We start from the raw sequence: 72089 nt of genomic DNA, 5'->3' as shown, positions 1-72089 counted from the left end.
AGATGGTTGCCTACAGGGCAGGTGGAAAAGAAGAGGAGACTATACAGTCTGGTTGATGGAGGGCTATTGCAGCACATGCTGTACAAGAGGAGTCTTTGCAGTGTCATAGAGTTCCTGCAGCCTAGAACTTGCGAATGCCCCCCATTTTCCCTTTATACAACTTTTCTAATGAGTAAAACTGGCCATATACTTTAAGGCTCAATTGACTGAATGCTTTTTTAGTCATAAGGTATTTATCCTGGCGAGTCACATACACATAAGGCTATATTGACACTTTTTTGTGGCTTCTGTTCACCATATTCTGCTGGATTCATTGTAGGACAGAGTCAACCAGCTATAGATGGATCCCTATAGACTTTCTATGTTGTATAAAGGTTTCTCTCAAAGTCAAAAGTGCTTCAGATATACAGTAGGTGCAGCTATTTATATATTTAATGCATTTAGTCTAAAATAATGGTTTAATTAAGGACTGTAATGGAGCTGTGGGCTCTTGGTGCAGAAAGAGTGGGCTTGGTTTTATCAGCAGTCTCTGTGGGCAGCAGACTACAATTCCCATCTTGCATAGTTTGCTGATGTTCTTATTCTCATGGCTGAGGAATACAGTAGCTAGTCTCCACTCTCTTGTTCATTTCTTCCTATTCCCGTACTGCGGAGCAGCTCACTTTAGTTCCAATTGCAATCGATAATACTCCATAACTCCTAGTGAATTTCAGCATGCTCAAACAGCAAAGTGAAGTGGAACTGCAAAATCATAACCCTAAGAAGTGAGCTATAAGGTATAAACATAGGATTTTGGGCCAGAATGGCAAATTTTGTGTACTGGAATATACCTGAACTTTATTTTCCCTACCTTACTACCACCAGAGCTGCTCCAAACCATTGACTTGCTGTCTCCTTCTCCTTTACCCTGTAGACATGATGGTAGGGTCATTGTAATTTATTTTTGTATTTTGTATGTAAACTGTCTACACATGTACTACACAATGGACTCAATGGTGCTTTAAAAATAAATAATATTTATTGTGATAGAAGAACCCTGTTGACTAAATGAGGTCGTTTGGTCAAACCTTTCTTTTTTTTCATTACAGCACACTACAAGCATCGTGAGCCAGGAGTTTGATGTATTCAAGAGTTTTGGGTCGCAACTTCCCAATCTGCCATTGATTGACAGTATTCTCCATATTAGGCCGGTTATAAGTGTGACGCCCTGGCAAAACCAGGTAGTCACAGAAAGAGTTAATCCTCCTTGACATCCGAGTGGGCCTGACTCCTGAGCAGGAGGCAGAGCACAGAACCTGTGCCCCGTACTGGGAGTGGCAGCAGCAGCAGCAGTGGTAGCGGAACATGGACGGCTACCCGCAAGTTTACTGACTGTTTTATGGACTGTCACCCCTGTTGAACATCCTCAAGTTCCCGGAGGAGGCCATCTGCACAGCAGGTGGGGGGTGGCAGGATAGTTAAAGGTTAAGCAAAGGTACCTCCCGATGTGGGAAGATGTATGGTTGTAATGTGTTAACTTTTTCTTTTCCCGTTAAAATAAACGTCAGTGGCCAGACAGCCCGCGGATGGGCTGTATTCAACCAAGGGGGAGTGTGACACCCTGGCAAAACCAGGTAGTCACAGAAAAAGTTAATCCTCCTTGGCAGCTACACAACCCTCACACAGATGTACACCAGCCAATCAGGCCCTACTCACCCGCTCCCCAGGAAAAGCGAGGGGGGCGAGAGAAGCTAAGGAAGTGGAGAGAGTTTTAGTTTCAGTTGTGCAGTAGTCAGTGAAGCGCTGACAGGGGAAGCTTGGAGCTCCCCGGGAGAAAGTGGTAGCCGGGGTTGCAGCCCTGGACTACCGGACTAGGTGGCTGTGAGGGCCACAGGCGACGGAGATCCGGTCACTGGGATCCTGAGGCGACCGGGACAGGGTTGTAGCCCGCCGGTGCTGGGAGAGGGACCCGATCCAGAGGCTGTTCAAACGGACTAGTCCAGACAAGAAAGAGACAGACAGAGAGTGTGGAAAGAAGGGCCCTGGCTGTACATCTGGGTGTGGGACCCGAAGACACCCGCCAAAGGTGACTGGCCATTTGGCAAGTTGGTTGACAAAACAGACACAGAGTGTTTCCTGACCCTAAACATGAAAGCAGCCTCATCCAACACCAGGACAACTGAACTGTAAGTGTGCTGATCCCTGCAAGCCCTGCCACCACCACAACTCCCAATTGGGCCCCGGGACTACAACTCCCCTACCCGTGGAGGGGGTCCCACCTTGCTGCCCCTACACCATCAGTTCCGGGCACGGTCCCCAGAGGCAGCGGCGGTGCCACCATCTCATTACTGCAACCCATGGGTGGCGTCACAGACAATCTCCCTTTATATATTCCCCTTTTGTTGTGGAGCCTAGGATCACAGACCGGGTCCCGCCACCATGATACCTCTAGAAGCGACCCCATTGGCCCGGTTCTGAGTATCCCCTATCCCTGGGCGACACATATACGTCAATGAAAAGTCTGTGCTAATATTTAAATACCAAAGTGCGATTACTGGATCACTTGATCGGACATAACTATATACAATGTGCGCATGAGGAAGTTAGATGTGGTTAGAAGACTAGTCGGATTGTTTATTCTGATTTGAGTATGGACCTTGTTTCACACATGTTTGAAACAGACCTTACTTTACATACCAAAAACTCTGTAATCAGCTTAAGGGTAGAGACAAGTGAACCCGAACTGTAAGGTTCGGGGTTTGTTCCGAACACAAACTTTAACAAAAAATCAATATCCTAGTTTGGAGTTCGGGTGCTGTACTTATGGTAGCCAATCGATCAAGTGACACACCCACGGGGTCTGGGGGGTACTCGTCACTGGGCCGGTGTAGGGGTTTGGGATGTCACAGCGGCCAGGTTCCGTGGCCCTGGCGGTTTCACTAATGATGTAGGGGTTATTTACAGGGGAGGACAAAGTTTGTATTCGTGATGCCACTTGTGGTTTGTGACTAACATAGGAGCCGCCACTGCGGGAGATAACCGCTGGGGCAGATGGTAGTGCAGCTCAGTTGGTGCAGCTCTCCACAGGCAGAGCTTAAGCTTCAGGGATGTTGGGAGTAGTAGTTTCCTGCTGCTGTGTAGCTAAGGTGAGGATAGGGCGTGGGAAGGATTGGACGACACAGGGGTTGCAGTCAAAGTTCTTTACTCACTGAAGTATCACCACCTCGGGATTGCCGGGTCCCGCCATCATGGGCTCCAGCCGATCCCAAATAGTTCGGAGGTAAGAGCTGGTGCTTTTCTCTATGAGTTCTTCCTCCCTGCACTGTGTGTGTGAGTCACTCTGGCTTGAAGCCGTACAGTGACTCTCTACCTTGTATTGGCTCCGATCCTCTCCTGTATGGCAGGCAGTGCGAGTCCTTTACTGGTGCTGCTCTTTAGTCACGGCTCCTGGCTCTAGTATGCTGCTGTGCCCCAAGCACTTTGTGTGGGCCAGAAAACTTGAAATCCTCTGCCCTGCGGATATTGCTGGTGGGACTTGCAGTAGCCACCTAGCCTAGGGTTCCACACCCTGTTCTATACGCTCGATCCTGAGGGAGCTATGGCGCAGCTCTCTCCCCAGTGACCATATTCTCCCCATACCTCACTTGTTTTTGTTTCCTGTCTGTCACTCTTCTGTCTGAGTGTGTGTGTGTGTTTGTCGCCTTACTCCCCAGTGTCTACCCTCCAGGTTGCTGAACTAGTGGGCAGGAGGTCCACTACTTTAGTGATGGCCACCCCCTAGGCCCTACCCTAGCCCAGTCCCAGTGGGAGAGCAACTGACTGTGTGTTATGTGGATTGTGGGGGTTACCGGCAATGACCTCTTCCGTACCCGGGATGGATACCGCACCTCTGGTGAGGTTCAGTATCCTGTGGCAACTGAAGCCTCAGGGGCGCCATACAAGCATGGTATGATTGGCCCAGGGCGAGCCCCTTGCAGTCTCTGAATGGCTGTCAATGGGGGTAAGAACAACATTATCAGATGTAGTCTGTCCCCCCGAAAAAAAATCTCTGCCCTTCCTCCCCTGGAAAAGCTCTATTTATGGCTGGCTGCATTTGGGCAGAGACCTGAACAGAACAATCATCGACTTCAAATGGGGTTCAAGTTCAGGTCAAGTCCGGGTCCCAAACTGAACTATATCTAAAGTCCGGCTTCAACGATTCCGCTCATCTCTACTTAAGGGGTAGCCACAGCTCATTGTTATGCCTGACTATTGCTTCACAGTGTTGACACAATGATACAATGACAGGACAATTAAGTTTAGCCAAACTATAGTATATATTAATATTGTATGTACATACAATAGCCAAACCAAATTTGTCATCAGAAAATGATTTATCATTTGAATCAGTTTTTTTGTATAATGTATGTTTTTATTTTATTTTTTATATATATATATATTTTTCATTTTCATATTACTACCGTCTCTATATTTGGGCGGCACGGTGGCTCAGTAGTTAGCAGTGCAGTCTTACAGTGCTAAGGTCTGGGGTGAAATTTCACAAAGGATGTATCAGCAAGGAGTTTATTATATATTCTCCCCAGGTTTGCGTCGTGGGGTTCCTCTGGGTTCTCTGCTTTCCTTCCACACTTTAAACATATAGTAATAGGGTATTAAAATTGTGCCCCAATGGAGACAGTAATGATAATGTCTGAACAGCACTATATAAACGAGTAAAATAAGATTTAAAAAAAAAATATAAATCTTAAAGGGAACCTAACAGGTCCAATATGTGTGACGCCCTGGGCAAGCCAGGGGTCACAGGTCATTACACCACCACACCCTACATCCCAGTTAGGAACACCAAAGCTAACCAAAAATCCTTGTTGCCTTCCTCCAGGGGCTGATGTTCACACCAGGGAGCGGGCCAGGCGGTTGCTCCGCCCACCGAGGAGTTCACAGCTCTGGAGGCGGGAAGTACCAGTTAGGTAGAGCCCAGGGAGAGCTTGAGTAAACAGCGAAGATGAGTTAAGGAAGTGAAAGTAGAAGTGAAGTGAAGTGGTAAAGGAGGAAAGCAAGAGTGGTGACAGAAAGAAAGCCTGAAGTAGTCCAGCTGTGTGCAGGACAGGGTCAGCAAGGTCAGCAACGACGGTGACTTTCCAGAGGGGTGACTGTTCGGGAGCTCCTGGAAGGACCGCGGACGGGTAGTGACCCGGCGGTCTGGAGCAGCGTGCAAAGGACAGTCAGCACCAGGGCAGGGGCCTCTCGGACCCCGGCAAGGCTAGGAGTCGCCATAATTTGCCAAATCCGTCAGTGAAGGGGACGTAGATCCCCCAACAACCAAGTCCCGATTGAAGGCAACAGTCCAACCAGTAAGGAGGAACACCGCCACCGCCAAGGCACCAGTTCCTCAGGGCCAGCGTCTGCGGGCAAAGTAGAGCTCCTCCGGTCCAGCTTGAAGCCAGGGAGCGGGTTACCGGTGGGGACCCATCGCTACCAACTTAGAAATATCAGGTGCAGGTCAGAGGGACATCATCGTCACCTACTGGGAGAGCAAGTGCAGCCGTCCGTGGGAACCGTCTTTCCAGCCGTTTGGTTTACCGTTAAACTGTGTCAACGTCTCAGGCTGAGTGAGTACCACAGTGCGGCAAGGCACAGCGCTGCCCCCGCGTCCCTGCGCCCACCAGGCCCTGCATCTCCCATCTCATCACCGGGCCCCGGGATCACCAACCCCTACCCACGGAGGGGCAACACAACACCTGGCTGCTCCGCATCACCATCCCCGGGATCCCCATATTGAGCAGCGGTGGTGAAATCACCACAACCGTGGGTGGCGTCACGGACAATAAACAATTCCCACACCCAACAACCCCCTTTCACTCACGGGCGAGGAGTGCCGCTCGAGAACCCCCGAGATCCGGCCCACAGCTCGAGCCACCACTGAGCAGCAGCCGCCGGACCCGAGCAGAAGGGGTGAGCGTGGTGTGCTGACACCCTCCTCCCCGTCCGTGACAACTTGGCATCACGAACAGGATCTTACCGCTCTGCCGTTTGGTAGAGGTGCGCCTTGTTACCGCCGGAGATATCCGGCAGAAAAATTTCAGAAGCCGCCATCTTTGGCGCGAAAAGTTCCCGCTCGAGCGTCTTCTCGAGTAGCAGAGGCACGAAGGCCAGAACCCCGCCCCGAGAGAGGAGGGGCCGGAAAGAGCTAAGGGGGACGCGATGGCAGCTGGCTGCATGTAGCTGCAGCTATAAAAGCAGGGACGCCAGGACTCTGCGGACATACCGTTCCTGGAAGAAGAAGTCACCATGTGGATGCCGTCCCGCGACACAGTAGCCCCCGCGCCTGGAACCGCGGCGTGGGTGGAAGTCCGGACCGCGCAGCTCTACCAACGGCTGCAGGTGAAGATGCAGCTCCTCATGGAGGAGTGGGAGGCCGACATGGCGGATGTTATAGCCACCGTGCGGAGACGCGAGGAGGAAGCGGAGAAAGGGAGGGTGAGTGACCCACGCCCCTATGTCCCCGAGGGACCGGTCGCTGCGGCTGAGGGACCCGGTCCAAGCCCTCTCCCCCCGCTGCCTTCCTCGCCACCCGTCCCGGAGGCCGTGACCCCGCCATTAGGCCTGCTACCACCGCAACCGGTAGCAGTACCCAGCGTCCCCGCCCAGGCGGGCCAACCTGTAGCCGGAGCCCGTAGTAAACCGGAGGTGTTGCCGTGGAAGATTCCGAAGGTTGAACCGGAGGCATCCCCTAAAAAGTCCCCCGAGCCGGAGCCGATGACCCGCTCCGAGCCGAAGGCCCAGCAGCGGAAAGCCCCTATGCCCATCCCCCACACCTCGGCTGAGGTAGCGCCGGGTTGTTGCTGTAAGGCAGCGCCCAAGGCCAAGACACCGCGGGACACGCCGCCCAGATTCCTGACAGTGGGCAACGTCCAGAATGTCCCACGGGGCCCGACCCGTGCGCCGGCGCTCGCAGCAGCGCCGTATTGGGATAGGGAGCCAGTACCGCTGGGCCTGGAGATCGCTGAGAGGGAACGAAAGAAAGCCGAGCTGGTGGCCCGAGCTATTAAAGAAAAAGAAAACCTCCGGCAAGCGACATTCTGTGTCCGGGGACCGCTGTACGAGGGGCAGGTGAGGCAGTTTGATGTCCGCCGGGGCTACGGGTTCATCTACGAGCCGGGCCTGGAGGCCGAAGTGTTTGTAGCCCGGCGGGATGTGAATGCCCAACTGCCCGAGGAGCATCCCGGCCGCAACCTCATACGGAAGACATCGTCCAGTATACCCGACACTGCGGAGAGAGGGGGTGGTTTGCCCTGGATGTGAAACTGCGGGGCAGCCAGGAAAGCCGAGTGAGTCCGGCACCCCCTCCCTCGGATGGAGCTGAAGGCCTGGAGTAGGGCAGCGGAGCACCGTTGTCCAGTCCTCGTTGGGACCGAAGACTGTGTGAATTTTTGTTTAAAAGTTTGAAAGTTTACAGAAAATGATGAAAAATGATGATACCGAGTACTTTACCTGATTGTCTTTGTGATTTGCAACCAGCCGGAGTCGGCACCGTTGTCCCAGTGGGGACTGTTTAAAAGTTTTGCATGAGGAACTGCTCATGGACAAGCCCGTGAACTTGCAGGGCAACCACAAACGTTAGTGGCTTGTAAATAAGTTGTTTACCGTTACCGTTTTCCGCAATGCCGCCTCCGGAGAGGCAGGTTGGAGGGAGGGCCCTCAGCAGAGCAGGCTGGGGCCCAGCCACCAAAGGAACCGGTGGCTACCCTCTGGAGGGGAAGGACAGATCACGCTCGGGTACCGTGTGCTGGACTGTGGGTCAAGGGGTGCTGCCTGGGCTTTAGGGGCAGCATCAGGGCCAGGTTGCTTGGGTGGGAGAGAGCGGAAACCGTAAACGTAAACCGTTTGAAACGTTAAAGTAAAAGTGCCTCCCGTTATGGGAAGATTCATTAAAAATGTATATATGTTACCGTTTACCATGTTATATTTTGCAGAAAAATAAAACCGGTGTTGGACGGGCAGCCCGCGGACGGTCTGCATTTTGCTAAGGGGGAATGTGACGCCCTGGGCAAGCCAGGGGTCACAGGTCATTACACCACCACACCCTACATCCCAGTTAGGAACACCAAAGCTAACCAAAAATCCTTGTTGCCTTCCTCCAGGGGCTGATGTTCACAACAGGGGGTGGGCCAGGTGGTTGGCTCCGCCCACCGAGGAGTTCACAGCTCTGGAGGCGGGAAGTACCAGTTAGTTAGAGCCCAGGGAGAGCTTGAGTAAACAGCTAAGATGAGTTAAGGAAGTGAAAGTAGAAGTGAAGTGAAGTGGTAAAGGAGGAAAGCAAGAGTGGTGACAGAAAGAAAGCCTGAAGTAGTCCAGCTGTGTGCAGGACAGGGTCAGCAAGGTCAGCAATGACGGTGACTTTCCAGAGGGGTGACTGTTCGGGAGTTCCTGGAAGGACCGCGGACGGGTAGTGACCCGGCGGTCTGGAGCAGCGTGCAAAGGACAGTCAGCACCAGGGCAGGGGCCTCTCGGACCCCGGCAAGGCTAGGAGTCGCCATAATTTGCCAAATCCGTCAGTGAAGGGGACGTAGATCCCCCAACAACCAAGTCCCGATTGAAGGCAACAGTCCAACCAGTAAGGAGGAACACCGCCACCGCCAAGGCACCAGTTCCTCAGGGCCAGCGTCTGCGGGCAAAGTAGAGCTCCTCCGGTCCAGCTTGAAGCCGGGGAGCGGGTTACCGGTGGGGACCCATCGCTACCAACTTAGAAACATCAGGTGCAGGTCAAAGGGACATCATCGTCACCTACTGGGAGAGCAAGTGCAGCCGTCCGTGGGAACCGTCTTTCCAGCCGTGTGGTTTACCGTTAAACTGTGTCAACGTCTCAGGCTGAGTGAGTACCACAGTGCCGCAAGGCACAGCGCTGCCCCCGCGTCCCTGCGCCCACCAGGCCCTGCATCTCCCATCTCATCACCGGGCCCCGGGATCACCAACCCCTACCCACGGAGGGGCAACACAACACCTGGCTGCTCCGCATCACCATCCCCGGGATCCCCATATTGAGCAGCGGTGGTGAAATCACCACAACCGTGGGTGGCGTCACGGACAATAAACAATTCCCACACCCAACAACCCCCATTCACTCACGGGCGAGGAGTGCCGCTCGAGAACCCCCGGGATCCGGCCCCCAGCTCGAGCCACCACTGAGCAGCAGCCGCCGGACCCGAGCAGAAGGGGTGAGCGTGGTGTGCTGACACCCTCCTCCCCGCCCGCGACATATGCATCTAGAACCACGAGCAGTTCAAGGTGCATATTGCTAATCCCTCCCTAAAGCGGGCTTTACACGCTACAATATTTCTAGCAATTGCTAGCGATATTGTACGAAAAAGCACCCGCCCCCGTCGTGCATGCAATATCGTGTGATCGCTGCCGCAGCGAACATTATCACTACGGCAGCGTCACACGCACTTACCTGGTCGGCGGCGTCGCTGTGACTGCCGAACAATCCCCCCCTCAAGGGGGAGGTGCGTTCGGCATCATGGTGACATCACCGCGACGTCACTAAGCAGACGGTCAATCAAATTGGAGGGGCAGAAATGAGCGGGACGAACATCCCACCCACCTACTTCCTTCCTCATAGCGGGCGGGACGCAGGTAAGGTGAGGTTCCTCGCTCCTGCGGTGTCACACACAGCGATGTATGCTGCAGCAGGAAAGAGGAACAACATCTAGAAACAACCATTAATAATTTTTGGTTTAAGGATGACCTCTCCATGGTGAATGATTTTCACCACTTTGGAGGACGTTTAAGGTTGCTGGTAAGTGTTACACGCTACGATACTGTTAATGACGCCGGATGTGCGTCACTAACGACGTGACCCCGACGATAAAACATTAACATTAATATCGTAGCGTGTAAAGCCCCCTTAACTGTCCTTGCATCTGGTAACATAGATAAAGAGATCTTTAGAAAAACTATGTCTAAAGATCTTTTATCATATGCTAATGAGCGAGGGCACTACGGTGTTATTTCCCCTGGCTTGTCGGCTCCATTAGCATGTTCGCACGCCCCTGTTGGTGTGCTAACATGAAAATGAATGCACAGCGTCAGAGGATGATCTCACTCACCTCTCCACCGCCATTGCTGCCTGATGCTGGATTTCGGCCTAGTGCGCATGATCCCGGACTTCCGGTCATACACACTACATCTGGCTTCATAGTGCGTGTGAGAGTCTGAAATGTGATTGTGTAAGCAGTGCAATAGGACCCTGTGAGTTCTGCCTGCCTGCATTGATCAGCAGGGTTTTGGGTCAGAGACCCTGTAGATGCAAGAGTTACCTCAGAGAAAGTTTGCTGAGGCCAGGCTGCCTGAAGCCTCAAACACACATCTGTGAAACACGTGCGTGTTTGGTCCGTTTCCGTGTATACCGGAGACACGGACAAACGTGCACCAATGTTATGCTATGTTTGAGGTCACACGTGCGTTATTCCATACGGTCTGTCTGTCCGTGTCCGTGATACGTATGTGTATCCATTTTGCATGAAAGCATGTCCATTTTCTGCACGGAACACGCACACACGGAACCAATGGAAGTCTATGGGTCCATGAGCACATGTATGTGACACGGATGCATCTCCGTATGCTCCGTGTACGTTTTGTGCTTTTTTCTAGTGATGTCGGTCATTCTTTCTTTTTCTGTGTATGTTGGTCAAGCTCCCTCAGTCCGTCGGTCGGTCTCTCTGTCTTGTCTGTCCCTCTCTCAGTCTGTCGGTCAGTCTCCCCCCTCTCTCATACTCACCGTTCCCCGATCACCGGCGCGACGCTGCACAGCTGTTAAATAAACTCCGGCGACTTTTACTATTTTGAAAAAGCCGGCCACTCATTAATCAATCTTGTATTCCCTGCTGTCCCCGCCCACCGGCGCCTATGATTGGCTGCAGTGAGACATGCCCCCACACTGAGTGACAGCTGTCTCACTGCAACCAATCACAGCCGCCGTTGGGCGTGTTGATATCGAGCAGTAAAATAAATAAATAATTAATTTAAAAAAAACGACGTGCGGTTCCCCTTATTTTAATACCAGCCAGGGTAAAGTCAAATGGCTGAAGGCTGGTAATCTCAGGATGGGGAGCCCCACATTATGGGGAGCCCCCCAGTCTAACAATATCAGCCAGTAGCCGCCCAGAATAGCCGCATCCATTAGATGCGACAGTTCTGGGACTCTACCCGGCTCTTCCCGATTTGCCCTGGTGCGTTGGCAATCGGGGTAATAAGGAGTTAATGGCAGCAGCCCATAGCTGCCACTAAGTTGAAGATTAATCATTTCAGGCGTCTTCCCGAGATACCTTCCATGATTAATCTGTAAGTTACAGTAAATAAACACATACACCCGAAGAAATCCTTTATCTGGAATAATAAACATTAACAAATACCCTCCTTCACCACTTTATTAATCCCGAATAAGCCATCCATGTTCCGCGTAATCCACGGAGGTCCCGCGTCGCTTCCAGCTCTGCACCATGAAGGTGACAAGAGCTGCAGAAGAACACCGCTGCTCCTGTCAGCTCCACACAGCAACTGAAGTGAGAAGCGCGATCAGCGATTATGTCACTCAGGTTACTCGTGGCCACCGCTGGATCCTCCAACTGTGACAGCAAGTCGCCCGAGTGACAGCAATGAAGTCACAGCAGGTGAGTTGCGGTTACGGGTGGAGGATCCAGCTAGCCACGGGTAACCTGAGTGACGGCAGCGCTAATTGCGCTGCTCACTTCAGTCACTCAGGGGATTAGCGGCCACCAGTAAGTCCTTTATGGGTGACCGCTAATCAGCCGTGGTATGACAATGAAGTCGGGTGAAGTTCACCCGAGTTCATTCTCATCGCGCGTCGCTGTCTGCTGTCAGCTGACATGTATCAACGTCATTGTGCATCACACACGGAACATTTCACACGGGCAACACACGGACATGTCACTTACGTATCTCACGCACTCACGGACATTCAACACGCACACACATCTAGCATACGCAATTCACACGGATGCCACACGTACCATAAAAACGGACTTAAAAACGGAAAATGGACCCGAAAAACGGAACAGAACACACGTTCGTGTTTTCCACGGATGTGTGTTTGAGGCCTGAGAGAGACAGTTGTGTGACTGCGGGCTAAAAACAGTCTGAAAAGAGAAAGAGATCAGAGAGACTGTTGGAGACTATTTTTTTTCTTTCTCTTTCATTATCTTTTCCTCACAAAAGAACCAGGAGCTGTGCTGAAGAAATTGGACCGTGTTGTTTGAGAGAAAGGAGCTCCAATTTCCTAAGGAGAGGGCTGTTCTCTGGACCGAGGAAGCCTATGTTCTGTCTGAGGATTACTACAGAGCTGTGGGCCTGAGACCGTGTTCTGTGTGGAGTAATTGGCTAATATCGACTAAGGGGTGCTTTGCACGCTGCGTCATCGCTTGCCGATTGTAGCGATGCTGAGCGCGATATTCCCCGCCCCCGTCGCAGATGCGATATCTTGTGATAATTGCCATAGCGAACATTATCGCTACGGCAGCGTCACACGCCTTACCTGCCCTGAGACGTTGCTCTGGCCGGCGACCCGCCTCCTTCCTAAGGGGGCGGGTCGTGCGGCATCACAGCGACGTCACACGGCAGGTGGCCAATAGAAGCGGAGGGGCGGAGATGAGTGGGACGTAAACATCCCGCCCACCTCCTTTCTTCCTCATTGCAGGCGGGACGCAGGTAAGGAGATGTTCCTCGCTCCTGCGGCTTCATACACAGAGATGTGTGCTGCCGCAGGAACGAGGAACAACATCGTACCTGTCGCTGCAGTGAAATTATGGAAATGACCGACACTCCACAGATCACCGATTTTCGACGCTTTTGCGATCATTTATCGGTGCTTCTAGGCTTTACACGTTGCGACGTCGTTACGGCACCGGATGTGCGTCACTTTCGATTTGACCCCGAAGAGATCGCAGTAGCGATGTTGCAACGTGCAAAGTACCAATAAGTCCGGGGTCCCTGCGTGGCAGGACCGGGGTGACGACATCCTTAGAGCAAGAAGAAGATTTTTGTGTTTACTTTTTCTTCCTTCTTTGGAATTATATACAGCGGACTCGGACTACAGGCCTGTGTGAAACTTCCCTTGAAGTTGACGGTACCATAGTTTTAAGATACCCGGGTATCCCTTTGTTCAGTGTAAAACCAACGTTGGTAAAATGTAAGGCTTTGTTATTAGTAGTGATAAGTTATACTCAGTGCGCCATCTCAGAGGTTCCCTCAGAGTGCCCCCATTTGATTTACACCTCTTGCCTTTATAGTTAATTGTTTTTCTTTGTTCAACCTGGTGAGTAGGTAAATTTATTCCCGGTTCCTGAGGTAATATACATAACCCGGGAACTCTGAGATCGGCTCATTGATTCCGGCTAAAAGCTGAGTGTGTTAATTCCACTTTTGTGGTGCTTTGAGGGGTTCTTAATTCAATCATTATTTATTCTGAATCATACTCTAATTCTCAACCCAGTAAAGGAACCCTTGTTTATTTCTGCCTCTGTCTCGGTTTGTGACCCACTGGATTCTCTTGGGACCTACGGTCATTACATTTACTTGGCGTAGTCGGCAGGATCTAGTGTCTGTCATGGACGATTCAGGGAAAGAAATGACCCTGCCGCATCAGCAATACCCATGCTGGGTGCGGCTCCCCTGGCTGCCGCGGCGAATGAGGGAGGGTATGTGCCAGTAGGAGCTTTACTCCTGCACATGCCGAGATACGACGGACATAACATGGCATTACAGGATTGGGCTGAGAGGGTCCGGAGTATCATGTGGATGTGCAACCTGGCTCCTGCGTTACGAGCAGAGCTGGCATTAAATGCGTTAGAAGGGGATGCTAGGCGAATGGTAGTGGTACGCCCTGAGGCTGAAGGAAATACGCTAGAGAAAATTTTGGAACTGTTAGAGGGGAGCTTGGGAGGACGGGCCCATGTAAGCCAGCTTCGATCCATGTTCTTTAATCGCCCTCAAAAAGAAAGTGAGACTCTGATGCAGTACTCTAATAACCTGTAGGAGATGTTGAACGAGGTGCAGCGACTAGACTCAGGGGCCATGGGGGCATTTCCGGAGGTAGACCGCTTGCTCCGGGATCAATTCATCACAGGGTTAGGCAATAGGCTCCTTCGAGACAAAATGTTGGAGATGGCCCGGGCTACACCGGAAATATCCTTCTGGCAGACCTACCGGGCCGCAGTGGAAAGGGAGGAGGAGTCTGCTCTGGTGGTCGAGAGGTCCGTGGACAGCACACAGACAGAGGGAGGCCGAGCGTCCATGGCAGAAGGAGGGGGGCTGGTAGAGATTGTACAAGCTCTGCATACTGAATTGAGAGAGTTAAAGCTAGAGGTGTCAAAAATCAAAGCTGAGTCGACCCCTACCCCCCCAGAGGGACCATCTGCCGCCTCCTCGAGGATGGTGACTCCACGGATGGTCAGGCCACCTTGTTGGAATGACTTGGGCCCATGTCCGCAGAGAGAACTCACCTGTTGGCTGTGTGAGCAGCGGGGGCACATCTCCAGATACTGCCGGAGGCCCACATGCCTCGAAACTCCTCCACCAGCGTTAAACTCCCAGCCACTGCCGTGATAGGGCGACCAGCAGTGGCCCAACTCCCATCAAGCCCTCGATGGGATGAGCAAGATTTATTCACAAGCAGCCCCATTCTAGAAGCAGAATTTGAAGGTCAGAAGATGAGATGCCTGGTGGATACGGGATCCGAGTTTACCATTATGCCTCTAGAAGTGTATGAGAGATACTTGAGTCAACTAGTGGTTCCCGAAGATGGTCGAGTGATAAGACTTACCGCCGCTAACAATGGCCAGCTGATGGTGAAAGGGATTGTGTGGATGCACTTAAAACTGTTTGGCCAAGAGCTGGGTCAGAAAGGGATAATGCTGGTGGACCACCTCCCTAGAAGAGGGATGGAGATGACTCTCGGAATGAACATTCTACGAGACCTCAATCATCATATGTACGCTAGTGAGGGACCCCGATACTGGGCTTGTGCTACAAGCCACTGAGCTACTCAGAGGATGTTACATCGTCTAGTGCTGAGCTGTAATTTGCTGAAAAGTGCAGACCCAGGGGGCCGGGTGGGCCTGGTCTGAGTGCCATCACGGGCCACGATCTCGCTGGCACCTCGATAGGAGGAACTCTTAATGCTGCCAGTGGGGGTGGCACAAAGACTGAATGGACTCGAAGTATTACTGGAGCCAGCCTTAGAGAAGTCTTCGTCTACTAAGGCTCACGTGGCCCGGTCGCTGGCTATTGTGAAGAATGGATGGGTGCCAGTCAAATGCATCAACGTGCTTGATGAAGCTGTCACACTCCCTGCTGGGACCATCCTGCCTGAACTGTTCGTGCCGGATAGACCGGTGCCTGACAAGACAGCGTCTGAATTGCGCCCAGATCGACAGTCATCCTGGACATTTGCGGTCGAAGTAATGGGAACCGAACCTCCTACTGAAGAATTGAATGGATGTGTCATCATGAATCAGATGGGGGTGGATCGGGAGCACCTGACTTCTGCGCAACTAGAGCAGTTGGAGGGAGTCCTGTGGGAACATCAGGAAACCTTTTCGCGGAATGGAGAAGACTTTGGTTGCTCTCATACAATTGAGCATGAGATTCCCACAGGGGACACCCCGCCCATTAGAGAACGATATCGTCAGATTCCCCGACGCTCTATCAAGAAGTGAAGGGTATGGTGGCCAGTATGCTTGATAATCAAGTAATACGAAAGAGTCAAAGCCCCTGGGCAGCCCCCGTGGTCCTGGTCCGAAAGAAAGATGGGACCCTTCACTTTTGTGTGGATTATCGAAAATTAAACGCTCACACAGTACGAGATTCATATCCGTTGCCTCGAATTGAAGAGTCTCTATCGGCATTAGGAAGGGCCAAATACTTCTCAACATTGGATTTAGCGAACGGCTATTGGCAGGTACCGATGGCTGAGAAAGACCGGGCTAAGACAGCATTTGTTCTGCCAATGGGGCTCTACGAATTCAATCGGATGCCTTTCGGACTCACTAATGCCCCGGGAACCTTCCAACACCTGATGGAACATTGCTTAGGCGATCTGAATTTTGAGTCGGTCCTGATATATTTGGATGACATTGTGGTGTTCGGAACATCATTCGAAGACCATCTCGAGAAATTGCACCAAGTGCTCAGACGGCTCAGCCGTCATGGCTTGAAAATAAAACCAAAGAAATGTCAACTGTTAAGAAGCCGTATAGAGTATTTAGGCCATGTAGTGACCCCCGACGGGGTGTTACCCGCCGCCAACAAGGTCCTGGCGGTCCAGGAGTGGCCCCCTCCCAGTACCTTAAGGGAGGTTCGGGCTTTCTTGGGATTGTCGGGGTATTATCGACGCTTTGTGCCCAGGTTTTCACAAGTTGTGGGTCCCCTGAATGCACTTTTAAGAGGGACAGCATTGGGCCCTCGCGACTGCCCTATCCAATGCGGGTTCCAGCAGAAAAAGGCATTTGAAGAGGTGAAAGCCGCCCTAACTAGCGCCCCTTTGTTGGCATATGCCCGGTTTGATGCCCCCTTCCTGTTGTACACAGATGGTAGTCTTCATGGGTTGGGGCGGTACTGGCACAAATGCAGGATGGCCGAGAGCGAGTTATCGCCAATGGCAGCAGGTCTTTAAGAGACACTGAGCGGAACCCGGCTAACTACAGTTAGTCTTGCCTAGAACTACTGGCCCTGGTGTGGGCGATGACCGAACGCTTTGCCGAGTATTTAACGGGAGCTGAGGTGTTAGTTATGACTGATAATAACCCTCTGGCTCACTTGAAGAATGCGAAACTAGGAGCGTTGGAGCAGCAGTGGGTCGCTCGCCTTGCTAAGTTTAATTATCAGATTAAGTTTCGCTCTGGGCGAGAAAACGGATACGCGGACGCGCTGTCAAGGGTACCCCTTGGGTCCGCAGGGGAAAGTGTTGATGACAAATTGGAGGACACCAAAACCCCCGACTTGAGACAGGTACCTATCTTCCATAGTGTGGTACACTCAAGTGGGGTGGCATCCGGAATGCTGTGTGTTCTTAGTAAAATGCCTTCAGATTTGGCAAAAGACCAGAGCGAGTGCCCAGACATTACACTAGTGCACGCTTGGGTACAAAATGGGATTTGGCCATGTGCAAAGGACAAGGCCCAGCTGTCCGCAGAAGGAATTCAATTATTGAGACAATGGGATAGGTTGTGTGTGGAAAAGGGCCTCTTGTATCGTAAGGTATATCTGCCATCTGAGCTGCAACACCGGTATCAGCTGGTAATCCCTGTAAAGATGGGCCCAGTGGTCGCTCGCGAGGCGCATGAAAAAGGAGCCCACTTTGGAAGTGAAAAGACACTCTCAGTGGCTACAGCGAGTCCTCTATCGCCCTGATCTGGGGGGAATGGTGGCAGAGGCATGTCGGCAGTGTCGGGTATGTGGGCTCAACAAGAGTCCTGAGCAGCGGGTTCGTACGCAAACTATTAAGACCTCTGCCCCCTTAGAATTGCTCATGATTGATTTCGTCTTGATAGGGTACTCAACGTCTGGGTGCTCCTATTGCTTGGTAATGACAGATCATTTTACTAAATATGTGGTGGCAGTGCCAACAAAAGACCAGACGGCGGAGACGGTGGCTAAGGCTGTATGTTGACATTTTCTGCAGATATTTGGGTGTTGTCAAAGGATACACTCAGATCAGGGGGCATGCTTCCAGGGGACCTTGATGGAGGGGCTGCATCAACTGTATGGTATAGCACATTCGAGAACGACGCCTTATCATCCCCAAGGAAATGGGGCTTGGGAGCGATTTAATCATACCCTGATACAGATGTTGAGAACCTTGGAAGATGGGCAGCAGGCTCGCTGGCCCGATTACCTTCCTGAAGTAATGTGGGTCTACAATAACCGGGTGCACAGCACCACTGGCTACTCGCCATACATGTTAATGTTCTGGAGGCCCGGGAGGGATATTGAAGATTTGAACATGCCCGATCACTCCTCTGATTCTCCTCGGACCGCATCTGAATGGGTTTGAGAGCATCGGCGATGACTAGAAGTGGTGCATTAGGTGGTGGGTAGTCGACTCAATCAGGTGTCTCATAAGGACAAGCGACCAGTGCAAACAGAACCCTTCGCCCCGGGGGATAGAGTGTTACTAAGGGTCAAACGACCGACGGGGAAACTGGATGACCGTTGGGAAGCAACTCCCTACCGGATAGTAAAACGGTTGAGTCCTGAGATTCCAGTCTACGAGGTTGAGCCGGTGGGGACTGGGGGACCTGCTCGTAATCTTCACCGTAACATGCTACAGCGGTGTTGGTTCGAAGACACGAATCCCGTTTCTGCAGAACCCCAGACTGCTCCCCAAAGGGGGGAAATTCCTGATGTCTTTCAGTTTGATGATGTGCCTTCCCCTGTAAACCTGGCCCCTGTGATAGATTTGCCCCCATGCGGAGAGAGTGTAGAGTCTGAAACATTTCCTTCTGAAGGTGGGGAATTAGGTCAGCCGCCTGACGTGGATGATGGGTCACAGGGTGCTCTACCTCGGGAGGGAACAGCATCATGTGCTCCCTCTGAGGACACTGCTGAAGAGTCTCCTGCCCCCTTGAGGCCTGAATCTGTTGGGGTGGGCCTCAGGAGAACCACTCGCCGTACAGCGGGAATACCCCCTCAGCGCTATGCACAGGACGAATTTGACTGGGGAGGTGTGTCGGGGACGCCAACCTCTAATAGGGTGGAGTGTGAGAGTCTGAAATGTGATTGTGTAAGCAATGCAGTAGGACCCTGTGAGTTCTGCCTGCCTGCACTGATCAGCAGGGTTTTGGGTCTGAGACCCTGTAGATGCAAGAGTTACCTCAGAGAAAGTGTGCTGAGGCCGGGCTGCCTGAGAGAGACAGTTGTGTGACTGCGGGCTAAAAACAGTCTGAAAAGAGAAAGAGATTAGAGAGATTGTTGGAGACTATTTTATTTTTTTTCATTAGCTTTTCCTCACAAAAGAACCAGGAGCTGCGCTGAAGAAACTGGACCGTGTTGTGTTAGAGAAAGGAGCTCCAATTTGCTAAGGAGAGGGCTGTTCTCTGGACCGAGGAAGCCTGTGTTCTGTATGAGGATTACTACAGAGCTGTGGGCCTGAGACCATGTTCTGCGTGGAGTAATTGGCTAATATCGACTAAGTCCGTGGTCCCTGCGTGGCAGGACTGGGGTGAAGACATCTTTAGAGCAAGAAGATTTTTGTGTTTCCTTTTTCTTCCTTCTTTGGAATTATATACAGCGGACTCGGACTACAGCCATTGGATTTACACCTCTTGCCTTTATAGTTAATTGTTTTTCTTTGTTCAACCTGGTGAGTAGGTAAATTTATTCCCGGTTCCTGAGGTATACATAACCCGGGAACTCTGAGATCGGCGCATTGATGCCGGCTAAAAGCTGAGTGTGTTAAGTCCACTTTTGTGGTGCTTTGAGGGGTTCTTAATTCCATCATTATTTATTCTGAATCATACTCTAATTCTCAACCCAGTAAAGGAACCCTTGTTTATTTCTGCCTTTGTCTTGGTTTGTGACCCACTGGATTCTCTTCGGACCTACGGTCATTACAATGAATGCACAGCGTCAGAGGATGATCTCACTCACCTCTCCACTGCCATCGCCGCCCAACGCTGGATTTCGGCTCAGTATGATCCCGGACTTCCAGTCATACGCACTACACCTGGCTTCATAGTGCGCATAACCGAAACTTCAGGGTCATGCGCACTGAGCCGAAATCCAGCATCGGGCGGCAATGACAGCGTAGAAGTGAGTGAGATCATCCCCTGACTCTGCGCATTCATTAGCATGTTAGTACGCCCACAGGGGCGTGCTAACATGCTAATGGGGTCGAGTAGCCAGGGGAACTAACGCCCAGGGGACTGGTCCCAACGCTCATTAGCATAAGATAAAAGATCTTTAGAAATACTGTACTTTTTCTAAAGATCTCTTTATCTATGCTAGTATATACAGGGACAGTTAGGCAGGGATTAGCAATATGCACCCAGAACTGCTCGTGGTTCTGGGTGCATATTGGACCTGACAGGTTCCCTTTAACTCAACAATATTGACACAGAGCCTTATACTGGACTCATACTTAATTTTTTGTTTGGATGACTTTTCATCAACCTCATTATTATCACAGACAGGTAGAACCTTTATGAACAGTATAGATCCACCATTATCTACCATCTTTCTTCACCAAGGGTCTAACCAAAGCTATTACTGCAGATGTCTATAATAAGAAAAGAAATCAAGTGTCTAATACACTTCTATAAAATCAAACTGTAACACCACCAATAATAAGTCATGAAGTTATGAAACTCTAAAGCGGGCTTTACACGCAACAACATCGCTAAAGAGATGTCGTTGGGGGTCACGGAATTCGTGACGCACATCCGGCCTTGTTAGCAACGTCGTTGCATGTGAAACGCACAAACGACCGTTAACGATCAAAATGACTCACCTAAATGTTGATCATTGACCAGTCGTTCTAATCCCGATTATCGTTGCTGTTGCAGGACGCTTCCTGCGGCAGCACACATCGCTATCCACAGGAACGAGGGACATCACCGTACTTTCGGCCGCCCGCAATGAGGAAGGAAGGAGGTGGGCGGGATGTTATGCTCGCTCATCTCCGCCCCTCCGCTTCTATTGGGCGGTCCCTTAGTGATGCCGCTGTGACGCTGAACGAACCCCCTCCTTAGAAAGGAGGCGGTTCGCCAGCCACAGCAACGTCGCTAAGCAGGTAAGTACGTGTGACGGGTGTAAGTGATGTTGTGCGCCACGGGCAGCGATTTGCCCATGGCGCACAACCGACGAGGGTGGGTGCTTTCACCAGCGACATCACTAGCAATGTTGCTGTGTGTAAAGTCCGCTATATAATCAATAGACATGTTAATGATATATAAATAATAAAAAAATGGACACAAACTTTTCAAAACATCTTGATTTATTCAGCATCGAGTATAAGGGCCAAGGGCAGAAATACATGCACTTAGACAAATTAGTCAGCTATCATTAAGGTTATTAATGGTTGTTGAGGAATGTTCTGCCCAACTGAGTGCTCCTGGGCAAATCATCACAATCTGTTGCTGGCAGCTCACTTTGTAATAGCCGACCAATGAGATCCCAGATGTGCTTAATAGGAGACAAGTCCAGATACGCTACATGCCATGGTAGCATATTTCAGCCATGTAGGCTGCTCACAACTTGTGGCCTGTCATTGTCGTGTTGAAAAACGGCTCCTGAGAAACTTTGGAGAAATGTCCATACCACTGGTTCCATAACTGATCCATTCTGTACTGCAAGTGAAACTGGACATCACAAACCAAACCTAAGGAGTCAAACAGTGTGTATATAAATTATCAGAATGCTTTCCATAACACTCGTGTATGCTTTCAATTGAATCCATAGCCTATGCTTTCCATTGAACCTGTACTCCACTTTGTGTGTGCTCTCAGCTGAGTGCCCCAGTCTGCTGAGCTGCGGGGATAATTGAGTGACCAGTGGGAATCCCAGGACGCAGAGTCCTACCAATCTGCTTGTAATTATAAGGACACTCAAGTATGTTACTCTTAATTACTTTTTAAAGGGAACTTGACAGTGGGATGAACACCTATAGACAAATTATATCATTATATTTCTGCATTTGTTTGTTAAGGTTGATTACAGCCAACCCTATCGTGGTTGAAAGTATATGGTGATAATCACTAGAGATGAGAGGACCCGTGGAAGTTTGGTTCGGCGGGTTCAGTCAGACTTTAGATAAAGTTTAGATTGGGACCTGGACTTGATCTCAACCCCAGTAGAAGTCAGTAATTGGGCAGTTCAGCTCTCCGTCCACATGCAGCCAGCCATAAACAGATCGCTTCGGGGAGCGGGTGGGGATGGTCTTTACATTTTCTTTTGTTTGGTGCACACTGCAATCGTCTTGCACTGGGCTAAGCACCAAGCATACCCGAGAATGGTGGTGGTTAGCATATGTAAAGCACACAAACTGTTTTTTGTAAAGTCTCTCTTTCGTATGAACACTGAACCTCGCATTCGCTCATCTCTAATAATCCCCTTTTCAGGACTCTGACTAGTTCAAAAGGAGTGCCCTACAGGTGGACCACTCCTGGCCGGTCTTCTGATAGCATTGCTATAGCATGCCCACCAGGGTGCGACTATGATCCCTTATCTCACTCTCTCCTCTCAAAACTTTGCATCCTACAGCATTCACAAGGAGCCGAGGAATGCAAATAAGACAAAAGACGTTTTTAAAGGTCAGTATCAGAGTATTCATTTGTAAACTTTCTTCACACAATGAGGTTGTCTATAATCAGCCTTAAGACAGATGCAGCCATATAATTAGCTTATAGGTGTTCATCCAGCTGTCAGGTTCTATTTAATGGCTTCTCAATGAGATATTCTGCATTTCTATTAATGTGGCTACCACACTTGTGTTTACCTGTCATTGAATTAGACATCATGCCAATATGGAACAAGCTCACACATTGACATATTGCCTCCATATTCACTATTGTGGTTCATCAAGGATTGAATTCACCAAAGACTGTCTTGCTACCGTTCCTATTAAGTTTGATATGTGTCATGTATTGGTCCATACAAGGCCGCGGAGGACATTTATTTTATCGACAAATAAGCTAATAATAGCAAAAACACAGAAATAACAATGCAGCTCAGCTGCAATAAATATAGTACTGTCCATTTCGGCACCACTCAGCCAGCATTGGCCTGCAACGTCTTGCTGAACAGGTACCGATTCACTGAAGTCCTTTGACTCATGAAAATTGTTCCTCTCCCAAACAGTAAAATGAGATTGCATATCGTGTTATGCCTTCCACAGATGCTCTCTCTCCACATCCGTCATTGAGTCCATCTCTTCCGTCATGTACATGTAAGAACTTAACGCCTCCCTGAGACCCAAGCTCACCGGGCAATCTTCTTCATTAAAGTTGGTATTGTCATTAAATAAAGCAGACCTGCAGAGTACAAAAAAGGCATGTGAGATTAAATATTGGTAATTACTACAGCATCCTAATCTCCATATCCCCTATACCACCTGACATACTACTTACTCCCACACTGCCTGTATGTGACCTTCTATACTTACATGATGAGATTGTGAGATCCTATATCTAAGGCAATCTTTCTGGAACTTAAGGGGTGTGTGCCTGCACAAAATGACTGCTCAAACCGAGCTTAGCTGCCCACCATTCTTGTTTTATCTATCCACGTCTGACTACTGTAAAGCCAGAGCTGTCAATCAAGGAAGGGAAGGGTAAAGATTAGACATGGGCGAGCACTAAGATGTTCGGGTGCTCGTTCCTCGAGACGAGCAGGTCAGACGCTCTGAAAGAGCTCAACTCGAGTAGCGAGTATACTGGAAGCCAATGATTGGACAGATCAGTCTCTTCCCACATACTGTCAGCCATATACAGAGCAGTGCTGGGGGGAGAGATGAGTTTTAGTTTTTTCATTTGATACACTACATCCGAGAATGTTGCTTTAACCCCAGTGAGAGCCATTCAGAGACAGCCAATGGCTCTCCTTAGGGTGCTTGAACACATCCTGCAGTGAAGCAAGCCTGTGCATTGTGGTCATTGTTCCACGGACGAAACATCTGAGTCCCCGCTATACTAGGCAGAGCTCCCTGATGCTCGATTGAGTAACGAACAGTGTCGAGCACGCTCACTCATCACAAGTAAAGATAGATGCAACATAAGTTGGTGGAATGTTGTACTAAACTGCTCGGCCATACCAAGAAAACACAGAGTCTGTGTTTGGTTTGAAAAGTAATTTTATGCTGACAGACTCCCTTTAAACGTAATGGTGGTTATATAGATTGTGCAGCAACTTCTCTTGCAGCAAATTTTACATTGGGTGTGGAAAAATGCTGCTACACGCCAAGCGAGATAGTTGCAGAGGCAAACTTCTTGTAGCAGCAGGTCTCTAAAGACGGCCTGTACCACTGTTCATTCAGTGCAATCAGCATTCAATGTCACCAATGGCGAAGGTACGTACACAGTATACAGAACCGGAATATAGATCTATACACTGCATCGTGGCTGTTCGTGGTACTGCAGCACAGTTCCTAATTTGTTCTAAAAGTATTTGTGAGGTGAAAGCCACGGTACCCACTTCTGACAAATGCTGACAGGCATGAATGTTTTAACAATGCTTGCAGCAGCTAAAGTGAGACAAATACCTTCAGATCTATGAATTCAGTGAGCATAATTTTATTGAAAAGAATAGTTCTGAATGCTGCACTATTCTTCTTGTTAAATTGAACCTGTCAGGTCGTGTATGCACCCAGAGCCACGAGCAGTTCTGGGTGCATATTGGTAATCCCTGCCTAACCGTCCCTGTATACACTAGCATAGATAAAGAGATAAGTATTTCTAAAGATTCTTTATGATATGCTAATGAGCGGAGGGACTAGTTGTAAGGGTGTTAGTTCCCCCAACTAGTCCGCTCTCTTAGCATGTTAGTATGCCCACAGGGGCGTGCTAACATGCTATTCAATGCAGCGTCACCAGTGGTGCCGCGCGTACCTTTTGTCTGTGGTGAATGCTGAGCTCAATGCCCCACACTTCTGATCATGCGCACTAGACCTGTCTGAAACTGGGATGCGTACACCTGGCTTCATACTGCGCATGACCGGAAGTGTGGGGCATTCAACTCAGCGTTCACCGCGGACATAGGTACGCGCGTCACTGCTGGTGACGCTGCATTAAATAGCATGTTACGCCACTGTGGGCATATTAACATGCTAAGAGGGTGGACTAGTCGGGGGAAGTAACACCCTTACGACTAGTCCCTGCGCTCATTAGCATAAAATAAAACATTTTTAGAAATATTTTTTCCAAAGATTCCTTTATCTACACTAGTGTATACAGGGATGGTTAGGCAGGGATTAGCAATATGTACCCAGAACTGCTCATGGCTCTGGGTGCATATTGATAGGTTCCCCTTAGACCCGCAATACACATCCGTTTAATTTGTACGTGTGTGGTACGTATTTGCACGTACCGGAGACACGTACACACGGAGACCCATGTTATTCAATGGTAGATGGCACACACACGTAAAATTACACGGAACGTGTGACCGTGTGGTAAGTACGTGTGTGCGCTTTTCTACCCGGACGACATGTCCGTTTTTGGCTAGCAGCACGCAGGCACGGACCCGCTTTAGTCTATGGGTCCGTGCCTGCACATACCGCACAAGGGGTATGTCCGTGTTCAGTACGTTTCGTGCGTGTGCGTTTTTACACTAGTGATCTTATTTTTTGTTTTTTTTAAATTAAAGTCTTAAATACTTAATAATTAATACTTAATAATTAAATACTTACCTTTTTTTCTGCTGTTCTCAGTCATACTTACATTGGCGCTCGGTTTTTTTTCTTCCCCCGGCAAATACCGCTCCCCGATCACCAGCGCGAGGAGGAACAGCTGTGCAGACAATACGCGGCAACAATTACTTTGAATATGCCGGCCGCTCATTAATCAATCTCGTATTCCCTGCTTTCCCCACCCACAGACGCCTGTGATTGGTTGCAGTCAGACACGCCCCCCACGCTGAGTGACAGCTGTCTCACTGCACCCAATCACAGCAGCCGGTGGGCGTGTCTATACTGTGCAGGAAAATAAATAAATAAATAATAAAATAAAACGGCGTGCGGTCCCCCCCAATTTTAATACCAGCCAGATAAAGCCATATGGCTTTATCTGGCTGGTATTAAAATTGGGGGGGACCGCACGCCGTTTTATTAAATTATTTATTTATTTATTTTCCTGCACAGTATAGACACGCCCACTGGCTGCTGTGATTGGGTGCAGTGAGACACCTGTCACTCAGCGTGGGGGGCGTGTCTGACTGCAAGCAATCACAGGCCTCTGTAGGTGGGGAAAGCAGGGAATACGAGATTGATTAATGAGCGGCCGGCATATTCAAAGTAATGAATGGTGATTGGGGAGCGGTAAGTATGAGAGAGGGCTGCTCACTTCAGTCACTCGGGGGATTAGTGGTCACTGGTGAATCCTTCACAGGTGACCGCTAATCAGTACACGGCACACAGACAGAGCCGCGGCATAACAATGAAGTTGGGTGAAGTTCACCCGACTTCATTCTCATCGCGCAACTCTGTCTGCTGTCAGCCGACATGTATCAACGACATTGTGCAACACACAAACTGACATTCCACACAGACATGCCACGTACACATACACGGGCATTTTACACACAAACACGGACATTTTACACGTACACACGGCTCGCATACGCCATCACACGAATGCCATACGTACCGGAGAAACGCCCCAAAAAAACGGAACACGGACCCGAAAAACGGACCGTGTCACACGGACTTTTTTTGCGGAAGTGTGTTTTAGGCCTTAAATATACATAAATCTATAATGAAGGTTTCTACTAGAGCCTTTGATGCTAATGGGAACAGAACCTGACTCAGATTTTTGACACTCTCGTAAAAGCACAAAATGTTGGAACAGAGGATGTGGTTAGTTGGGATTTTATCTCTACTTTACCTATCCAGATCTCGCCAGTTCAGTGCTGGTTTCCTGACCATGGTGGCTTCTGTTGTCAGAGGAGCAGGAGGGACAAAACTTTGTACTACACACGGCTCCTTTAAGATGCAGCAAATTCCATCTGCCATTTCTTAAAGAGAAAAAAATAAATCAAGCTAAGTCTAATGATAAGTAAGAAATAATGAAATAGATAAAGATGCATTTATCCAGGATACATGATTGCAGGAAAGAATCCTAAACAAGTAATTGGTCAATTTCATATACAGTTAGGTCCAGAAATATTTGGACAGTGACACAATTTTCGCGAGTTGGGCTCTGCATGCCACCACATTGGATTTGAAATGAAACCTCTACAACAGAATTCAAGTGCAGATTGTAACGTTTAATTTGAAGGTTTGAACAAAAATATCTGATAGAAATTGTAGGAATTGTACACATTTCTTTACAAACACTCCACATTTTAGGAGGTCAAAAGTAATTGGACAAATAAACCAAACCCAAACAAAATATTTTTATTTTCAATATTTTGTTGCGAATTCTTTGGAGGCAATCACTGCCTTAAGTCTGGAACCCATGGACATCACCAAACGCTGGGTTTCCTCCTTCTTAATGCTTTGCCAGGCCTTTACAGCCGCAGCCTTCAGGTCTTGCTTGTTTGTGGGTCTTTCCGTCTTAAGTCTGGATTTGAGCAAGTGAAATGCATGCTCAATTGGGTTAAGATCTGGTGATTGACTTGGCCATTGCAGAATGTTCCACTTTTTTGCACTCATGAACTCCTGGGTAGCTTTGGCTGTATGCTTGGGGTCATTGTCCATCTGTACTATGAAGCGCCGTCCGATCAACTTTGCGGTATTTGGCTGAATCTGGGCTGAAAGTATATCCCGGTACACTTCAGAATTCATCCGGCTACTCTTGTCTGCTGTTATGTCATCAATAAACACAAGTGACCCAGTGCCATTGAAAGCCATGCATGCCCATGCCATCACGTTGCCTCCACCATGTTTTACAGAGGATGTGGTGTGCCTTGGATCATGTGCCGTTCCCTTTCTTCTCCAAACTTTTTTCTTCCCATCATTCTGGTACAGGTTGATCTTTGTCTCATCTGTCCATAGAATACTTTTCCAGAACTGAGCTGGCTTCATGAGGTGTTTTCAGCAAATTTAACTCTGGCCTGTCTATTTTTGGAATTGATGAATGGTTTGCATCTAGATGTGAACCCTTTGTATTTACTTTCATGGAGTCTTCTCTTTACTGTTGACTTAGAGACAGATACACCTACTTCACTGAGAGTGTTCTGGACTTCAGTTGATGTTGTGAACGGGTTCTTCTTCACCAAAGAAAGTATGCGGCGATCATCCACCACTGTTGTCATCCGTGGACGCCCAGGCCTTTTTGAGTTCCCAAGCTCACCAGTCAATTCCTTTTTTCTCAGAATGTACCCGACTGTTGATTTTGCTACTCCAAGCATGTCTGCTATCTCTCTGATGGATTTTTTCTTTTTTTTCAGCCTCAGAATGTTCTGCTTCACCTCAATTGAGAGTTCCTTAGACCGCACGTTGTCTGGTCACAGCAACAGCTTCCAAATGCAAAACCACACACCTGTAATCAACCCCAGACCTTTTAACTACTTAATTGATTACAGGTTAACGAGGGAGACGCCTTCAGAGTTAATTGCAGCCCTTAGAGTCCCTTGTCCAATTACTTTTGGTCCCTTTAAAAAGAGGAGGCTATGCATTACAGAGCTATGATTCCTAAACCCTTTCTCCGATTTGGATGTGAAAACTCTCATATTGCAGCTGGGAGTGTGCACTTTCAGCCCATATTATATATATAATTGTATTTCTGAACATGTTTTTGTAAACAGCTAAAATAACAAAACTTGTGTCACTGTCCAAATATTTCTGGACCTAACTGTATCGCTAGGTAAATGACGAATGCACAGTTTATATTATAGCTATAGAATTAATTCTTAAGAATACTTTCTATTTAATTAGGTTTTTTTAAGCAGAATCAGTCTTCAGGATTCGGTCCATTTCTGCATCTCTTGGCAAGAAAATCACAATGGCAAAAATGTGCATTTCGATGCGTTTTTGCTGCAGATTTTACTCATTCATTAGTATGGGGGAAATAAAAAACCCTGAAAGAAGTGACATGCTGCAGATTTATTTTCTTCACCAATTCTGCAGGGACAAAATACTGAACATGTCTGTTACACTTCATTGACTTTGCTGGCATTAGGATTTTCTTCAAGTTTTGTCACAAATATACACTCAAAACTGCATCACAAATCGCTGCAAAAAAGCACTGAGTGCACACAGCCTTAGGCCTGCGACACACATCCGTGCCGCCGGTATGTGTTTGCCATTTTTTGCACGTACCGGTGGCACGGAGACACGTTCAGCAATGCTACCCTATTGTAGCAGGCACACACACGTAAAACCACACGAAACGTGTGGCCTTAGGCCTCTGCCACACTCGCGTAAAAATCACGCACGTGCTGAGAGACACGTATTTCCCCTGCGTGTTGTGTGCAGGTAAGTACGTGTCTCTGGTACGTTTGGGCCACGTGTGTTCTACGTGTGCTATCCACGATAGCACACGTAGAACCGGTAAGTTACATACTCAAGTGGTCCTTCCTGCTGTCCGCGCTGCTGTCCGTGGTGCTGATCTTCGGTCTCCAGCCCTGCCGTCTCCCCGCTGCTGCTGCTGCTGCCAGCCAGTGAAGTGAATATTAAATTAGAATAATGAGCGGCGGTCGACAACAAGTGGCAGCAGCGGCAGAGACAGGAGGGCTGGAGAAGGTGAGTAAATGTTTTGGGTTTTTTTCACTGACACATGTGTTTTCTCCAGCGCGTGTCACACGGGACCGCATCCACACTACACCCGTGTGGTGCGAGTGCGGGCCGTGTGACACCCGTGCTGCCGGAGAAAAAACTGACATGTCAGCGTTTAGAAAAACGCACACACGGACACACGGACACACGTTCCGTGTGGTTTTACATGTATGTGCCTGCTACAATAGAGTAGCATTGCTGAACGTGTCTCCATGCCGCCGGTACGTGCAAAAAATGGCAAACACGTACCGGCGGCACGGATGTGTGTCGCAGGCCTTATACAGCAACTCAGCCCTATTCACTTGATTGGTCTGAATTGGTTAGTTGCACTACCAGGCACAGCCTGTAGATCAGAGTGGCGCTGTTTGTGGGGAAAAAATAGCAGTTATGATTTTCTCACCTCAACCATCCCTACATATTTACTTTTTAAAACATGGCCTTACCGGAATAATATTCCACCATTTCCTGAAGTGTGGAAAAAGTCAGACGGGGTGAGATATAAAACCAGCCATTTTCTAGCTGGTTAATACGATAATGCTTGACAGAATCCAGTGAAGCTTGATTTGATTTCCGCACTGATAAACTATAACACCCTGTAATGAACAGATAAAAATGAGCACAATGATGTAGAATCAAACTGTGTATTTACATTAGATATAAGAATTAAAAATTGGTATTTTTTTGTTTTCTTTAGCTTTAAGTGTGATGATTACAAAATCATATACCCAATGTTAAAATTCATGCTCTATACACGCCCCACACTAAACTCAAACCAACACCATACAACCATATCTCTATTCCATACCTCATATTATTTTATTATATCGACCCAGACCCCACTATATCACACATACACCCAGTGGAGTTAGAGTTATTTTCGCTGCTGTCTAATAATATCCAGCATATTACACATAGAGGACCCACATAGATATATGACAGTGGCTGAACACATTGCACCTGCGTATGAACGCCAGGCTATATGGTTTCCTGTTACTAATGTCTTCAGTGCATAATTTCCACTGCTCACACCACATACTGTGTGACAGGTGTGAGGACTTCCTGATGGCAGACACAGCGCTCATTTGCAAAGTATGGCCCTTTAAACAGAATGTACTGGGTCTGATATCAATCAAGTCTATAGACTACTTATGCCTTCACTCTCCACTAATTCTCTCCAGTATCCTATTCCACTGGTGGGCCTCTGTGCAATAACAATATATGGACTCTTTCCAGTCCAATATCTCATCTTAATATACATTCCATCAGTTTTGGAGGTGGTAATGGGCCTCTTGGGCTGCAGGTTGCACCAATGATATGTCCACCCATGTCCTATTCCTCGTATATCACACTAACAGGGGTGCAATAACCTGAGATATTGGTAATTGTTTGGATTAGCTTTCATACTGATGTTTGGCTACTTCCAGCTCTGTGATCACTATTAAGTGGATCCCATCTTGGACTCTTGTGGGTTAAAGGGTGGAGTATGGGTCTTATTTGCAGGTACATTTGTGTTTCCAGTTTAAAAGTGGACTTAATTATGGAATTATCTTCCTTATTGTAAAACTCGGTCCTCAGGATGGAAATATTTCAGAATTGTCCCCTCTAGTATAACTCATCAAGAAAAGAAACTACACTACTAAAGGCCCCGTTACACGCGTCAATTTATCGTGCGATCGCACCCGTGCCCATCGTTTGTGCGTCACGGGCAATTTGATGCATGTGTCGCACAAAGTCGGTAACCCCCATCACACGTACTTACCTCCCGAATGACCTCGCTGTGGGCGCCGAACATCCTCTTCCTGAAGGGGGAGGGACGTTTGGCGTCACAGCGACGTCACACAGCGGCTGCCCAATAGAAGCTGAGGGTGCTAGAGGTGGGGAGACAAAAGGCGCAAATAGGGTCTTACCCGATATAACTTGAATGATAAGAAAGGAAAAGGTACACTCACCTGATATGGTTGTGCCAGTCACAACTCCTTAGATCGCATGTGAGTGTCAGCGTGGTTTAAAGCAGCGGCCCCGTGATGTTAAAATTGTATGTAGAAAGAAGGAAAACGGGTTTTAGCCGCGCTAAAAACCACTGATGCAGGATTAATAAAGAAGTTTCTTTTTTATTTCAGCATTCCAACGCGTTTCAGAGACAAGGACCGTCTCCTTCCTCAGGGAAAAAAGAATTAGGATTTCTTTTTTCCCTGAGGAAGGAGACGGTCCTTGTCTCTGAAACGCGTTGGAATGCTGAAATAAAAAAGAAACTTCTTTATTAATACTGCATCAGTGGTTTTTAGCGCGGCTAAAACCCGTTTTCCTTCTTTCTACATACAATAGAAGCTGAGGGGAGGAGATGAGCGGGATGTAACATCCCGCCCACCTCCTTCCTTCCTCATAGCCGGCGGAACACAGGTAAGCTGTGTTCGTCATTCCCGAGGTATCACACGGAGCGCTGTGTGCTGCCTCAGGAACAACAAACAACCTGCATCCAGGAATGTGACCGATATTTTGAAAATGAACGACGTGTCAACGAGCAACGATAAGGTGAGTATTTTTGCTCGGTAACAGTCGCTCATAGCTGTCACACGCTACGATATGTCAAACGATGCTGGATGTGCGTCATGGAATCCGTGACCCTGACGACATATCACCCGATATATCGTAGCGTGTAACGGGATCTTTATATGCACCACAATGAGCATTGTACCAAACTCCCATTGATTAGACTAGGACTTGTGCAGAAAGATCACTGTGTGTTGCAATCTGCATCTCTCTACGCTTAAAGTTAGATTGGGTGGGAGAGTAAAGGGGGCTTTACACGGAGCGACATCCCTAGCGATATCACTTGCGATGGCACCGGCCCTCGTCGTTTGTGCGTCACGGACAAATCGCTGCCTGTGGCGCACAATCTCGCTTGTCTGTGTCACATGTATAGCCCTCCCTAACGACGTCGCTATTGGCGGTGAACAACCTCCCCTGAAAGAGGGAGGTTCGTTCGGCGTCACAGCGACGTCACAGAGCAGGCCGCCAATAGAAGCGGAGGGGCGGAGAGCAGCCGCATCGCCGTCACTCCCACCTCGGTGCTCGTTAAGGACACAGATACACTGTACTTCGTCGTTCCCGAGGTGTCACACATTGCGATGTGTGCTGCCACGGGAACGACGAACAACCTGCGTCCACAACAACCAACGATTTTTTTGAAAATGAACGACGTCTCAACGATGGACAATTTGGTGAGTATTTTCCATCGTTAAGGGCCGCTTGTTGGTGTCACATGCAATGACGTTGTTAACGATGCCGGATGTGCGTCACGGAATCTGTGACGTCGTTGCGTGTAACGGGGCCTTTAGTCTGGACAATAACCTCAATCTTAGAGGCTGGTTCAAACCAATCTCAACAAAAGCCAACTTTACAAAGAGAATACATTAGTAACATCCTGTGTATACAGTTTATATGACTATCTATGCATCTCCATGGTTACAGACTACAAACACACCCTGCGTAGTCTGATCCTGCAGTCAACGTTACTACATACTGTGTCCTACTTCTTTATATGTATGAATTAGTTTAGATGGTGAAGTCTTTCATTGAACAAAACTTGAAACTTGAGCCCCTCCAATGAGGTCTATAGCCAAGGATGAGTTTATCGCATTAAACATTTTCTTATCTTGTAATTACTGTAATATAAATGTGATGGATGAATTATCATAGAGGAAGGTATCATCTGCACTTTACCTCTTCTGGTTTCACTTTCTCGAATCAAGAAGGAACCGCTTTGGTTACAGCTCACCAGAAGCAACTCTTCTGCTTTCTCCCGGTTAATACCTTTATATAACCACCTGTAATAATAATCAGGAACTTGAGGTTAGGAACTGCCTGGTTATGGTTCCTTGTGCTATATTGTATTTTTGGGACGTATTTGTACAGAAGACTATGTGAAACATAATGTTATAGATTTATGAATACTGCCATAAGTATACACTGCTTATAAACAAGTTAGAAACTGTGACAAGTTTTTCACATGGGCATAATCTGTGATAAATTGGATACATTTTGCTAGACAGTTTATGAATCCCTAAGAAATATGGAGAGATCACACAAATCCATGCAGATACTACCCTGGTTGGATTTAAACTCATAACCGCCATGTTCTAAAACAGCTGTGTATTGTACTATTGTTACTATGATTTTAATTTACCTGTTGTATACCTTTACAACATATTTTCTAGGCATGTAGCACTCCATTCCAGTGCCAACTGACTTTACTTTCCACCATTCACCATCCCTGTAAGATGATAATAAGCATTGGGTACAAACAATAAATACCAGTATAAACTTATCATATGAACATAGCCATCATCTACAGAGATCTGACCAGTGTCCGTGGCCATGCCTAATGTAACAGTGAAGCAATGCACACTATTCTTAGAATTCATTGCATTGATGTAGAGATTTTATATACTGTACTGGATTAGACACAAAGAGGAAATCACATGCCTAACATTAGAACAAGCCAATAAAGGTAAGGACTGTATAAAATGTATCTATAATGCTCTTGAGGCACTAGAGGTTTATTCCTTTTCCTCACTGAATAGACTATTTGCATATTTAAATTCCCAGAGGAGCATTGCATGTCCTAAAAGTTTCCTTATGCCGACTTGGCACTATTCACAAGGAGAAATGTTACTCCTTAAACCCATGGTCATAGGCTTCTTATCTAACCAAATCAGATTTCCTGCTTGCACTGATGAGAAGTAATCAGACTGAAACATGTGTCTGCACATAAGCTGGGTTTACACACTGCAACATCTCAAACGACATCGCTGTAACGTCACCGGTTTTGTGACGCAATAGCGATGTTGTTTGCGATGTTGCAGTGTGTGAATCACATCAGCGACCTGGCCCCTGCTGTGAAGTTGTAATCGTTACAAATCGTTCAGGACCATTCCTAGGTCCTTTGTTTCCCGCTGTGCAGCATGCATCGCTGTAAAGTTTCAGTGTGTGAAAGACTTTGCAGAGACTTTGTTAGCAACTTCCCTTTCAAAAGGCTGCTTATCAACGTCCCCAACAACCAGCTAGGTCGCTCTGCAGGTCCGGATCGCTGTTGCGTTGTTGGCCAGGTTTGCCTGTTTGACAGTGTGGCGCCCCTGACCTGGTCAGGCACCACTGAGTACTGCACCCATGCTGGGGACAGTACAATACAGGTAATCCAGAAGGCTGACTGGGGTGTGGAACACAGGCGCATAGTGATCAGGTCTCACACATGTACCCATGAGAGGACCCCTGGGGATCCCAGGAGGGGGCAAGCCTTCACCTTCACTGGAATAGTGGAGGGGGTAGAGCCTCCATCTCCTCTCAAGGGGTGTGGTGGAGAGTCTGGTTGCTAGGTGGCGTAGGCAAGAACAGGAGAGGAGGGGCAGTGAGTCAGTTAGAGCAGAGAACTCCATAGGGCTCAGTGAGGAGCAGACCTGTGGGGCTGTTGCTGTCTAACAGCGCCCGCGCAGTGGCTACTGACGGGGGAGAACGGTCAACTAGGAGTGCTGCCTGAAAGCCAGCTTCAGCTAGAGAGTGCACGGAGTGGGAAGTAAGGAGACTGCTAGAGAGCACCAGGCCCAACCGGGCGGCAGATCCCGAAGCGAAGATAGATCCAGCTTTCTTCTGCTAAACCTGCCGGTGTGGGGCTCTCAAAGCCCACACCACATCACCACAAAAGCCGCAGCCACGTAACCGCAGTTAGGGCCCATAGGTCATAGGAGGCAAGAGGCTGGAGTGGCCTGGTCCGGGGAACAAGCACACGGCAAACAACAAGGGGAGAGAGGCTGCAGCATCTTCCCTGGGTGACCCCCATAGGGACTCAAAGTCGGGGTCACCCCAAACCACCAAGGGCTAAGGAAGGCGAGTCAGTAGTCACCCTCATAAAGTCAGCCTGAAGGATACCTGGTTCCCACCTGGTTCATCTCAGCTACGCTCGGGTTACTCACCCTGCCACCTGAAGTGAGTAAAAACCCTGAAAGACATCCTGCCTGTGTGGTCATTCTGCGACTTGTGGTACTACAAACCTACACAGGGCCCTGGGGCTTGCCTCACTCTCAGGAGGCTACTACATCTAACTGCACACACCATCAGCCCCAGGCGACCCTCAACCTGCAGTGGCGGTCCCTACTGGCCGCAATACTGAGAGTGGCGTCACGATCAAAACAGAAGATTTCCTACCAGTGACGGAGATCCAGCAACGTGGAGTCCCTGAAGGTAATGCACCGACACCGACACAGCACCTGCGGGGCTTCACATCTGGCGTCACGAACAGGATAAGGACTAGACCTGTTCAGACAGGTGACCATGTGCCTGGGCGGTCCGCTTGAAAAATGGAAGCGCCGCCATATTGCCACCATGAAAAGCGCGCTGAAAAACAACAGCAGCCCGCGCTGGAAGAAGTTACCGCCCACGAAGAGGTGTGGCTACCCAGAGATCCTCTGCAGAGTTCTGACCTTGCCAGCTATGAGAGTGGAAGCGTCCAGAGACGGCGGAGCAGAAGAGAAGCCAGTAGCGTGCTAGAGGAAATGGAGTCCAGACGTGGATACCCAGAGCCAGGCTCTGCTGCCTGGTGGTGCCGGGAGCTTGCCATCTTCTGCGACCGGCTGGAGGCCGGGATTGTGCGACAGCTTAGGGAAGAACGCACGGAGCTCCTGGAGATGGCTGCGGCGGTGCGGACCTACGAGGAGGGAGCCGCGCGACGCATGTCAGACCGAGCGGCGACGACGCAGACCCCGATGCTGCCACAGATGGGTGAGTCGAGTGATGCCCCGGCCAGCGCAAGTGCCCCGACCCCTGCTGCCACGCCCGCGGTCCCAGAAGAGGCGCCCGGCGCGACGCCACCGAACCAGGCCGCAGCCACGCTAGATGCGGCCCGCCAAGACCAGGCCGCCGCCATACAGGGCGCGGCCCGCCAAGAGATTGCATCACTATTTTCCCCGGCCTGCAAGGCCAGAGCAGACACCGCTCCCCAGTCCAGAGAGGTCCCTGCTAGGAAGACCCTGATAGGAGAGGACCCTGAATACTGGAAGCTGAAGGCTGACCTAGAGGCCCAGTTCCCACAAGAGATGGTAGATCGGTATCTGCTCCCTCCGCATACCCCCAAGGAGATTCAGGCAACCCCTGCAGCCGCGCCAGAGAGTCCACCGCCCAGACCAGCTGAAGAAAGCCCATCCCCAGCACTGCCACAACCAGAGTGCAGCGAAGAACTAAGGGGGAGAGGAGGCCAGGAAGCTGAGGAGCTGACTCCGGAGCCACCAGCAGTGGATCTATACTCAGAGCCGGAGATGCTGCCCTATTCTCGCTGGGATGAGGAAGATCTGACCCCGTCTGCTGACGAAGATCAGCCCAAAGACCTCACCTGGGAGCCCGCAGGCATGAACCCAGCCCGCAAGACACGGCGCAGCAGAACAAAGTATCCTCCAACACCACAGTCTCCAGAGCAGAGAGAGGTCACAGCCAGAGACCTGCAGGAGAAAAGATTACTGAGAAGGTCTAGAGCCCAGGTCAGAGGACCCCTTTACAGAGGAGTAGTAGAGGACTTCAATTTGAAAAGCGGATACGGCTTTATTGTAGTAAGAGGAATAAAAGAGGGCATATTTGTGAATCGGAGAGATGTTCAAGCCCACCTGCCCAGAGGACATTCAGGCAGAAATTTGAAAATTGGGGACTTAGTACAGTTCACCTTGCATCAAGGAGAAAGGGGCTACTATGCCTTAGACGTAGCACCATGTCCCAGACAAGAAAGACAAGAAAGACAAGAAAGACAAGAAAGACAAGAAAGACAAGAAAGACAAGAAAGACAAGAAAGAAAAGACAGAGATACAGAAACAGATGCAGAAAAGGAAACAGACGAAGACCAAGAAAGGAAAGATAAAGAACCTACAGATGAAACAACCACAGACAAAGATCCTACAGATGAAACAACCACGGACGACGACGGAGAGCAAGAAAACAGCAGGTGCCGTAGCCCAATAGGCCAAAGCCCTGGTACCGAGGAGTAAAGTAAAGAAAGAAGTACCGAAAGTTTGACCAGTTTGACAAGTTGAAAAGTTTGCAACGTTATTGTTTAAGCATGTGCCCACAAAAACTATTGTGAGAAATAAACCTTAAGGCTATGAACTGGCTATAGCCACAAACTCTCGCAGTGTAAATAGTTACACCAAAAGGGCACCACCACCACCAGGGCCAGCCTGTTTAGGGGCTTGGCTCGTCTGCAACCAGGAGGGGCCCGTCCGTATATAGGGCCTTGGCTCACCTGCGACCAGAGAGCACGCCTGTTTATGGGGCCTGGCTCTCCACCACAAAGAGGGTACCTGGTCAGCACCAACTGTGGAGGCCGCCTCTACATCCTGCCAGAAGAGGCTAAAGGCGCGGATCCACCAGGCCAGGTAGACCCTGAAACCACCAGCCCATGAAAGCCGCCTCTACATCCTGCCAGAAGTGGCTGAAGTCGCGGCCAACGGGAGAGGAAGATAGGAGGAAAGGTCTGGGGAAATGGATGGCCCAGACCTGGTTACCAAAAGAAACCGGTGACCTGCCTCCTGAGAGGGTTTTGGGTGGGTTAACGGACTTGTGGGTGGAGGGTGGTGATGTATGATACCTGGTGGTCTTAAAAGTTTTAACATGTTTTAATGTTTTATGCATTTTAAAATGTTGTCTTGCAGCCCGAGGACGTGCTGGTGATAACTAAGGGGGAATGTGGCGCCCCTGACCTGGTCAGGCACCACTGAGTACTGCACCCATGCTGGGGACAGTACAATACAGGTAATCCAGAAGGCTGACTGGGGTGTGGAACACAGGCGCATAGTGATCAGGTCTCACACATGTACCCATGAGAGGACCCCTGGGGATCCCAGGAGGGGGCAAGCCTTCACCTTCACTGGAATAGTGGAGGGGGTAGAGCCTCCATCTCCTCTCAAGGGGTGTGGTGGAGAGTCTGGTTGCTAGGTGGCGTAGGCAAGAACAGGAGAGGAGGGGCAGTGAGTCAGTTAGAGCAGAGAACTCCATAGGGCTCAGTGAGGAGCAGACCTGTGGGGCTGTTGCTGTCTAACAGCGCCCGCGCAGTGGCTACTGACGGGGGAGAACGGTCAACTAGGAGTGCTGCCTGAAAGCCAGCTTCAGCTAGAGAGTGCACGGAGTGGGAAGTAAGGAGACTGCTAGAGAGCACCAGGCCCAACCGGGCGGCAGATCCCGAAGCGAAGATAGATCCAGCTTTCTTCTGCTAAACCTGCCGGTGTGGGGCTCTCAAAGCCCACACCACATCACCACAAAAGCCGCAGCCACGTAACCGCAGTTAGGGCCCATAGGTCATAGGAGGCAAGAGGCTGGAGTGGCCTGGTCCGGGGAACAAGCACACGGCAAACAACAAGGGGAGAGAGGCTGCAGCATCTTCCCTGGGTGACCCCCATAGGGACTCAAAGTCGGGGTCACCCCAAACCACCAAGGGCTAAGGAAGGCGAGTCAGTAGTCACCCTCATAAAGTCAGCCTGAAGGATACCTGGTTCCCACCTGGTTCATCTCAGCTACGCTCGGGTTATTCACCCTGCCACCTGAAGTGAGTAAAAACCCTGAAAGACATCCTGCCTGTGTGGTCATTCTGCGACTTGTGGTACTACAAACCTACACAGGGCCCTGGGGCTTGCCTCACTCTCAGGAGGCTACTACATCTAACTGCACACACCATCAGCCCCAGGCGACCCTCAACCTGCAGTGGCGGTCCCTACTGGCCGCAATACTGAGAGTGGCGTCACGATCAAAACAGAAGATTTCCTACCAGTGACGGAGATCCAGCAACGTGGAGTCCCTGAAGGTAATGCACCGACACCGACACAGCACCTGCGGGGCTTCACAACAGCTCACCAGAGACTTAGCAGAGACTTAGGGAGGTCGCTGTTACGTCACAAAACCGGTGACGTTACAGCGATGTCCTTTGCGATGTTGCAGTGTGTAAACCCAGCTATAGAGTGTCTGGTTTGATTTCTTATCCTAACTCAAGGCTGGTTGAAGGGTCAATATTGATTTTTAGGATTGCTACATCCAAAAGGTGGCACTAGAATTCCAGTTATTTTCTTCCCTGAAGATACTATTTGTATCTGTAATGCATTTTGAACTAACCCAGAATTCCTTTTTTTTTATGAAAAGTAGTATAACCAATGTACACGAACTTCCATGGTACCTATGTGGCTTCCACATTTGCACATTTCTTGTGGTCAATTTGAGGAAAATTATGTGCCTACAGCATTTACTGAATATATACCATGTATGCCCTGTAGAAGCTATTTATGAAACGCTCATCAGTTGCGTTTGTCTATGTGCACCATTATCAATACCATTGCGTAGGTAACCTATTTCAATATATGGTACCCTTTCTATTTTTCATAACTTTCTTCTATGCATTGATATTTTGGGCTATTTGTTTTTTAACTCTTGTGAGTATCCGTCTTCAGTGCTTTGATAGCAAGTGAACTACTGTATACGTATTATTTTGAATATCAATATTGAAGGTGACACTTCTACTAACCCATTTACAGTTATGATTTATGTCTGACATTGTATGGGTATCAATCACTTTTAATTTTACATGAATAAAAATATATTTCTTTTATCTAAATTTTGCACAATTCTTGAATAAGGTTTTTTTGGTCTTATTATCCATATAACTTTTTGGATTTACATACACTATCTAAAAAGATACATAGGCATGTTTTTCTCACTATCTGACATGAAATCAGCACAAACCTTTCCCATTTTAGGTCAATTAGGAACCAACATTTTTTATATTTGCCAAATGCCAGAATAATGAGAGAGAATGTTTTAAGGCATTTTTATTACTTTCTGCAAGGTCAAAAATGTACATACACTAAAGGGTGCTTTACACGCTGCGACATCGCTAGCGTTTGCTAGCAATGTCGCGAGCGATAGCACCCGTCCCCGTCGTTCGTGCAACATTTTGTGATCGCTGCCGTAGTGAACATTATCGCTACAGCAGCATCACACGCACATACCTTATCAGCGACGTCGCTGTGGCCGCCGAATAATCCCTTCTTCAAGGAGAAGGTGCGTTCGGCGTCATAGGGACGTCACTGCGGCATCACTAAGCGGCCACCCAATAGCAGAGGAGGGGTGGAGATGAGTGGCTGGAACATGCCGCTCACCTCCTTCCTTCCTCATTGCCGTGTGGAGATGTTCATCATTCCTGCGGCGTCACACATAGCGATGTGTGATGCTGCAGGAGCGACGAACAAGCAGCGACATGCACCACCAACAATGTTTGGAAAAGGAGCGACGTGTCAACGATCAACAATTTTAGACGTTTTTGCGATCGTTGCACGTCGCTCCTTGGTGTCACACACTGCGATGTCGCTAACGGCGCCAGATGTGGATAACTAATGACGTGATCCTGACGATATATCGTTAGCGATGTCGCAGCGTGTAAAGCACCCTTAAGAGTCATATGCCTTTAAACAATATGAGACAGTCCATATGATGGTATCATGTCTTTGGAAGCTTCTGATTTATTGGCAACTTCTGAGTTAATTATAGACACACCTGAGGATGCATTTTAATGCACACCTGAAACACACTGCTTTGTGTAGCATCATGGGAAAGTCAAAACAAATCAGTAAAAGATCTCAGGAAGAGAATTGTGACTTGCACAAATCTGGTTGATTCTTGGGTGCAATTTTCAGATTCCTGAAGGTGTCTCATTCATCTGTACAAACAATTATACACATGTACAAACAAGATGGGAATGTCCAGCCATCATACTGCTAAGGAAGGAGACAGGTTCTGTGTACCAGAGATGAACATGCTTTGGTTTAGTCAGATATGTGCATTTCAACCGCAAAAGACCTTGTGAAGATGCTGGCGGAAGCTGCTAAGACTGTGTCATTATCCACAGTAAAATGAATACTGTATCAACAAGGGCTGAAAGGTCACTCTGCCAAGAAGAAGCCATTACTCCAAAAAAACCATAAAAAAGCCAGATTAGTGTTTGCAAATGCACACAGGAACACAGACCTTAATTTTTGGAGACATGATCTGTGGTCTGACGAAACTAAAATAAACTGTTTGACCTAATGACCCTCATTACATTTGGAGGAAAAAGGAAACAGCTTTGAAGCCTAAGAACACCATCTCAACTGTCAAACACAAGGGTGGCAGTATCATGTTGTGGGGTTGTTTTGCTGCAGGAGGGAATGGTGCACTTCACAAAATAGATGGCATCTTGAGTAAAGGAGATTAAGGTGCAATACTGAAGCAACATCTCAAGACATAAGCCAGGAACTTAGAGCTTGGGTGGAAATTGATCTTCTAAATAGACAATGACCTGAAGCATACTGCCAAACTGGTTATAAAGTGACTAAAGGATAACAAAATAAATGTTTTGGAGTGGCCATCACAAAGCCATGATCTCAATCCTATTGAAAATTTATGGGTAAAGTTGAAATGGCAGGTGCGAGCAAGGCGACCTACAGTCATGGCTCAGTTACACCAATTTTGTCAGGAGGAATAAGGCCAAATTCCTACCAACTATTGAGAAGCTTGTGGAAGGATATCCAAAACATTTGACCCAAGTCATACAGTTTAAGGGCAATAGTAAAAAATACTAATGAAATGGATAGAAACTTTTGACTTTGCCCAAAGTAATAAAAATGCTGTTAAACATTCTCTTTCTCTCATTATTCTGGCATTTGGCAAATCTAAATTATTTTGCTAATCCTAATTGTCCTAAAACAGGAAAGGTTTACTCAATCATAAACTCAAATGCAGGCAAACATAAGATTATGCAATTTGCATCTCAGTTTGGTGATAAAATAGGGATTAATATGACGTTATTGAGGAAGCCTTCAATAAAGCGAAAAATAAAAAAAGAGAATACTTCATTCAGGAGGTATGAAGAGTAGAATACATTTGGAAATTTGTTCTATCATTCCAATTTAGTCCTATGTCTGACTTTTTGAAAAAAATCTATGTATCACTGTTATTTTTCAAAGGGATCTGGATCATTGCGGCATTGCGATATATCATCAATCCCATAGATTGTAAGTAGAGATGAGCCACCCCCCTAGCGTTCGAGTTTGGTTCGGTTTGTCAAACGGAGGCCCCGTTTGACGAACGTTCGACGAACCGTTCGATGAACCACTCGAACCCCATTGAAAACAATGGCAGGCAAACACATAAAAACACATAGAAAACACCTTTAAAGGTGACAATCAACTCCCAAGACACCACAAACACATGGGAAAGTGACAAGGACACATACTCATGCGAAAACAAAAGAGCTGGATGAGTAAAAAGAGGAGGAGACACATATATAGGCATAGTGTGTCCTCTCATGCAGTTAAAAAACTTACCGTGTTGGGAACCTGAGACCCAGGCTATATATGCGTATAATGTGGACTGGCAATAGGTGTGGTGGGGCCGGGTTCACAAACGAAAGACTACAAATCAATTAAGAAATAATGTCTGGAACACCAATTCTGAGTCTGAACTGGGTGCAAAAACCTAAAAAATCTACACTAAATGGAGAGAAGGTATGCACACCAGTGACAATGTAAGGGGAATATATGAAAAGCAGAAACTGCTGTGTGAATACTGAAATGAAAAATCCAATAGCTATATGTAAGAATGAAAATATGAAAATGGAATCTGCATTACTGCCATAGCTATTGGACTTTTCATTGACCACAACTCCTCAGATGTGTGACTCTTATTTCCCAGACATTTCAAGGTAAAGACCGCCTGATGCCATTGAGCTCTGCTGCCAGCATAGTAAGGAGGTGTGCGTGATTCCTTCTGCGCAGTTAAAACGTGGGTGGCCTGACCAGGCAGGCTTGGGGTGGAGGTGGAGGACCTAGATGAGGTTGAGGAGGCAGAAGCAGTGGAGGAACTTCCACATACAGAGGATTGACGCACATGTCGTGGGAACGTCAAGACTTGTACAGCAGACCCTTCTCCATCTCTCACCATATTTACCCAGAGCCCAGTCAGCGACATGTAACGCCCCTGTCCTTGCTTACTGGTCCAAGTATCGGTGGTGAAATGCACCCTTTCACACACAGAGTTTCTCAAGGAAGCGGTGATGTTGTGTGCGACGTGCTGGTGTAGTGCAGGCACACCTTTCTTGGAGAAGTAGTGGCGACTGGGCATCTGGTACTGGGGCATTGCGATGGACATAAGGTCTCGAAAATCCTCTGTGTCCACCAGACGGAAAGGCAGCATTTCTGTAGCCAACAGCTTGCAGAGGGTGAAAGTCAACCTCTTAGCTTTGTCATGGCTTGGAGGAAATGGCCTTTTAATTGTCCACATCTGAGGGACCGAGATCTGGCTGCTGTGCGGAGATGGTGTGGAGTAGGGTGACCCTGGAAAACTGCTGGTCTGTGAGGAAAGTGCAGGCGGAGGCATGGTATTGCCTTCATCCAAAGTTAGTGCTCTCGATGTCTGAGAAAGCTGTACAACAGTACCTGTTTCCCCTCCCAAAACAAATGATGATGACCTGCCAAGCAAACTGCCTGTTGTGGTTTAAGTGATAGAAGGTCTGCGTAGAAAAACATGTGTGACAGCTGTCCCCACAGTCATAGAGGATGAAGAGCGCGCGGATGCAGTTGAAGGGGCAGACGGTGGTTGGCCCACTCCGCTAGGATGCATTGTAGCACAGTGAGCTTCCCATTGGGACTTATGCTTGTTATTCATGTGACGGTTCATGGATGAAGTAGTCAAACTAGTGAGTTTTTGGCCTCTACTTACAGATTGGCGACAAAGCCTACAGATCACATGAGTTGGGTGATCCTTTGCGATGTCAAAAAAGTACCAGCCAATGCATCTATTAGAGCGCATGTGACCTGCAGAGCCACCCCGACTTGTGCTCAGAGGCAGAGTTGTGGCTGAGGATGCAATTGTTGATGTGTTGCCAGTACTCCATCTTTGTACAGGAAGGCGCAAGCTAACCTCGTCGTCAGTCTCATCCTCCACCGCCTCTGCTGACCTCCTCAAGTGTCTGACTGTGGGTTGACAGTAAGCGGGATTTAGAACTTCATCATCAACCGTTGTGTTTGTACTCCCCTCGCCCTCAGACCTAACCTCTTCCTGCCCTGACTGAATAGTTAAGTTGTCATTCCAATCAGGTATCTGAGTCTCATCGTCATCAGTATGTTCCTCATTGTCTCCACCAAGAGGTATTCCAGTTTTTGAATGAGGGTCTACATTATGCTCAGAAACTTGGTCATCAGGGCCTGAATCAGACTCACAAAGCTTCTGGGCATCACTGCAGACCATTTCCTGGTCTGTACTCACTGTTGTTTGGGAGCAGACCTCTGATTCCCAGCCTATAGTGTGACTGAACAGCTCTGCAGACTCAGCCATCTCTGTTCCACCATACTGTTCGGGGGCGGATGGAGACTTGAGAGCTGGGAGAAAGCAAGTGTGATTGGGATGACAACTCAGAGGACTGTTGTTTCTTGGATGTTGAAGTTGAGGTAGAGGAGAGGCAACTTGTTGGAGCCCTTGCGATCCATTCAAGCATGTTCATTTTTTGTGCATCATCTACCTTTGCTACAGTAGTTCTGTTCCGTAAAAAAGGGAGCACATCGGATTGTCCACGGAAAGTAGTAGACATCTTACTTTTGCTTGAAGATGGCCTTTCTTCAGCAGATGTTACTGTAGCTTTACCAACTCCCCCACGGACACAAACTTTTTTTGCCTTTCCACCAGCATCTGTCCTTTTGCCACTCATTTTGTTTGTGACCAGATTGGACACTTCAAATGTCGCAGCAAAAATGAAGAGGTGGTGTACAATGCAGAGGTGGTCTAGCTTTATTGACAGCTGAAGAACCAACACTGGCTATCCCTGACAATGCAACTGTGGCCCTAAAACTGGCAGCACTGTTTGCTATAAAAATAGCACAGCAAAAATGGGCAGGAGGGTAGTATGCAGAGGTGGTGTACCTTGCTTGGCACCAGTGGGACACTAAATTAGTATAGCAGACACTTTTTGGATGCCACTAAGTTACAGCAATGTTGACTATAAAAATAGCGTGGCAAAAATGGGCAGGAGGGTAGAATGCAGAGGTGGTGTACCTTGCTTGGCACCAGTGGGACACTAAGTTAGTATAGCAGACACTTTTTGGATGCCACTAAGTGACAGCATTATTTGCTATAAAAATAGCGTAGCAAAAATGGGCAGGAGGTTAGACTGCAGAGGTGGTGTACCTTGCTTGGTACCAGTGGGACACTAAGTTAGTATAGCAGACACTTTTTGGATACCACTAAGTGACAGCACTGTTTGCTATAAAAATAGCATAGCAAAAATGGGCAGGAGGGTAGAATGCAGAGGTGGTGTACCTTGCTTGGCACCAATGGGACACTAAGTTAGTATAGCAGACACTTTTTGGATTCCACTAAGTGACAGCACTGTTTGCTATAAAAATAGCATAGCAAAAATGGGCAGGCGGGTAGAATGCACGGGTGCTGTAGGTAGCAGGACAGCAAAGGAAGCCTCAGTTTCTATCCCTGCCAATGAATAAATGCAGCAAGGACTTGCCAGAGCTGATGTAGCCAGACGCTGGTATCTAAAGCCCTGCACAGCGTTTGCATGGCCCTGCCTTGCAACAATGCCTATGAACGGCTGTAATGCAGCCCTGAAAAGGGCTGAAATTACAAGTAGTCCCTAATCCCTAAAGCGCTGTGTAGATTGCACTTTATGGCTATAGCACACACAGCAGCAGCGGCGGGAGGGGGAGCAGTGACTGTCATCCACCCGCAGCAGAGAGCTAATGGCGGTGATGGGGAAAATGGCTGAATCTTATAGAGCAAAGACATGTGACATGCACAGCTTATGCATGTCCTTGCTTTTCTGGTAAGAATCCACTTTGCAGTGTGTGTCTCGGTGATTTGTTGACAACCTGGCCCGCCCCACTGTACACGCGGTTAGGTAAAAAAAAAAATGGCGATTGTCATTCTTTCAGTACTCAGCAGCACTGATCTAAACCCGGTCCCCCGCCCCCCTGCACACTATATGCTGAATTTTGATATTAGCGTGATTCACAGTAACTCACACTATTACAGTGAAAAGCCAGCTAGTAACTAGCTACGCTTTTTGTTGATCAAACCATTCTCAAACGTAACTCGAACTACCAAACTTTTACCAAATTGTTCGAATTCGTCGAACGACTCGAACACCCCCCAAAATCACTCGAACATGAAATTGGCGAACCTCAAACCTTGAACATCGCTCATCTCTAATTGTAAGCTTTTGAGTAGGGCCCTCATTCCTACTGTAGCTGTTGAATTATCTACTATTTTGTTTTGTTTTTGTCTATACATCCCCCCACCGGATTGTAAAGTGCTGTGGAATATGTTGGCGCTATATAAATAAACGTTATTATTATTATTTATCAATCACTCAAGCGAAAACTGTATGCTATGAGCTAGGTTGCAGGATAACTGTAACAGATCATATAACATCATTCTCATTTCTTACTTAATTTATTCTTTCCTTTCATTTATTAGACCTTAGAATGAGTAAATGCAGATGATTTGTGCACTCTATGGCAGCTCAGAGCTTGTATTGAGCTTTTGTAGGCCACTTATAGTAGTGCACTGGGCTATTGTAGCTCGATATGTGTCCATATTTATGTAGCTATTGTATATGGAGCAACTTTCCCATAGAAACAATGTTTCCATTATACAGCAGTTCATGGATGTACCATAGTGCGGTACATATAATGCCCACAATTGTGCAGTAGTGGGACTTAATCTGACCTTATTCACCCTTATTGCACAAGGATCTGTTTGTGTAGGAGTCTGTGCATGAATTATTGATAACGTTAGGTTAGGTGCATATCTCAGACAACGCTAACCTGAAAACATATTTATTTGCATCATACTTAGCTTGCAGGAAAAAACAACACTTTGAGGTCACTTACTCAGAAAGGATGTTGAGTTGTTCCCCAAATCGAATGCTTAAATCACCTTGACCACCAGCTGGGTAATTGTACAAAGCCACAAACACGCACTTGTCCACTGCTGAAAAACAATAAGTCCTGTTTGTACAACACTATAAAAAATGTCACACATTGTCACTGAGCTGGCGACCTCGAAACCATGAGAGCGAGTGGAAAAATACCATTCACAGTTCCTCACTTTCTTATGGTTCAGTTCTCTGAGCATAGAGTTTTTGCTGATTTCAAGAAGCAACTATTAATAGGTTTTCCATAATTGAACCCATTCTTTGCATTGTATAGATGTTGGTGGTCCAATTTGTAAATGGGCCACAAACTGCAGACCTGTTAAGATGCCAGGGTCTTAAAAGTTCTCTGAAGTATCATGAGTATGTGACTTGGGGCAGTTGAGGAATACAATAATCCAGGATATATGGGACATCCTCAGAGATACTGGTGACCTAGAAGACCCCTGTAATCATGCACTATTTCAATGGACTTTTGAGATCCAATGGCGCTAAGATTTCTTATGGCCTCATTACACATCAAATTAATGTTGTTTGACCCTGCCAATATCGAAAAATAGTCTAGTATATAGGTCTCTGACAAAAGACAATATTGGGAGAGAGAAAGATCCACCCTGTTGAATTTCCACCTGCCTATCCTTTCGTTATCAAGGAGATAAAAGTTGGTGCCAGAGGAGCCTAAAGGTACCGTCACACATAACGAGATCGCTAGCGAGATCGCTGCTAAGTCACCGTTTGGTGACATAGTAGCGATCCCGTTAGCGATCTCGTTATGTGTGACATCTACCAGCAATCAGGCCCCTGCTGTGAGATCGCTAGTCGTTGCAGAATGATCCAGGCCATTTTCTTCAAAGGCGATGTCTTGCTGGGCAGGACACATCGCTGTGTTTGACACTGTGTGACAGGGTCACATTGACTGCTGAGATCGTTATACCGGTCGCAGTAGCGACCTGTATCGTTACTGAGTCGTTGGTAAGGTCTGACTGTGTGACATCTCACCAGCGACCTCCCAGCGACTTACCTGCGATCCCTATCAGGTCGCTTCGTTTTCGGGATCGCTGGTAAGTCGTTGTGTGTGACTGGGCATAACATTGGCTTTCATAGTGATCACAGGAGTGCTCAGCCAAATGATCCTGTTTATGAGGAGGGGAACAGGAGAGAGATAGCTGTTTTTGGTAGAATCAAGTGAGATAGCTGTTAGTGTAACAATGGAGAATATCTAATATGTATGGGGGCCTTAAAGGGAACCTGTCATGTCCCCAAATGCTAATAACCTGCAGATATAGGGTTTATCTGCAGATTAATTGTGTTGTAATCCTGCCTGGTTTCCTTACTGAAAGCCTAGCTACAGGGAAAAAATATAAACTATTCCTCCTGGGAGCCACCGGCTTTCAGTCATAAAGTACACAGTGAGCTGCAGATATAAGCACACCTGACACTTTGAACACTCGCTCTGCACAGATCTGCAGCAGAGCGAGCTGTCAATCACACTGCCAGGGCATACACATAGCCACCTCTTATGAAGTGCTGTGAGCTGTGACCGAAACCACTTTGGCACGCCTCTATGACTGAAAGTCGGCAGCTCCCAAGAGTAACAAATTTCATTTCATCCCAATGGCTGCGCTTTCAGGAAGGTGGCTGGGCAGCATTAGAATGCTATTAACCTGGAGATTAACACTATGTCTGCAAGTTAATGGCTTTTGGCTACATGACAGGTTTTCTTTAAAGAATGCAGCTGTATGCTTTAGGGTTAATGCTCATGATCATATACAGCTGAGCTTTATACATTAAGTCAGTGTATATTTACACATCTAATCCCATGGTATGAGATCTGCCATAAAATGAAAGGGTCCTGCACAGAGTTGCAATACAATCGTGCATAAACTCTTACCTACCATAGATGGATAGGGCTTTGGAATCCCACCGATATTAACAAGTGTTTTGTCTAATCTTTATCACCCCATCAAAGGATAATAACTATTTAAATATTAACAATAGTTTGAATGCATCCAAAATGGAACAAGCAGCAACTTTGTGATGTCTTTATTGATTTTTATTTTTTTTTACTAAATTGTTGTATACAGTTCCTGACAAATCTATGTATCTCCATGGCAACAGACTATCAACACTCCTTTGCAGATTTATGTGACTCCATTGTAATTAAGAGAGGCAATTATTGAAAACTTTGATGTGGACTTCTGCAGACAGATGCAAATACGAGTTAAGCTTAGAAAGCTTGTTATTGAAAGCTTCACTGTGTTCAGATATCAGCAGATAAAGAAAGGCCTCCATGTTCTTTATTATTTGCATAGCAGTGTGTTGTCTTTCACTATGAGTAATGGAAAAAGTGAGCACAATGGAGCCAGGCTCTTGGCACAGCATGAAGAAGGATGGGATGTTTTACTGGAGAACTACAAACGTAATGGAAGAAAAGTAAAGGTTCTTACCAACTGGGCGTATCTGAGCGCTGGACATGGCGGCCTGCATAGCTGAATATCCCCTTTTGCTGGGCAAGCTCCCCATTCCTTGCTTTGTTTTCAGTAGTAAAATTCCTTCAGTAGTAGAAATCTGGAAGAAATAAGAGCCAAGTTATTGAACGAGTATGGCAATTCTGTACACAGGATTGTGTCTTGCGCCTGGATGAACAGAAGCACAATAGTGATAGACAGATCAGATGTAGCCAAGCTGTATTGGTCATTTACCCTTTCCTTCAAATTGTAATATAGTGCAATAGACTTACATGGACCTGTATGCAAAGCTCAGAACATACAGAGTGACTGACAAAATGTAGCGTTAATGTCGGCCATGTAACACCATGTTATCTCCCACTCTGTGCTGTATAATTGCTGTGCTTCAGTTTGCTGACACAGAGCGACAAATTTCCTGCATAAGTATATAATGGTAAGGTCTCAGTTCTACTTGCATTTTGTAGGGGCATGTGCAATCCGATAAAACTTCGGATTGCACACGCATCAGTGCAAAACTATGGGGCATTGTCCATCTGCGATTGATTTCTCCTGCCATATCGGCACGAGAAATTAATCGCTGCATGCTGCATTTGACAGCGAGTCTCGGCTCACGCACCCCCATACAAGTGTATGGGTGCTTGTGAAACATCGCACTGTACTCACATGTCATCTGACCGCAGTGCGATATATGCAGAGACAGGCAACAGAGGACATGAGGAGAAAGTGCTTCCTCTCTCTCCTCTGCAACTGTGATCCAATCGCAAGATCGAATCACAGTCGCATGACCCTCTGCTGATGCTCGCAGCAGAGGGTCATTAGAATATCACTTTCCATGCTCTCGCATCGCAAGCTATACACAAGTGGAACCAAGCCCTAAGGCTGGATTCACACGACCTTATTTTCTCCATGCAAGAAAAGTGTTCCAATTATTCAAATTTATCTCTGATCATAGTGGGACCATTTTTCTTTGAGGTGGAGAATAGTAAAAAAAAAAAAAAAAAACCCACAAAACGTTCTCCGTCTTTTCCATTCTGTCAGTCCATAAAAATCGGAGCGCACGCTAATCTGTAATCTGAGTGCAGTCCAATTTTTTTCACAGACTCCAATTCTCAGAATGAAAGCTAGAAAAGAGAAGCGCTGATAGGGTTTTACCAGATTAAACATACGGTTAAGCATATAGTGAATGCACTCACCGATTTAGGTTGTGAGAGGTCACAACCACCACAGATAGCATGAGATAATGGTGGCTGCTGCGGCCCCACGTGTTTCAGACTTCAAAGTGGAGTGGGAGAAGGGGTTAAACCCGCGCAATCCACCAATGATGCAGAGGAGATGTTGATAAATAAAACAATCTTTTATTCCATGGGTCTACGCGTTTCAAGGTCTATGACCTCTTCTTCAGGACCAGTGTTGATTTACTGGTCCTGAAGAAGAGGTCATAGACCTTGAAATGCGTAGACCCATGGAATAAAAGATTTTTTTATTTATCAACATCTCCTCTGCATCATTGGCAGATTGCGCGGGTTTAACCCCTTCTCCCTCTCCACTTTGAAATCCAATTCTCAGAGGCAAACTGTGCATGCTGTGGGGGGTTTTTTTTCAGTCCGAGGAAAAAAAATTGGACATGTGCACCGCTTCATTCAATAATTTTTGGTCTGAGTACTATCCGTCATAACATTGGTTCCCAGTTGGACCGAAAATACTGTCGTCTGCACGAACCCTAACACTAATCAACCTTTTTTTTCTTAAAAATTCCAAATTTTTTCCACCACTTACTTGAAAAATGATTATACAAAAAAAAAAAATAAAAATGTTTCTGCTCTCGGAACAACAGAAGAATAAACAGAAAAGCGATAATGAAAAACGTCTGGGTCCTTAAAGGGTACCTGTCAGGTGCAATATGCACCTATAACCACGAGCAGTTCTGGGTGCATATTGCTAATCTCTGCCTAACCGTCCCTGTATACACTAGCATAGAAAAAGAGATCTTTAGAAAAAGTATTTCTAAAGATCGTATATTATATGCTAATGAGCGCGGGGACTAGTGGCGAAGGCATTTGTTTCCTTACCTAGCCGGCCTACATAGCATGGTAGCACGCCTCTGTGGGCATACCAACATGCTAATGAATGCGCAGCAACGCGCACATACCTCACTCTTCATGGCGGCCGGCGGAGGATGGATGCGCTCTACGCATGATCTGGAGTACCCGAGACTTCTGTTCATGCGCACTAAACTGATGCCGGGTGTAAGCTTCCCGGGTTCATTAAGGTACAGTGCACATAACCAGAAGTGCTGAGTACTCCGGATTATGCGTAGAACGCATCTATCCTCCGCCGGCCGCCATGAACAGTGAGGTATGTGAGGTGTCGTTGCGTATTCATTAGCATGTTAGTATGCACACATAGGCGTGCTACCATGCTATGTGGGCCGACTAGCTAAGGGAACAAACGCCCTCGGGCTAGTCCCCGCGCACATTAGCATATAATATACGATCTTTAGAAATACTTTTTCTAAAGATCTGTTAATTTATGCTATAGATACAGGGACGGTTAGGCAGTGATTAGCAATATGCACTCAAAACTGCTCGTGGTCCTGGGTGCATATTGCACCTGACATGTTCCCTTTAAGAGGTTAATTTCTAATATACTTCTTCTGACAGATGACAAGCTCATTTGTATGTGATTTGATCACATCTGTTGTAGGGGAGGGGGTTATTTCTTATACTGATATAGCAAAGTTGATTATGTTGTTCTTTTGCCCACAATAACAGGTTAACCTGCAGTCCCATGCAAAACTACTAACGACATATTTTAGTATTACAACTATGCATTTTCTAGCAATTTTTCTGAATATTTCCTATTATATTACTTACATCTGACTTTCATCTAAGGAGGTTACACAATTTCTGATACCAATCAAAGACAATGAATTCTTTGGAAACCGCTGTAAGATTTCCAGCTCGATAACTTTTGTTTAAACAGAAGTGAAAGAACGTGATCATCACATATACATTGAACTTCTATGTCTCCTGTACAGCGGAAAATTATTCACGTAGTGTTCCAGGTGTATGATCTGTGTATTGCACATTACAGTTTATTTCATGTGGGTGATGGGAGAGCCACCCTTTTATAATAAAGATGCCTGTGATCAGTAGAAAAGTTTGTACAGTCATGGACGAAAGGGTTGGCACCCTTGAAATTGTTCCAGAAAATTATTGCAATTACACATGTTTTGTTATACATATTTATTTCCTTTGTGTGTATTGGAACAACATAAAAGAAAATGAGAAACGAAGGCAAATTGGACAAAATTTCACACAAAACTCCAAAAATGGGCTGGACAAAATTGTTTGTACCCTCAACTTACTATTTGTTTGCATACCCTTTGGAACAAATAACTGCAATCAATTGATTCCCATATCCATCAGCAAGCTCATTACACCTCTCAAATGGAATTTTGGATGACTCTTCGATGGCAAACTGCTCCAAGTCTCTCATATTTGAAGGGTGTCTTCTCCCTACAGCAATTTTAAGATTTCTTCACAGGTGTTCAATGGCATTTAGATCCGGACTCATTGCTGCCACTTCAGAGGTCTTCAGCACTTTGTTTCCATCCATTTCTGAGTGGTTCTTAATGTATGTTTGGGCTCATTGTTCTGCTGGAAGACCCATGACCCACATTTGACACAAACCCAGCTTTCTTACACTGGGAACTACATTGCCATTTAAGATCCTTTGGTAATCGTCAGATTTCATGATGCTTTGCACACAGTACCCAGTGCCAGAGGCAGCAAAACAACCCTCAAACATTTCTGAACCTCCACCATATTTGACTGTGTGTACTGTGTTCATTACTTTGTGGGCCTCATTCTGTTTTCTGTAAACAGAAGCATGATATCCTTTACCAAAAAGCTCTATCTTGGTCTCAACTGTCCACAAGACACTTTTCCTGAAGGATTTTGGCTTACTCATTTACATTATGGCAAACTACAGTCTAGCTTTTTTTGTCTCTGTGTCAGCAGTGGGGTCCTCCTGGATCTCATGTCATAGCACTTCATTTCATTCAAATATCAAAGGATAGGTTAGCTACAGTGCAATAGGTTTTAAATTTCTTGATTATGTTGCACACTGTGGACGAATGAACATCAATATCTCTGGAAATTGACTTGTAACTTTAAGACTGCTGACATTTTTCAACAATTTTGGATCTCAAGTCCTCAGACAGTTCAGTCCTTTCTGTTCCCATGCTTTAGTGTGCCACACAGACACACAATGCAAAGATTGAGTCAACTTCTCCCCTTTTTATCTGATCTCAGGTGTGATTTTCATATTGCTCACAACTGTTACTTGCCACAGATGAGCTTGCAAGAGTACCACAAGCTTGAAACAAAACAGTTTACTCACAATTTTGGAAAATTGCCAACAACTTTGTCCTGCCCATTTTGGTGGTTTTGAGTGAAATTACGGTATGTCCATTTTGCCATTTTTTTCTCTGTTTTTACTTGTATTGTTCTCATACATACAAAGGAAATAAATGTGTATAACATAACATGTAATTGCAATAATTTTCTGGGAGAAATAATAGAAATGGTTTGCAAACTGGAATAACGTAGGTAATATAAAACAAAGTGATTGTGCTGGAGCATCCTGGGCAACTCAAACTACATAAATCTATATCTAATGATCATAAAAAAAAAGTAAATCAGCTCACCACCATGTAGTCATTCCAGGAAGGAAAATTGGAAAATTCAGACGGTAATCGTGGGTCAAAAAGGCTGTAGACAATCAAAAAAAGGCGGATCCCCAGCACAAAGAACGTCGATAGAAACTTTAAATAAAGTTAAAATTTCATTTAATTCCAATAATGGTTAAAAAAGGGGGAAGAAGGAATAAAACATAACTTCTCCGATCTACGCGTTTCAGATGCGATTGTCCTTAGTCATGGTCAAGACTGAAAAAAGACATGATCAAAAATGAAATTTTAACTTTATATCAAGTTTCTATGTACGTTCTTTGTGCTGGGGATCCGCCTTTTTTTGATAAATCTATATCTAATAGGTGTACATCTGTCTGCTAAGACGATCGTTCCTTGTTAAATTTCACTTGATAAAGGATTGTTATGGTTAAAATTACCCATTTTCATAGACTTTATTCTAAATTGCACATTAAATCTAGTTTTCTTCCCCAAAAATATTGTGAATGAAAATAAATGAAAAACAATCTTATAGAAAATCCCCTAACTATAATACTGGTATATCATTAATATAGGCATCAGACCAGCAAACCATGAAACTACTGTCTTAAGTTGATTATTGGGTATATACTTAATGTCTCATGCACACGACTGTATTTTCTGTCTGATCCGTTAAAAAACTGGATCTCACTTGGACTGATGTTATACAATGGGACAGCGCAGATGAATGATCTTTTTCACTCTTTTGGCGTGTGAAAAAAATTGCAGCCTGCACCATTTTTCTCTGAGAATCAGATGACACTTGTTCATTCAAGTTTATGGGTCTGTGAAAAAAATCGGACTGCTGTCAGACGTCATCCATGCGCGGTCCGATTTTCATGGATTGACATAATTGAAAAAGTTGAAAAACTTTTTTTTTCTCTCAACAGGAGAAAAACTGATCTCACTCTGATGAGTCTCTAATTAGCGTAATCAGACTGTTTAGATTGTTTGGATGATTATTCCACACATTTGTACCCTGATTTTATATATTACCTCCATAAGCTACCGTTAATGAGAAATTTATCTCTTCTGCATCTGTATATAGCAGGATTATACATGACATATATGTTAGAAGAGTAGTAACATGATTAAAGTGTTGTAACCCAGCGTTTTCTTAGAACCTGGTTATTTATAGACATTACCACCCACCAGTGGTTGAGGTTAAAAGCCAGAGGAAAAATAACTTGTGGACAGATTGTTATATTTCGTTGTTATCAGCCAAATTAACACATGCAAGAATTTAGTACACTTCTAAAGGTTTCTTTTATTATTACATTGTCTTTAAATGTGGAAAGGGCAGGGTGAAATGCAAAGAATGAAAAACAAACAAAAATATTACTTCTTAAAACAAAAAAATTCTGACTTAAAATTCAAGGACATGAGAAAATGTAAAAAAAAATGTAAAAAAATGAAATTAAATTTACTTTTTCAGTTCCAGATTCAAGGCGCTACTGCAACCATATAGCCATAGTGAGGTAATATTATATGAGCTATAGCCCATATTAATCATTTGAACTGCAATGTGGCCTGTCCTAAGTCATAGTGGCATAACCGGGGCCGGGGAAGAGACCCACATAGCAGTTTGCTCAGGTGCCAAATTCTAAGGGGGTGCAGAATTCCTCCAACCCCCTTTTCCTTACTGTGAAATGATCGAAAGCTAGTATCGGGGACTGGCCACCACTGTACTGGGTCTTTTTGGAGTGGTATGTGAGTGCGCTATGTGAGTGCAGTACGTGCTCACCCACTGACTGGTGAGATGAGAAAGCTAATGGTAAACACACTCATTTTGACTGTTGCACTCTATATAGGCAGCGACCATGAGCCTGACCACCTAATGAATGAAGAGTGGATTGAATGATATGCTCTTCCTTAGCCCTCTACCTCTTATCTTCATTAATTTTTTGGAAGCTAGACCCCCTGGGAGGAGCCTTTTTTTAAAAAAAAAAATAAAAAATATATATATATATATATATATATATATATATATACAAATGAATTAACTCCCTCCACAAAAATACACACAAAAAATAATAAACAATGGATTGTGACAATGTATACATGTTTATTTTTTAACAAAATATGTTTGATTTTAGCAAAAAGTAAAAAAAACTTGAGGGGATAAGGGCAAGCTATAATTACATCAGTATTTTGATAAAAGACAATACATGTGCATAGGGGATAAAGGGGTCATTACTGGACTGGGAGATGGGACTCAGGAGGTGCCAATATTTCTCAGGTTAGGGTGTGAAAAATATTTGTCTTGCCCTGAGCGCTGTCAACCTATACTACACTACTGCTTAGAGAGTCACATTAAAGGGAAACTGTCACCAGAAGTCCAAAAATCTCACCAAAAACAGCCATTAGCCAACAAAGATCAGACAGCAAATGCACTGGCAGGATGCAGCCGGCCCCCTATGATAAAGGTGGGGGCAACACAATGCAGAATTGAGATGACCACTCTCAGCCTACCATATCATGGAGGGGGTGGCTGCTGGTATTAAACATGCACACTAATGAGGTTTTACAAAGGGCGCCACTCACACAGGTACGTGTGATGCTCAATGTCTGGCTTACAGCTTATTGATGACGCCCTTCTATTAGATCAGGTGGCTGCCCAGCACTATATAAGTGCATCCCAAGTAAAGTACCCCAAAGGGCTGGTTGAATCCTGCAGAAAACTGTGCAATAAAAGAAAAGATATAAAATGATATTTAATAAAGTGAGGAATTGGTCCCTATTGTCATCAGGTTTTTGCTTCCTCATTAGAGCAGCATAATGTAAAGATAGAGACCCGGATTCCAGCGATGTGTCACTTACTGAGCTGTTTGATGTCATTTTGATAAAATCAATGTTTTCTCTGATCTACAGTAGTAGTTATACAGAGCTCATGAATATACTGGACTACATGGCAGCATGCCAAGTAGTCCTGTAATGATAATCTACTGCTCATTAATCAGTGATTTTATCAAAACTACACTGAGCAGCCCAGTAAGTGACACATCTCTGTAATCAGGATCTCTGCCCCTATGTTATACTGCTCTCAGATTAGGTGGCAAAAACTTGGTGACAGATTCCCTTTAAGCCATTATAAATCCCCTGCAAGGGAGGTTTTGGGGTTTCTGTAATCCCATTCCACACAAAGATTTTCCTCTGTCATGATATGTCATTTATGTGTTCAGGTAGAATACTTCTTCCATAAACTGTGGGTTGTCAGTATTTTGGCAGTAAAATTTAATGATTAATTGATAAACATGGGATATAACTGAATTAGCCAGACAGGTTAAATATGAATTTACCGACTATAGTTACTATCCTAGAAAGTCGGGGGGGGGGTAGTAGACAATTACAGTAGTTCATATATAGATTGATGCTGACTAAAATGGGGTTTCACAATGAGATCTGTAAGGGAAGACGCGCTGCAAAGAAAAGTAATATTTATACTGAAATCCCTCTGGGAACTCTAATAGTCACTGCATGGCTCATAAAGAAGTCAATATGTCATGTATAGTAGCCCCCTCACTTATACTGACGCCACACACCATAAAGATCCGGTTACGTTCAATTTTTTTTATAGACAATATTGTGTTTTCCTGATTGATCAAGATTTACATTGCCACCATGAGGCTTTCAAGTAGTATTAAAGAGACACTACTGATTTAATGGACTGATTATCTGGTTTATGATGGGTTGAATCATACAGTGCCATCCCATCCATGCCTGCACAGGGGACACAGCAGAACCGCACTTGGACAGGCGCATGGATACAAAAAAATTGAATGACCCAATTGTTATCTATGGCCGTAGTAGGGTGCGCTAAGTTAGAAATTGTCCTCCCAAAAGGTATTTTGATTTAGCACCAGTAATGTTAATGTTGTTCAGTAATGAAAAGTGGACCTTCATTTTTTGACAACTGGTTCTGATGGGATTCAGGTAGAATTAGTGTGCGCCGACAGCGGGAAATCAACCAATATTAGATCACACCCAATTCCAGCTGTTGGAGATCTGTAGATCCAAATCTGATCATTGAGATGTAGATTTTGATAGCACAATCTTCTGGTGTCAGAAGGATGAAGAGGGGAGAAGAAGGAGACATTTACTCAGGAGCTATTTTTAACAATGCACTATTGATTACTTATGGGAGACATTTATAGAATGATTATCAGCTTCCGCAAAAGGGACATTTTATTCCACAAAGTTTAAAAGTTAGAGTAAGATAATGCGCTCTCATTTCAAGGTTATGTCATTGTAGATTTATCTTTCGAGCTTACACGGAAAACCACAAACTATTAAGCCGTATGCAAGGTTTTCAGCCATAGACCTGCATATCTCATATATACTATTTGTTACATTACAATCTCATGATGATAATAAGAATTGTATTATTTTTATTTACTATTAATTTCCCATACTCTGATGATTTAGATGGCTGTGTATGGAGAGAATGAGCAAGTGTCACCTTACCTTACATGTTAGATGGATACAAGATAGGTTGATAAATATGAGCAGAGAGATTATGTTAGACTGATATTAGGTCATGAAATACAGTAGATCCCAGATGCACATGTGACGGATATGTGAAACTGGCAAATATGAGACATAGAAGGATGGATAGATAGATAGATAAATAGATAGATAGATAGATACAGTGTCGGACTGGCTACCGGAGAAACCGCCAGTAATACCAGGCCTGGCTGCGGTTATCTGCACTGAACTCTGGAGCTCTCACCTGAGCTCCGGAGTGCAGCCTGGACTGAACTCAGAGTTTGCACGACTGAACCGCGAGCACCGACTGATTCCCCAGTGATTGTGGTTGAGTTCATGACAGCTGTGGACAGGCTGGGCTGAACTCCAGAGCTCAAGTGAGAGCTCTGGAGTTCAATGCAGGTAACCGCAGCCAGGCCTGGTATTACTGGTGGATTCTCCGGTAGCCAGTCTGACACTAGAGAGATATGAAAAATGGATGGACAGACAGTAGAGTTGAGCGAGTACCTGACTATTCGTACTTGCTATACCCATAACGAGTACTATCTAATACTCATGTGTTCATTCTGAACAGCATGTGCAATGCAAGTCAAGTCAATGTGAAAAAACTCACAAAGTAACAAGTAACCCAAATGCCGCACTATTTTCTACTCACACCAATAGTATGGCATACGGGTAACTCGTTACATTGTGAGTTTTTCCTCATTGACTTGCATTGCACACGCTGTTCAGAAAGAATATGTGAGTATTAGACAGTACTCGTTTTGAGTATAGCAAGTACGAATAGTTGGGTACTCACTCAACTTTAACAGACAGACATACAGAAAGATATGAGAAATAGAGAGATAGATAATAGATACACAGATAATAGTAGAGTTGAGCGAGTGCTTAACTATTCGTACTGGCTATACTCATAAGTACTGTACTTACTGTACTCAGTACTGTCTAATACGTATTCCTTCCGAATAGCATGTGCAATGCAAGTCAATGGGGAAAAACTCACAAATTAACGAATAATCTGAATTCTGTACTCTTCGTGCGAGTAGCGAATAGTGCGGAATTCGGGTTACTCGTTACATTGCAAGTATTCCCCATTGACTTGCATTACACACGCTATTCAGAATGAATACGTAAGTATTAGATAGTTCTTGTTACGAGTATCGCGAGTACGAATAGTTAGGTACTCGCTCAACTCTAGATAATAGATAGATATATAGATAGATAGATAGAGAGAGAGAATGATAGATAGATAAATAATAGATAGATAAATAGATAGACAGATAAATAATAGATAGATAGATAGAAAGAATGATAGATAAATAATTGATAGATAGACAAATAATAGATAGATAATATATATATATATATATATATATATACATAGATATAGATAGAGAGGGATAGATAGATAGATAGATAGATAGATGTGAGGTTCATTTGGAATAACTCTGTATTTAACAGATAATGAAATACATTTATTGCCTTGTGACTTCACAATAATTTTTGCCTTTCTACCCTCAATATCGTATTAGAGATTGTTTTGAAATATTTTGTAATATTGCATGAAAAAAAGTCTCCAGATCAGAATTGGAATTGCAAGTTTTGGCTACTATAATAAACCTTTTCATGATATTAAAACATTTCCAGCATCTGCTCTTCAAGGTGGAGATTATGGTAGGAGATAATGGTGCGAGAGATTCATAAAAGTTTTCTATTGTCAAAAGAATCTACAAAGACTCTCGTGCTAGTTTAATATGTAGGCATATAGTCAGTGAAGCTTTGAACGCTTGTCAAATGTCAGACGTATATATGCCTGGTCTGACCTGGGGAAGGACGGCCAACAGTTTTTAGACCTTAAATATGTCATCAATGCCTAATAAATTTGGTGCATTCTTGTGGGAACTAACGCTAAGTCCCAAACTGAAAATTTTGATATCTTGAGAAAATCCATTATAATTATGGTGCGTCATGATTTGCTCCCTATAATTTCTTCAAAATAAGTTTCATTATCAACAAAGTGGTTATGCTTCCCCTCCACATATATAGGATTGCAGTAGATAAAAACTCACTAGTAGCTTTAAGTTATGGAATATACATTTCCCTGGTTAATTTGCAAATACTATTATTATATTATTTATTAGCCTTCATTTATGTAGCACCAACATATTCAGACGCACAGCACAAACTTATATACTCACTTCTGAGCACAATTTCTTTTTGTTTCTCTATTTCCAGTTTTCTAATTTATGAGATATTGTTACTTCTAATATAAAATCAAGATATTTGTTTTCTGTAATTTTGTGACCTAGATTTGCTTCTAATCCAAATTTACCTGTCATTTTCTTAAGAATCCCATAGTAGCGATATCGATAAATGGTAACGATAACATTGTAGAATTTATACCATACATTATTGAATTATGCGCCTAGTAAAATAAAACATCTGACCCCAGTGTCTACTATCTACAGACTGATATCTTACCCAAACCAAAAAATTAGACTCCGACAGTCACAATTTGTTAGAGAGATACACTTTTTAGGCATTTTTACACCTGGAGATATGATGCATGACTGAACTGATACCACACAAAAGTAAAACAGCAGCATAAATAACAAATCTAAGTACAACCTATATTAATAAAGGATATTATTATTAAATAAAGTTCAGAAATTTGTGTAATGGAGGAATAAATCGTATACTAAACTGTTCCGCTAAAGAGACTACAGGACCAGTTACATTCAATAGATTAAGATTATTGTATGCATACAGAAACTAAAACAAATAAAATAATACACACAAATAGTTAATAAAGATAAAGAAAATGTAACAATGAGCATAGATCTGCCAAGCTGTTACACAACACCTATCTGAATACTCTGCTTCATATATTGGGAAGTTCCTTACATCCAGTATGTGATAGGTTTACGGCAGGTTGAGGGTTGACTAACCGTTGAATGATCAATCGCCCGATAGACATTGATTTATCAGACACAGCCATACACATTTTATCCTGTATTGTCCATTACAATCATTCAAATTAACCATACATGTTCAATGACAACTTTCTGGGATAGTTCTTTCAGAGAAATATATTTTGTGGATCAGCAACTATTGGCCAAAAAATGTAAACATGGACATCAATGACCAGCTGCCTTAAACTTTATAAGACAATTGTTTGTTGTTTCATTTCACCCAACAAATTATTTGTTTGGTGGAAGCCATCCATTTACATTTACACTATTATGTAAGGGCACCATAAGTCACCGAGAAATATAGAATTACTTTTTCTCCCATATCGGGTCTAAAAACCCCATCCTAATTGCAGTTCTATTTATCAGAACTAAAAGCATGATATATCTTTATGTATCCTTATATATCCATCATTCTATGTTGTATCAATTCCTTATATATCCATCATTCTATGTTGTATCAATTCCTTATATATCCATCATTCTATGTTGTATCAATTCCTTATATATCCATCATTCTATGTTGTATCAATTCCTTATATATCCATCATTCTATGTTGTATCCATTCCTTATATATCCATCATTCTATGTTGTATCAATTCCTTATATATCCATCATTCTATGTTGTATCCATTCCTTATATATCCATCATTCTATGTTGTATCAATTCCTTATATATCCATCATTCTATGTTGTATCCATTCCTTATATATCTATCATTCTATGTTGTATCCATTCCGTATATATCTATCATTCTATGTTGTATCAATTCCTTATATATCCATCATTCTATGTTGTATCAATTCCTTATATATCTATCATTCTATGTTGGATCCTTATATATCAATCATTCTATCTTGTATCCATTCTTTAAATATCCATCATTCTATGTTTTATCCATTCCTTATATATCTATCATTCTATATTGTATCCATTCCGTATATATCAATCATTCTATGTTGGATCCATTCCTTATATATCTATCATTCTATATTGGATCCTTATCTATCTATCATCAATGTCTATCTATCATTCTATGTTATATCCATTTATTATATATATATCTATCATTCTATGTTATATCCATTTATTATATATATATATATCTATCATTCTATGTTGGATCCTTATATATCTATCATTCTATGTTGTATCCATTTTTTATAGCTCTATCATTCTATGTTGGATCCTTATCTATCTATCTATCTATCTATCATTCTATCTATCATTCTATGTTATATCCAATCCTTATATATGTCTATCATTCTATGTTGGATCCTTATATATCTAATCATTCTATGTTGGATCCATTCCTTATATATCTATCATTCTATGTTGTATCCATTTTTTATAGATGTATCATTCTATGTTGATCCTCACATATAGGCCACACCAGTATAAACTTGTTCTATTACCTGTAATAGATAGCTTTTTCACTATATACATTGTACGGCAATATGACGCTGTTCATTCAGCTCAGTAAACTCGGCATTAAGTGGTGCCTAAATGTACAAAATCTGATAATTAACCACTTGTTTCCTGCACAGAATTACAATACAACATGAAATTTCAAAAGACAACAAAAGCGGAAGACTGGACAGAGATAATGATAAGAATCTTCGCTTTATTGCCTTCGATGTTAACATTTATTTCGAATTTTTTTCCTCCTGGTTCTAACCATTTCCAAGTGAAGCTCATATATTATGAAGTCTTATAATCTGAAATATTTCATTGTTTAACTCCCTTTCCTTCTGGATTAAAACAACAATGACGCAGATTTTTCAGCCAACTGCAGAAGTGGATCTAAAAAGAAGGAAAAGTTTATAGGATTGACTAAAACTTGCTCTACTCTTTTTTTCTTTTTAGATTAATTCATTTCTCTGTTTAAAATCTGCATAAAAAATACATGTCAGGTTCCAACCGAAAGGAATTCTATCCTGTAATGTGATCAATGAGTCATTTTGTGTTGGAGCCGTGGTTGTCACTAGACTATTTTGTAGCCTTGATAAGTTAAGTGGACTTTAATACTAAAATATGTTCTCCGTGGTCTTATAGACTTTGTGGTTCTTTTTGCTTGAATCACTTATCCTAGAAAAGTGAGGCACAAGTATAATAGTCACTGGTACCCAAGCCCCTATGTATTAGGTGAAAATTGGGCAAACCATCCCATTCAGTTTAAGTGCTGGATCCTGCTTTCCCCTGATGCTACCTGCGGTGATAATGGTCCAATAGCTCCTTACTCTTCCCTCCCCATTGAAAACACATAAACATTTCACCAACAACGCAAATTTTATAGTGGGAACTTATATATATAGATATATATATATATAACAATGAAAAAGTAGCCTGGATATAGCAATCTGTCATTGACTGCTATAGAGGTATTTGCTATGCATAGTGATAAGATGAGGTTGTGAGGTCATCTGCAGTCCCATGTAAAACATCTTAATTACAGATTTCTCCTTTTGACAAGCTCTACTCTGCTAAATGACAATTAATATTGATGGCAGCACATTGTAAAACTTACATTGCTAGCATGTTGTCATCTGCTGAGAGCGAGGTCTGGCTTCACGACAGTGAGAGTTAATGAATGAGGAAGTTTCCAGGTTGACAGCTTGGCTCTTAATGAGCGGCATATAGTGTCACACCAGCGTCTAAGTGGGAGTCTCTGCTAGTGACATTATACGCTGTGTTCCCACAGGCGGCTTTCACTCCCAGATCTCTTAGGGGAGACCTGAATGTATAATTTGTAGGGGTGTCTGAAACTATGGTACTAGTCAGCCTATTTGTGTCATGGATTGTATGCTGCAATATCACTAGACATATAGGTCATGGAAAGTACAAATTGTTTTTATGGCTCTTAGAGCATTGAAAACACATTTTTCAACATATCACACATCAGTCACCCCCAAACCACGAGACTCTGATTTGGATTCTGACATCCCACTCTATAACTATAAAGAAAAAGTGCCTTTTAATTGCAATTCATGCAAAATCGCAAAATCCCTATAAAATATCTATAAACTCCCAACATCCACTTTTTAATCCTAATGTGTTTCCAAGGTTAGAAAGGGGACTTTCTTTCAAAAATAGCTCCACATCTGTCCACAGGTGGTGTATGGTATTGCAACCCATAATTTCAATTATGCACAGCAGAAATGCTTGAGTAATCTATGGACGGGCAAGGAGCTGTTTCTGTTGTAATGCTGTACGACCCCTTTAGGTGACATTTTGAACTTGTGTTTTCCATGGTATTTTTGTTCCATCGAAAAGCTAATAGAGAAAAAAGTCATAGCTACTGTTTTTCCTCGAAAATAAGACAGGGTCTTATGTTATTTTTTGCTTCAAAAAATGGGCAAGTGCTTATTTTCAGAGGATGTGTTATTTTTTCCATGAACAACAGTCCACATTTGTTCTTGAGCAAAAAAAAAACAAAACAATATTTATTAAAATATACTCATAGTCTATCTATCTATCTATCTATCTATCGTGACGCCCCTGCAGTAACCAGGTGTCACAAAAACAAGGTAACAGCTCGGGTCCTACATGACTGTGCCAGTCAGTACACACACTAGCACACCAGGATATTTACATTCACAACCAGGTGGGGGACCCCCTTGGAACCAGGTGACAGGGCTGGGCATTGTGCGCTAACAGGCAGCCAACTAGGAAGGGAGAGACCAGACCTGGGGGAGGAGAGAGTGACCTGGGAAGTATGGGTAGTCTGCGGAAGATAGTGAGAGAGGAAGGAGTAGAGAGGACAGGTGTCAAGGCAGACAACAGACTCTTGAGACACAGTGAAAGTAACAAAGACCCCCCAAAGACCTGTGTAGAAAGATCAGCCACTCAGAGGAGAAAGTAGCTGGAGAGCGAGAGAGCAAGCTCCAAGCACAGAGGGATCCTGTGGGGTGGACATCCAGGGCTCCCAGTACTTTGCACGCACGGGGTGCAGATCCCAGAACAGACCAGAACTTCAAGCCATCTGTTAACTCTGCCAGGTGGGTAGGTTTCCAAGACTCATCTGCCACCACTAACTTCTAAGGCATCAGCAGCAAAGAGGGGACCGGGACATATTCCCTTACATAGTCCAAGCTGACTGCCGCAGGACCCAGACACAGACGGATCTCCAGGAGCTCCACGCTAGGGAAGACCTACAAATACACCAGAGTGCATCAGTGGGAGAGTGCCACCATCCACGCTGCCCCCATTCATCATCCCAGCGGGAACCCGCAGTGGCGGCCCTACCATCCCTGGATGCACACCGCGAGTGGCGTAGTCGGACTATAATTTTATTTTTACTTTTCTTTTTATTTAAAAACTGTTCCACGGTGCCCTTGGATCCAGGACCCCTCGAGCCACAGACCGCCGCTCGGCTGCCCCGGGGTGCGACACTATCGATCATCTATCTATCTCTCCCACACACAGACTGCACCTACATACTAGCCTATCTACCTATAGATTGCTGCAATGGACTTTTGGTCACATAATGTGATGTCGCAAAGATCCTGAAGCAGTGTTATCATCAGGATATAAACCCTGGGTCCCCTAGGAGAGTGGAGGCCCTGTGAAATTTCCCTGTTTGCTCTCCCATCCCCCTAATGCCAGTCCTGCACACCAGCTTGTCTCCTGGTCAGTGATTTTAGAATTCTGCCAATCAAGAGACCTTTGATTACATGGCTGTGAAATATACTAGAATACAACTGCTAGGGTCACTAATAGAGAGGGGCCCTGAGAAATTGTAAAGGTTGACTCCCCCTAATGCCGGCCCTGACTGTAATTAGGGTCTATTTTTGAAGTAGGGTTTATATTTCAATCATATTCAAAAATCCTGTAAAATCATGTTATGGCTTAGATACGTGTATCCATGTGTTTCACATGTGAAGATCACCGTTTTTTTTACAGAAACACAGATCACAAAGTCCAATATAAGTCTATGGGTTCGTGAAAAAATTATACAGAACATGAATGGCATCAGTGGGATGTCCATGTCCAACATTGTAAAGTATAGGAGAAGCTTTGTAATTTCATTCTTTCTTCATCCATACCAGAAAAAGCCTGATGTCACACTGATAGAAAACACTGATGACACGATACTGTGTTTTCACATTCGTGTTTTATACACAGATGTGAAGGGGGCTTTTATTAGAGTGGTTTTCCAAGCCTATGGATTTCTCATTCAAAACAACTGGGCTGCTTTTGCTTGTCAAAATGTTTGTAAAAAGGCAATGTCTGAGTACGCATGTGAATAAAGGTGCATGTACACCGGCCGAATCGTGAATAAGGCTAAGACCGCACTTTGCGTTGCCCTACTTGCAGTTTTGAACGCACATTTCGGGCTTAATTGATTTGACCAAAGTTGCCTTTTTCAGAATTTAGCGCTGAAAACTCATGCGTATTTACCGCGTTTAAGATGCGTTTTCAGCGCTTTTTACATGCTTTTTCACCTGCGTTTTGACAGATGCGTTTTGAACATCAAGACACTGCTAAATAAAGATTAAATAGTCAAACATCATGAAAAAAGAGAAAAAAAAGGAAACCAGGTATAATTTTGGAATTAATATAGAAAATATTTATATTTCATGAAATTATAGCGGTTTTATAATATTTAATGTTAAAATAGCAATCAAATCAAAATTTTCTTAAATTTAATTGTCGGACTATATGTGTGTATAAAGGGACATATTATTCCATTATTTTAATGTCAGAAAAGCATGCGTTTTTGAAGTAAAAAACGCATGTTTTCTGCATCTAAAAAGCAGGTAAAACGCTTGAAATTTGAAGTTTCTTGGTTTTTGCCATTTCTCATTGACTTCAAAGTTAACAAAACGCACCCAAAATGGCAAAAACAATTGACATGCTACTTCTTTGAACGCATGTTTTTTTGCCACAAAATGCGCAACTTAAACGCAGCGTTTTAAAACGCAAAGTGCGGTCTAAAAATCCCCATTTTCCATAGACTTTGCTGTAAAATCAAAACACATGCCTTTTGGCATGAAAAAGGTGCATCTCCAAACGGACCTAAAAAGCACATGAAACGCAGGTGGAAACGCAAAGTGCGGTCTTAGCCTAAACGCTCCTAAAAATGCTCATTTCCAGATAATTGGCCATTGTACACAGTTCCCCATCACTCAATGAATGCTCATTCATCACATAAAATAAATTTAAGCTTAGGCTGCTTTCATATCAGCGTTTTTTTTGCCGGTCAGAAAAAAAACGCAAAACGCATATAACCGGATCCTGTAGATTGCATGTGCAACGCATTCAATCGCAATTGTTATTTTACCAGATCCTTCTGCAGCGGGGCAGAGAATTTATCGTCCGGCACTGGAGTCAGCTGATCGGGAGTCAGCTGACTCCTGATCTCACAGCCCGCCCAAGTTGCGATGGGTACAGGTTAACAGCAGTCACTGGCTGCTGCCAATCATGTGTGACCATGTGCGGGCTGTGTGGTCTGGAGTTCATATGAGTTCAGATCAGCTGACTCCAGTGTCGGCCAATTACTTGTTTGTGTCCCGCTGCGTCCATCGCAGCATGTGAGGTCACCTGAGTTCGGCGGGCAGTGGAGTCAGCTGATCTGAACTCAGCCAGCAGAACAAGTAATCAGATCAGCTGACTCCAGTGTCGGCTGATTACTTGTTTTGTGTCCCGCCCCATCCATCGCAGCGTGTGAGGTCAGCTAAGTTCAGATCAGCTGACTCCAGTGCCGGCCAAACTCAGCTGACCTCACAGCCTGCACACGCTGCGATTGATGCAGGGGGACACAGAACAAGTAATCGTCCGACACTGGAGTCAGCTGATCTGATTATTTGTTCTTCTGGCTGTGTGGTTATGAGTAGGGATAAGTGAGCTGTAAAATGCTCGATGGGTGAAGCCCATGTCTATTTTTTTTAATTCATTAAAAAATTAAAAAATTAAAAAAAATAAATAAAAAAGGGTTAGGGGTAAAAAAAATGTATGGGCTCCTGCTGCATTTTCTATTTCTAAGGGTAACCCAAGCAGCCACTGGCAACCCGCACTGCTTGGTGTTACCTTCACTGGCAATGGAAAATCCAGGGAACCCCCCTTTTTTTTTTATGTTTCTTGCCCAACAACTAAAAAAAAAATAAAAAATAAATGACTCGGGCTTTGCCATATTTTTTGTATGCCAGCCAAGTACAGCAGGCAGATACGGGCTGCCCCCAACCCCCAGCTACCTATTTGTACCCGGCTGGAAACCAAAAATATAGGGAAGCCCTTTTTTGAATTATTTCATGAATTTTAAAAAAAAAATGACGTGGCCTTCGCCCAATTTTTGTGTTCAGCTAGGTACAACTAGGCAGCTGGGGATTGGAATCCTCAGCACAGGGTAGCCCAAGCTTTTGTGGCTCCCTCAGCTGCGAATTGCAGTCTGCAGCCACGCCAGAAAATGGCGCTTTCATAGAAGCGCCATTTTCTGGTGCTTTATCCAACTCCTCCAGCGACCTTGGTGCCCATTGGCTCACTGGGTAACAAGCTTTTGTTTTACCAGCTGACATAAAGCCCGAGATTCTTAATGTCAGGCCAAGTTTGACCCAGCCATTAAAAATCTCCAATAAAGGGTTAAAAAAAGACATCACACAGAGAAAAAATATTTTATTAGAAATAAATACACAGACACTTTATTAGAAATAAATACACAGACACACTTAGAGAATCCATCTTTATTACCCACTCACCCCTCCACGATCCTGGTCTTCTTTCTTCTGTCTTCTTTCTTCAACTGATGCAGCTCCACTAGAAAGAACGGGGGAAGAACTACTTTCTGAGCATGCTCAGTACTGAAAACAGGATCCTGCCTACCAGAATGCGGTGACTTCTGGTAGAGCAGGATCTGGCTCATTGAAAAACATTGCAGGTACCGCCGCAATATGAAGGATCTGGTGAGATGCAGTATTTTGTCGGAGGTCAAAAACGCTACAAAACGCTTTTGTGGCTCCCTCAGCTGCGAATTGCAGTCTGCAGCCACGCCAGAAAATGTCGCTTTCATAGAAGCGCCATTTTCTGGTGCTTTATCCAACTCCTCCAGCGACCTTGGTGCCCATTGGCTCACTGGGTAACAAGCTTTTGTTTTACCAGCTGACATAAAGCCCGAGATTCTTAATGTCAGGCCAAGTTTGACCCAGCCATTAAGAATCTCCAATAAAGGGTTAAAAAAAGACATCACACAGAGAAAAAATATTTTATTAGAAATAAATACACAGACACTTTATTAGAAATAAATACACAGACACACTTAGAGAATCCATCTTTATTACCCACTTACCCCTCCACGATCCTGGTCTTCTTTCTTCTGTCTTCTTTCTTCAACTGATGCAGCTCCACTAGAAAGAACGGGGGAAGAACTACTTTCTGAGCATGCTCAGTACTGAAAACAGGATCCTGCCTACCAGAATGCGGTGACTTCTGGTAGAGCAGGATCTGGCTCATTGAAAAACATTGCAGGTACCGCCGCAATATGAAGGATCTGGTGAGATGCAGTATTTTGTCGGAGGTCAAAAACGCTACAAGTAGCACTTTTGAGAAAAGATAAAATACTGCACCTTAGCAGATCCAGTGTGTGCCGCATGCAACCGCAAGTGACCGTATATTGCCGCGATTCCATTGCAAATGCATTGAAATGACAACACATTTGTAAAGGATCAAGTCATATGCGTTTTGCGTTTTTTTGCCGACTGGGAAAAAAATGCTGATGTGAAAGCAGCCTTACTTAAAGATCATGTTCTTGGATGCGCATGCACTGTATAAACAGGAAGTGCTGTCTAGAACAATGATAGTCAAAACCTCTCAACTTCTGAAAAACAGAATGCAAGACAAATTATGCAGTACACTAAGGCTGGCTTTGCACACTACGACATCGCAGGTGCGATGTCGGTGGGGTCAAATCGAAAGTGACGCACATCCGGCGTCGCAGTTGATATCGTAGTGTGCAAATCCTTTTTGATACGATTAACGAGCGCAAAAGCGTCGTTATCGTATCATCGGTGTAGGGTCCGACATTTCCATAATGCCGGTGCAGCGACAGGTACGATGTAGTTCCTCGTCCCTGCGGCAGCACACATCGCTGTGTGTGAAGCTGCAGGAGCGAGGAACATCTCCTACCTGTGTCCCGGCTGCAATGCGGAAGGATGGAGGTGGGCGGGATGTTTACATCCTGCTCATCTCTGCTCCTCTGCTGCTATTGGCCGCCTGCCGTGTGACATCGCTGTGATGCCGCACGACCCGCCCCCTTAGGAAGGAGGCGGAACGCCGGCCAGTGCGACGTCGCAGGACAGGTGAGTGCATGTGAAGCTGGCGTAGCGATAATGTTCGCTACGCCAGCAATAACAAGATGTCGCTGCGACGGGGGCGGGGACTATCGCGCTCGACATCGCAGCATCGGCTTGCAATGTCACAGCGTGCAAAGTAGCCCTTAGAGTAAGAACGCACTTTGCTTTTTACCTGCTTTTTACCTGCTTTTTCAACTGCAGCGTTTAATGCCAAAATGGTTGTGTTCTGCTTTTCAAGCAAAGTCAAACATGTCAATTGTTTTTGCCATTTGGGTTTTGCATTGCAAAGCTGAGTTTTTGACCAAAGTTCTGCCACAAAAAGGCTGCAGTTTGAACTGCATAGTGGGGTTTAAAAAACCAAATTCCCATAGACTTTGCTTGAAAAGCAGAACACATCCATTTTGGCATTAAACGCTGCAGTTGAAAAAGCAGGCAAAAAGCAGGTAAAAGGCAAAGTGCGTTCTTACCCTTAGTGAGCCATGGCAAATTTTTGCCACACCCGAACCTCACCCATTTACCATTTCTTTCTACTTTGGAAGGAAAAGTTGTCAGAGGGGCGGGGAAGTGAGGGACATTCAGCAGATGCCCGAGACTGCAGGTTGAAGGCCCATATCTGTGACTATCCTACTGTATACAAAATTTTTGTACTAAAGATGATCGGACTGTTTCATGGGATTCTGGACCAGCATCGAGGTCAGTGGTACTTGGCGACTGGATTGTAAGCTGCAAATCTCTTACATTC

The 72089-nt window shown here is 45.3% G+C and overlaps 1 protein-coding gene across 2 annotated transcripts; it reads right to left on the bottom strand.

Annotated features, from left to right (window-relative positions):
- Positions 1-20986: 20986 nt before the first annotated feature.
- SLA2 (Src like adaptor 2) lies at positions 20987-64674 on the bottom strand. Of its 2 annotated transcripts, XM_075347565.1 has the most exons (9): positions 64591-64674; positions 49856-49976; positions 47368-47467; positions 33606-33692; positions 33143-33246; positions 29863-30012; positions 26586-26715; positions 22973-23021; positions 20987-21370 (listed from the first exon to the last, which is right to left on the bottom strand). In XM_075347565.1, the coding sequence occupies exons 2-9, from the start codon at positions 49929-49931 to the stop codon at positions 21257-21259; spliced, it is 810 nt and encodes a 269-aa protein (XP_075203680.1). In that variant the 5' UTR covers positions 49932-49976; positions 64591-64674; the 3' UTR covers positions 20987-21256. The 2 variants fall into 2 exon arrangements, with proteins under 2 accessions (XP_075203680.1, XP_075203681.1); XM_075347566.1 differs by having other exon boundaries at positions 21282-23021.
- Between the last annotated feature and the right edge of the window lie 7415 nt (positions 64675-72089).

The sequence above is a fragment of the Anomaloglossus baeobatrachus genome, chromosome 5, assembly GCF_048569485.1.
Source record: "Anomaloglossus baeobatrachus isolate aAnoBae1 chromosome 5, aAnoBae1.hap1, whole genome shotgun sequence".
Lineage (NCBI taxonomy): Eukaryota > Metazoa > Chordata > Amphibia > Anura > Aromobatidae > Anomaloglossus > Anomaloglossus baeobatrachus.
Note: the sequence above shows the minus strand (reverse complement) of the source record. Positions and strands in the feature narration are given on the sequence as shown.

What these genes read in the sequence shown, in the direction of transcription:
- SLA2 (XM_075347565.1), bottom strand. Translation starts at nt 49,931, where the DNA reads ATGGGGAGCTTGCCCAGCAAAAGGGGATATTCAGCTATGCAGGCCGCC. An exon ending in GTTGTAAAGGTATACAACAG is followed by an intron (nt 33,247 to 33,605) that starts GTAAATTAAAAT and finishes TTATTATTACAG; the next exon opens with GTGGTTATATAAAGGTATTA. An exon ending in AGAAAGTGAAACCAGAAGAG is followed by an intron (nt 30,013 to 33,142) that starts GTAAAGTGCAGA and finishes TGTTCATTACAG; the next exon opens with GGTGTTATAGTTTATCAGTG.